Here is a 72,089-nt window from a genome sequence, read left to right on the forward strand (position 1 = left end):
CTTGTTTGACCAGTTGTCGGTGTCAGCTTAATGGACTGAGTGAGTACAACATTGACCCCCCTTGCATCCAACGCCACTCCCCCTACCATCACCGAGTCCCGGGGCATTCCCCCCTACCCATGGAGAGTCACAGCACCTGGCTTCCCCATTCCATCATCCCTGGGTACTCCCAACTGCAGCGCTGGTACTCCTAATTACCACATACCATGGGTGGCGTCACAAACTCTATAAAATCCCGTGTAAATTACCCCCTTCATTTGAGTGGCCACACGACCCCCGGGTCCGGAGACCCTCGAGCAACTGAGAACCCGGATACGAGCAGCTCGGCTGCTGGCACGGGGGCGGCACACATGCATGTGCCAATTTTACCCAGCCAGAGCCTCAGTCCAGTGTTTCACCTGGTGAGCATGCTCAGCCTGTTAGTACCATTTGAGGCCAAGTCCTAAGTTCAGGCTACTGCGCATGCTCCCACACTTAGTGCAAAAAGCCTCTTTGCACAGGTACTTGGACTGCGTTCTGTGTCTAAGTCCTGGGTTGTGCTTAATGAGCATGCTCAGGCTGATAGTCTGATTTCCGAGGCTAAGTCGGTTGTTCAGGCTACTGAGCATGCTCAGGAACTTGGTGCATTGGAGGCTAAGGCTACTTTCACACATCCGGTTTGAGCACTGCGGCACAATACGGCGTTCTGCAGAAAAACCGCAACCGGCTTTTGTAACGCCGGTTGCGTTTTTTTTTTGCATAGACTTACATTAGTGCCGTATTGTGCCACAGGGGCTTGCGTTCGGTCCGGTTTTTGCCGCATGCGGCAGATTTAGCCGATGCCGCGGCCGGATCGAACGTTCCCTGCAACGTTTTTTGCTCCGGCAAAAAACACCGCATCGCGCCGCATCCGGCCGCTGCGGCGCATTTTTCAATGCATACGTATGGAGGCCGGATGCGGCGCGATGCGGAAAAAAACGCATCCGGTCGCCGCATGCGGTTTTTTCCACTGTGCATGCTCAGTAGCATGCCGCAACCGGAAAAAAACGGACGGGCCGCATGTAAAAACTTATGCAACGGATGCAGTGTTTTCGCCGCATCCGTTGCGTAGTTTTCACAGCCGGATTGAGCCGCAGTGCTCAAACCGGATGTGTGAAAGTAGCCTAAGTCGGGTTGTAAGCAGCTCCTTTGGCATCTGGAGCACAGTAAACCCCGACTGGGGATTGGGATATACATCACCTTATCCTAATCTGCCAGTCCCTCCGTAAGACATATTTCTCACTAAAATGTTGTTTTAGTCCCAAGTTTTTAATTTTTATAAGGACTAATAAGAAACAAATAGACCACACAGTTTGTTGTGTCATTTTTCCTGTGTGTGCTAGTACCCTCCATGTAATCATTAACTACTTTTGAGATACAGTGCACAGCTAAGAAGAGAAAGAGCACCGTATTGGACTTCAGATTTTGCTGGAATGGTTTGCAGGTGCCATGTCACATTCGGTTAGCACCTGAGTAGAGATTAGTGAACCTATTCGATAAAGATTCACCAATTTCAAATTCGGTATGAGCCTTAGCCTGCTCAGCTTGGGCTCAATAACATGACGACTTTCCCCAAAAGTCGACTATGATTGGTTTTGTTAGATAACAGTTTGCACTTTCCAAAAATGCTTTTCTAATAACATATTATGCTTTTGAATAGGATTGGGGGGTTTTATGATGAACGGGGGGATTTATTTAATGAGTGGAGGGGGTGGGGACTCGGAAGAAGCCAGATGGGTGTGATGCCTTTTTTGTTTTCTTAACTTAATTTGTGGATGTTCCTGAAAACATCCACAACATTTTGACACAAGGGCTTGTGTCATTGGCTGCCTAAGTCACATGTCTCTCTGCATATAAAATGAGGTTATGCAGCGCTATTTTGTGAATGTTAAACAATAGGGAAGATGCTGCTGTCCATGCTGCTAGACAGTTAGCTTACCTAGGGGTTTAATGATAGGTAGTTGAGATAGATAAGAGTGCGATAATGTAGAATAGGGACGTGCAGTGTAGGGAATGGTGGTTGGTTTCACAAATTGGCATTTAATGATAGAAATAGGCATTGCTATTTATGAGTACCTGCTAAAGAGTTGCCCGTGAGCAATATAAGTAGATATTGCTACTTATTACTGCCTACTCCAATTTAGCAAGTGAACTACATTTCTAGGTATTGTTAGTTAGTAGTGTCTGCTGTAAATTTCCTTGAACTACCTAAATAGGTCTTGGCACTTTACAGTGCCTGCTCCAAAATTACGGAGTGAACCACATTTCTAGGTATTGCTACTTTTTACTGCCTGCTCCAAATTACCCAGTGAATCTCATTTCTAGGTATTGTTACTTAATAATGCCTGCTGTAAATTTGCTAGTGATTGAACTAGCGAAATAGGTCTTGGCACTATTCAGTGCCTGCTCCAAATTACGCAGTGAACCAGATTTCTAGTTATTGGTACTTTTTAGTGCCTTCACAAAATTGCAATCTAAGGCAAGAAATAAAGAATTTATCTTTTGTGTCATGTGTCTGACAGGTGTGGGCTTAGGGTTGTGAAACATCTGTGTGAAAGGGGAAAGGTATATCAATCATAAATGGTAACTCACAACGAGGATGTAGTGGAAGGGTGTTCGAGGTGTACATGTGGGACATTCTAATGTTAGTCAAAGCTCTACTGAGCAAACACCAGCTCATCCTATCCCAAGATAAATGTAACAACTTTTGTTACCGGACAGCCTATTCCATTAGATTTCTTTGCCAGCCGCACATCGCTTCAACTTCGAAATGAGGGGGATAAACAGAATGTTTTAAAGTGGATGGCAAGCGCTGCATCAAGTAGCCTCTCCTCCTCTTGCACCTCAATGTCACACACAATTCATTCCTCAGAGGTGCCATCCGAATTACACTTGTTTCCCCCCTTGTCACAAATCTCCAACTGGCAAACTGACTGTAAGGAACAAAACATGAGTGAGTCTGCAGAGCTGTTCACACATTCTAGCTTATGGGCATCAGAGGTCTGCTCCAAAGATTCCCGGAGTCAAGAAAAGGAAAACATCTTCACCGATGCCCAAATCTTTGTCAGTTGGATCCTGGCACTGATAAAGTAGTGTCCGAGCAGGATCCTGACCCTCGTCAATTGATGTTAACCGCTGTGGGTGGACGTGATCATGATGAGACTCAGATATATGTTTTTTTTTTACCCATCTGAGACACCAAGACCACATCCTGTTTGTTGCATTGAGCATACCTCACTGCTGTGCAAAGACACAATGGAGACATGGGGGGCAATTGATGCCACTGTCCTGCTGTCTGCCTTCAATGTTTTTAAATATCAAGACTGCAAGATGGGTCTCCAAGCTGTGTCTTGTCTGTAATGGCAGAGATGTGGGAGCAAAAGGCCTAATCTTGTCAATTATGCCTCTTTTTATTTTTAAAATTGAAATGCCAGGCCACATACTGTGTGTTCCATGGAACATACCTTCCTGCTGTGCAAAGCCACTATGGGGGGGGCAATAGATGCCATTGTCCTGCTGTCTGTATCCCGGGTTGCAGTGAACATATTGACACTACAGGTGTGTCACAGAATTTTAAACTACTTTTACCACTAAAATGTTGTTTTAACCCAAGATTTCTAATTATGTTCTATAGAACCTCTTTCCTCTGATGAAGACAAGAAAATCGCCACTGTGAAACGCACGTCTGGGATTTTTGAGGTTGTAAACCTTCTGGGATCAGCCGGTGACCACTTGATGAACACTGCAGCACCATCTACGTTCCTTCTCCCTGCCTAGTGGGTATGATACTCTCTTGCATTAAATGGATTGGTGGACCCTGGTGACCATTGACTATGAACAATGATAAATGCATCTAGTTGCACTAAACACTTATGATGATATTTTGGTGGTCTGTCATTGTTCACCTGTTTTGGAATCTTTATTTTATCATCTTAACCTAGTACATATTGCCCATTATACTTGGATTTGGGATATATCATTCTGCTGTTTATTTATATGTCTTAGAATTTAAAATTTAGGCGTTTTATCATGTTGTCACTATGCGTAAACAAATTTTGTTAACAGGTAAGACAAAGCCAGACAGCTGGGAGAGCTTTTATTCTCAGGCTGGGGATGACCCATGGTCATTGAGTCTCCCAACCTAAAAATAGCAGCCTCCAGCTGCCCCTGATTGCTGCATCCATTAGATGCGGCAATCCCAGCACTTTACCCAGCTCTTTTTGATTGCCCTGGTGTCACGAGGTCTTTCTCCCATATCACACAATCAACAGAGCGAGAAATGGCGGTACAATCCAAAGAGCATTTATTCCAAGCAAATCAAATGGTCCATAAAATAATCCACAAAACAGAGGGTAAAATTAGTCCAGTAACACAAATATAGTCCGGTGAACGATAAATATCCAGGTCTCTCTGAGAAGCCAGTTTCTCCCAGAGGTTCAATCTTCCTGCTTCTCTCTTGAAGTTCTCAAACAGACTGCCTGAATCTACCAGGTAAACAGAGAGCTTACAGTAGGCTGATTACACGCCCCCTCCCCCGACTTAGGAACAAAGGCCTTGCAGGGGAGGGATTAAACCTGCAAACAGGACAGTGTACACACAAGGAATACAGAATGGAGAGTGAACCACGCATAAAATAGAAACCTACACAAAATAGTACATGACCCACAATATCCCACCATCACACCTGGTGTGGTGACAATTGGGGTAATAAGGGGTTAATGATAGCTCACAGCTGCCACTAGGCCCTAGATTAATATTTGGAGATGTTTATGAGACGCTCCATTACTAATCTGTAACTGGAAGTAAATAAGCACAAACATCGAAAAAATCCTTTATTTAAAAAAAAAACAAACCCCAAAAAAACACTGTCTTTCACAAATCTATTAACCACCAATGCACCCAGGTCCAACATAATGCAAACGAGGTCCCACGTTATCCACATACCCGGGGGAAATCTGGCGCTTGCGCAGGCACATTGCGGGCTCGTGCATGCAGACTTATATTCTAGAGTTCTACCTGCAGTAAGGCAGAGCAAAGTGTGCATGTGTGATGCCCTGGCAAAACCAGGGTGTTACAGACCTGCAGAAATTCAACAAAGTGCAGGTCATTCTCCTCCTTGGTAACCTGATCCCACACCAGTGCAGCAGGACAGACACACTTCCCCCCCAGTGAAAAAGCTAAACAGAGCAATGAGGGAGGGGCTGGAGCAGAGTGTGTGGGGAGAGGGAGAGGAGAGGAGCCCAGAGTTGTAGCTCCCGGGCTACTACAGAAGCGTGCTCCAAAAGGGCCGGGACAGGCTGTTAGTGAGGAAGGGACTTGAGGTGACCGGGGCAGGGTAGTGGCCTACCGGTATCGAAAGAGATCCCGGATCACTGCAGGAGAGTGGACTCCCCGTTCCCGGCTGAGGAGGAAAGAAAGAGAAAGAGTGGAGAAAGAGGCACCTGGCTGCAGGGAAAGAACAGGGGCTGCTGCACCGTGTGTGGGACTTAAACACCCTCCGTACCGAAGGCTGTGGACTCCGGCAGTTTCTAGTTTACCAGAGACTCTGTGAATTTGTGCCTGAGTGAGTACAACAGTGCCATCCGGCACCACGCCGCGCTGCCCCTGCAACCCTGCACCCCATCTACCCTGCCTCCCCGTATCACCACCCAACCCCTACCCACGGAGGGGGAACCAACATCCTAGCTGTTCCCTGCCATCGCTCCCGGGATCCCCGTCACCAGCAGCGGTGGTGCCCATTATCACCACGACCCGTGGGTGGCGTCACGAACTCTCTCCCCAAACAAACCAACCCCTTTTCACTCGTGGGCGAGGAGCGCTGCTCGAGTCCCCGGGTCTGGCCCACCGCTCGAGCCACCGAGCAGCAGCAGCCCCGGACCCGAGCGTAGCGAGCACGGCCCCTCCGCCCGCGACACATGCATAAACCAGTGATGTGTATGTGTGGCGCCCTGGACTAGCCAGGTCGTCACAGATATCACACAGACACCCCCACCCCCCATTAGACAGTAACATTAGCCAAACATAAAATCCTTGTTGCCTCCCTCCAGGGTCTGATGTCCACACCAGGTGGGGTGGAGCCAAGCGGTTGGCCTCACCCACCGAGGAGTTCACAGGCCTGGAGGCGGAAAAAGTGACAGAACGCGTTTGGAGTTTGAAGTGTGAGGAGTAAACACTTGGGTGTCTGGGTTTGTGGCCCAGGCACTGACAGCAAGGTTGGCAGATGGTGGTGGCCGTCTGCAGGAGTGGTGAAGCAACACGGAACCGTAGGACCGGGGTCGGGCGTTGGCCCGCTGGTACCGACCGGGGAGCGAAGTGAAGCCAGCACACACAGGCAGGGCCATCGGACCCCGACCAGGCTTGGAGCCGCCGACAATAGTCAAATCCGAGTGTGACTGGAACCCTAGGGGTTTCCTAACAGCCAAAGACCCGATAGAAGGCAACCGCCCACACCGTGAGGGTATACAGCTACCGCCCAAGGCTAGAGACCCAAGGGCCAGCGCCTGCGGGCAAACGGGCTCCTCCAGCATCCATACACCGGGGAGCGGACTACCATTGGGGATCCACCGTAGTCAAACAAGTACACAAAGGTGCAGGGAAAGACAGCCGCCATCACCTGTCCGGGGAGAGACACTGCAGCCGGCTGCGGGACCCGTCCATCCAGCCGTTTGGTTTACCGAGGACTTTGTGCATCTCTTACTGAGTGAGTACACCCGTGCCATCCGGCACCGCGCCGCGCTGTCCCTGCAACCCTGCACCTCACCAACCCTGCCTCCCCGTCACAACACCGGGCCCTGGGACCACCGACCCCTACCCACGGAAGGGGAAAACAACATCCCAGCTGCTCCATACCATCGCTCCCGGGATCCCCGTCACCAGCAGCGGTGGTGCCTACCCTCACCACAACCCGTGGGTGGCGTCACGGACTAAATCCTCCAAACTAACCACCCCTTTCACTCACGGGCGAGGAGCGCCGCTTGAGTCCCCGGATCCGGCCCACCGCTCGAGTCACCGAGCAGCAGCAGCCGCAGCAGCGCCGGACCCGAGCGTTAGCGAGCGAGCGCGGCGGCGTTCTTCCCGCCCGCGACATATGCATAGGAGTAAGAGTTCTAGTGGCTATGTGGATGATGCAGGAGGCATCATCAACGTCAATCAGAGGAAAATGACAGCAATCTGAGTTGTAGAGGAGGAAAGGATGCTGCACCAAGGATGTGCATCGACTGGACCGTCCAGATTTACATACAGCACAGAAGAATATAAAAAGGTTTTTTGGGGGCATACATTTTTGGAGGCAATTCTATCATTGATCAGAGCTCTTGTAGCTACAATAAACTTTAATTTATCTAGAAAGCTGTTCTGTCATCCTTGGGAGACCCAGAAGTTATTCCTTATCATTATACATCTAGGAGTTTAGCACAGCGGACTTATACAACATTACTTTGTCTTTGTACACTTTAACCAGGGCCAGCATTATATACTGTACATTAGGCAGTATTAATTTAACTGCTGTTCGTTCCATAGGGGCAGGTTTCATTTGCACTTAGTACTTTATTTATATCTGATATCGTCATTACTCTAATGCTTAGATAGGTTACAGTAATTGCCATGGAGGGGGCAGTTGGCCCCTACATAGCCTGGCTCCTGGGATCACCAGCAGACTATTGGGACCCATTCTGAGCGGCTCTCCTTAACTCTGCCCGATGGGATGGGGGTGCAGACATTCGGGACTTTGCTGCCAACCTCCCCGAGGCCTTCCCTGGAGTTCACCAGTAGCCCTGTACCCTATATTATCCAACCCAGTGCTGGAGGGGGGTGTGGTAAGGCCCTCCAGAATTTATCAGCTACTATGCAGTCCACCACAGCAGTGGGGGACAGTACATTGGACTGTAACTACTTCTGTATCACCTCTCTACCACTTTCCGCCCATTGATCCTGGAATAAACTCTTCCTCTTGGCCACACTATCAAACATGGCCAGGCAGGTCGCAACGTTGTTAAATGCTTCCATTTTGGGAATTGTTGAATAGACCGCTTTCTGGGCATCGTGGAGCACCATCTGTAGTGCCATCATGTTCTGCACCTGCAGCTGGTTGGTCTCCTACTGTTGCAGGTTAAATTTTGGTTGCTGCTGGATGACCTCCATGAGCTCTTTCAACGCAGCCTCCATCTCCGCAGATATCTTTGTCTGGGTTTGCATAAATCCCTTTACAAAGGACATATATTCTCACCCAGCCAGAAGCACTAAAAAAATAAAAATTATTGTCTGCCTCACTGCATTTGCCCGCTTCAAGCCATCAAATGTAGAGAATCAGTTCTGGTAGGCAATTGCAGAGGCACAGTAAAGAGGCACACATAGGTTCTCTGTCCGAAACTCAACTCAGTGTTTTATTCACACTGGTAGCAAACAGAAAAAAACACAATCTTACTTCAGTCAGGTAGGCAAAGCAAAAGTCCAGCTTGTCAAACAATATAGCATAGCTCCCGGATGTGCCCAGTCCGTTCAGGTACGGTTTTCCCACAAAGCCTACCTTAGCTTTCCAGTCCAAAGTCCCACCACAATGAGAGGTTCTGGCTGCATATTAATTCTGCTCTATTCTTACAGCTGTGCTACTCGTGTCTTTCCCCAAAAACCCGGACTAGTTGAGAAGGTACAGGCCAAGGTTTGACCCCTTCCCTGCTGCTCACCATTGCAAAGGCACTTGCTAGAAGAAATACAGTCATATTAAAAAGTTTGGGCACCCTTATTAATGTTAACCTTTTTTCTTTATAACAATTTGGGTTTTTGCAACAGCTATTTCAGTTTCATATATCTAATAACTGATGGACTCAGTAATATTTCTGGATTGAAATGAAGTTTATTGTACTAACAGAAAATGTGCAATCCGCATTTAAACAAAATTTGACCGCTGCAAAAGTATGGGCACCCTTATCAATTTCTTGATTTGAACACTCCTAACTACTTTTTACTGACTTACTAAAGCACTAAATTGGTTTTGTAGCCTCATTGAGCTTTGAACTTCATAGGCAGGTGTATCCAATCATGAGAAAAGGTATTTAAGGTGGCCACTTGCAAGTTGTTCTCCTATTTGAATCTCCTATGAAGAGTGGCATCATGGGCTCCTCAAAACAACTCTCAAATGATCTGAAAACAAAGATTATTCAACATAGTTGTTCAGGGGAAGGATACAAAAAGTTGTCTCAGAGATTTAAACTGTTAGTTTCCACTGTGAGGAACATAGTAAGGAAATGGAAGAACACAGGTACAGTTCCTGTTAAGCCCAGAAGTGGCAGGCCAAGAAAAATATCAGAAAAGCAGAGAAGAGGAATGGTGAGAACAGTCAAGGACAATCCACAGACCACCTCCAAAGACCTGCAGCATCATCTTGCTGCAGATGGTGTCAATGGGCATCGGTCAACAATACAGTGCACGTTGCACAAGGAGAAGCTGTATGGGAGAGTGATGCGAAAGAAGCCGTTTCTGCAAGCACGCCTGAGGTATGCAAAAGCACATTTGGACAAGCCAGTTACATTTTGGAAGAAGGTCCTGTGGACTGATGAAACAAAGACTGAGTTGTTTGGTCATACAAAAAGGCGTTATGCATGGAGGCAAAAAAACACGGCATTCCAAGAAAAGCACTTGCTACCCACAGTAAAATTTGGTGGAGGTTCCATCATGCTTTGGGGCTGTGTGGCCAATGCCGGCACCGGGAATCTTGTTAAAGTTGAGGGTCGCATGGATTCAACTCAGTATCAGCAGATTCTTGACAATAATGTGCAAGAATCAGTGACAAAGTTGAAGTTACGCAGGGGATGGATATTTCAGCAACACAATGATCCAAAACACTGCTCCAAATCTACTCAGGCATTCATGCAGAGGAACAATTACAATGTTCTGGAATGGTCATCCCAGTCCCCAGACCTGAATATCATTGAACATCTGTGGGATGATTTGAAGCGTGCTGTCCATGCTCGGCGACCATCAAACTTAACTGAACTGGAATTGTTTTGTAAACAGGAATGGTCAAATATACCTTCATCCAGGATCCAGGAACTCATTAAAAGCTACAGGAAGCGACTAGAGGCTGTTATTTTTGCAAAAGGAGAATCTACAAAATATTAATGTCACTTTTATGTTGAGGTGCCCATACTTTTGCACCGGTCAAATTTTGTTTAAATGTGGATTGCACATTTTCTGTTAGTAAAATAAACTTCATTTCAATCCAGAAATATTACTCAGTCCATCAGTTATTAGATATATGAAACTGAAATAGCTGCTGCAAAAACCCAAATTGTTATAAAGAAAAAAGGTTAACATTTATAGGGGTGCCCAAACTTTTTCATATGACTGTATATCTCTCATCTACCACCATATCCTTCACTGCATCACAGATTTTCTGAGTTCAGTGATTGGCTGCCATGTTGTGGACATGACATGAGCGCTTCAGCAGCAGAGATTAAGTAATGGACCTGTGGATGGTGGGTAAAGCATTTTTTTTTCCTTTTATAACAAATTGCACCTGGGGACTGGGATTTTCTTAGTATCCAATGCCTTTAAGTGTTTAGCATACATTTATATTTCCTTGACCAATGACACAAAATCATCTTGTCCTTGGTAATTTAGCATGAACACGTCTGAAGTACAGAGGCAAAATAATGTTGATCCCAATGAAGGCGCTTATTAAGGATATTCCAGGATCTAATTATTTTCTCATTATTGGTATAAGAAGATTAATGATATTTTCTTTTAATCTGTGGAGTCTTGGTTCATTTTTTAATTGCAGTGTAAGTCCACCAGTGTGTCTGAGTAAGTCTTCTCCATGCTACAATTATCCTAGAGACAACTCTTTCTAATGCTTAGTCATGTGGACATAAAGCTAATGGCAAAATAATCATGACATTGTAATAGCTGGATTGCTTTTCTAAACCTTCTGAATCTTTCATGCCTCATAGATCAGAATAGTGATATCATGAGAAAACACTTAGTCCATATAACCAGCACTTATTTCTAGATAATAATTTATCTCTTAAAATAATTGTTAAAACAATATTATTTATATATCGCTCAAATATGCAAACACAAATGCAGCAGAGCTCCCGTTTGTTACCTAAGAAGAGGTTTGTAATTTTGCTTAAGTTCTTGCTGTCACACTAAGTATGGGGAAGTACCAAGCGAACGACGAAAGGGAAGGGAAACTCTGTGTCTAGGGAAGGGGGGAGATGGTGACCCCTGACCAAACCTTCTACTGGTCCCTGGGATCCCTCACCACCCTAGATAGGTTCCGCACCTATGCACCGAGCTAGATACCTGACCCTGGCTGACTCTGATCTGGACCCTAGGTAGGCAGAGGATGGAATGAGCTTTTCGACAACCCCACCAGGAGCTAAAAAATACGCGGAATAACACAGAAGAGAAAACAACAAACAACTTATATCTTATCTTTATTGTCTGTACATGTCCCCGCTTAATTGAAAAGTTGGTGCTATATAACTAAAATTATTATTATTATTACGAAGGGCTGCCGATAAATCTTTATCTTTACCCAGAAAGAAATGAGATAGGATGATGAAACTTTACATTTATTCCACATACTCTCTACTGATGTCAGCATACATCTTACATCAGTATTCCAAGTAAGCCTAGCAAAAAGAAGGATTTCCATTGTGCCCCAAACCAGGCATCCGTAACAGCCATGATATCAGTAATGGTGTGAAATTTGGTACCCTTTAGGTGTTTCTTCAGGTTTGGAAATACATGATAGTCAAAGGGAGCTAGATCTGGTGAATAATGTGGGTGGTCAAAGCCCAGCTCTGCCAGTTTTGCCATGGTCGCTTGTGCAATGTGAGTGAAGGCGTTGTTTTGCAGGAACAAGATTCTTTTGGACAGCTTGCCGCGCCTTTTGGCCTTCAGAGCTGCCTTCAGTTGGTCCAAAAGTTTAATGTAATACCTTGCATTGATAGTGGAACCCTTTTGAAGGTAGTCCACTAGCAGCATGCCCTCCTTTTCCCAGAACACAGACGCCATCACCTTAGTGGCAGATTTTTGCACCCTGAACTTCTTTGGACCAGGAAAACCACTGTGCCTCCACTCTTTTAACTGGTCCCTGTTTTCAAGGTCATACAAATAAATCCAGGTCTCATCCATAGTGACCAGTCGATCCAGGAAGTTCTTATCAGTCCAGGATCGCTGACAAATGGACTGGGAAGTTTTCACTCGCATGCTTCTCTGATCTGTTGTCAAACATTTGGGGATCCACTTTGCAGATAGGTTCCTCATGTCCAAATGTTCATGGATAATGACACAAACACGTTCACGGGAAATCCCCATGATATCTGCTATTGCTTTAGCTGAAATTCATCGATTCTCCAGTATGAACTTGTGCACAGCATCGACGATCTCCGGAGCAACAACCACTCTCGGTCAGCCAGGACGTTCCTCATCATTGGTGCTGAAGTGGCCCGTTTTAAATTTGACAACCCAGTTCTTAACTGTGGAACATGAAGGGCATTGATCCCCCAATGTCTGCGACATATCACCATGAATATCCTTCTCAGACTTTCTTTGTAGAAACAAGAATTTTATCACTCCTTTGCTCTCAGTTGCTGTGAATATCACATTAGACTCCACAATTTTGTTTTCCTGCGTGCGTAGAACACTATTGCCATAAGCAACAAACACAAAATTTTTAAAACATATATTAGACACATAAGGCTTTCATGTGATTTAACATTCGTTACCATAGAAACAAAAATAGATCAGAAAGCCAAAGACTTATCAGCAGCCCCTCAAATTATTAACTTCTAACTTTCGGTCAGTCAGAAGGTACGGAACAATGCAAAAAAAGGGTGATGAACCAAAGGATGAGTATAAGACAACTCAACTAAGGCAGGGGACTTGGATTTAAAGCACCACTCCAGCAGTGAAATAAAAACTTGTTAGAGTGGTGCTTTAACTTTGTATGTCGAAAGCAAAAAAACAGTAAAAAAAAGCTGTGCCAAGATCTATATAACCTTTAAGAGCTAACATAATAAGCAAAATAATAATAATAATAATAATAATAATACATTAGGTTTTTAGTAAATATTGCACATTATCTTAAAGGACTATTATGGTTTAAGTTTATTTTTAGTTACATGTCAAAAAGTTGAAAATTTTTAAGCTCTCTTCTTCTAAACATCTATCCACTACACAGTGAAAAACAGACAGCACAAGGATGTAGCAGGGATGGCATCAACATGCACTCCCTTTCTTTAAAACCCATTGATTTGAATGGATGATATTGATCTACAAATTAATCAAAATAATATATAAATATATCTCAGCAAAAAAAGACACAAGCATTCCATAAAATAGAACAAATGTGTTCTGTCTGTGAAAAACATTATACGTGAAAGATGGGATGTATGAATGAGGCCTAAAGGCCGCTTTACACGCTGCGATATTGGTACCGATATCGCTAGCGTGGGTACCCGCCCCATCTGTTGTGCGACACGGGCAAATCGCTGCCCGTGCCGCACAACATCGCCCAGACCCGTCACACTACTTACCTGCCCGGCGACGTCGCTGTGACCGGCGAACCGCCTCCTTTCTAAGGGGGCGGTTCGTTCAGCGTCACAGCGACGTCACAGCTGCGTCACTGAACCGTCGCCCAATAGAAGCGGAGGGGCGGAGATGAGCGGGACGTAATATCCCGCCCACCTGCTTCCTTCCGCATTGGGGCCGGCGGCAGGTAAGGAGAGCTTTCTCGTTCCTGCGGTGTCACACGGAGCGATGTGTGCTGCCGCAGGAACGAGGAATAACTTCGTTACTGCTGCAGTAACGAATGGACCCCCATGTCACCGATGAGCGATTTTGCACGTTTTTGCAACAATGCAAAATCGCTCATAGGTGTCACACGCAACGGCATTGCTAATGCGGCCGGATGTGCGTCACCAATTCCGTGACCCCAACGAGTTTGCATTAGCGATGTCGTAGCGTGTAAAGCCCCCTTAAGGCGGGCTTTGCACACTACGACATCGCAGGTGCGATGTCGGTGGGGTCAAATCGAAAGTGACGCACATCCAGCGTCGCAGTCGATATCGTAGTGTGCAAATCCTTTTTGATACGATTAACGAGCGCAAAAGCGTTGTTATCATATCATCGGTGTAGGGTCCGACATTTCCATAATGCCGGTGCAGCGACAGGTACGATGTTGTTCCTCGTTCCTGCGGCCGCACACATCGCTGTGTATGAAGCCGCAGGAGCGAGGAACATCTCCTACCTGCGTCCCGGTTGCAATGCGGAAAGAAGGAGGTGGGCGGGATGTTTACATCCTGCTCATCTCCGCCCCACCACTACTATTGGCCGCCTGCCGTGTGACGTCGCTGTGACGCCGCACGACCCGCCCCCTTAGGAAGGAGGCGGATCGCCGGCCAGAGCGACGTCGCAGGGCAGGTAAGTGCATGTGAAGCTGACATAGCGATAATGTTTGCTACGCCAGCAATCACAAGATATCGCTGCTGCAACGGGGGCGGGAACTATCGCGCTCGACATCGCAGCATCGGCTTGCAATTTCGCAGCGTGTAAAGTACCCCTAATTCTCGTGACAGATAACAATAAGACATGCACCTAAAAAGTGTTTATAGCATATTCACATAGCTGTGACAAGAAAACTAAAAAGGGTGCCCTCTATTTGGGCAACTTCTTCTCTTACGCATGTTTGGCCCCAATACAATAAAATAGTTTACACTCACCTCCGGTGCCGAAACATTCCAGCGGTGCCAGTACTTGCATTCCCGTGGCTCACGTGAGGTTGTGATGACACGTGAGCCTTGCATCCAAACACCGCCAGCTTTGCTCTCTCAGACTTCAGGCTTATAAATAATCAACATTAAGAGAGTGGTAGCAGCAGCTCTGATTTCCTGTGGATGACTAATGAAGAGCGAGCATACTCATCACTGCTCCATACTTGATCGAGCATCGGGTGGCTTGAGCACACTTGTTACTCGATCGGATATCACAGCGTTACTCAGTTACTGATGTCACCTAGCGTCAGAAATCCCACGTTTAGCTCTGACTGGGAGAGTGTGGTTTTTATCACTGGCACTACACAACTGACCTCAACCCCAAAAAATATTACCCCGATTGCCTACGCACCAGGGCAATCAGGAAGAGCTGGGGCGAAGTGCAGGAATTAGCACATCTAATGTGATGAATCAATTCTAGGGTGTCTGCACGCTGCTATTTTTAGTCAGGGAAGGCAAATAACCATAGGATTTCCCAGCCTAATAATACCAGACCCCACCTGTCTGCTTTACCTTGGCTGGTGCTCAAAAATAGGAGGGACCCACATAATTTTTTAAAATTATTTAAAGGGAACCTGTCAGGTGCAATATGTACCCAGAACCACGAGCAGTTCTGGGTGCATATTGCTAATCCCTGCCTAACTGTCCCTGTATCTAGTAGCATATGTGACGCCCTGGCCTATCAGGTCGTCACAGGGTATTGTGCAATCTGCCCTTCTGTGCAATATCCACCTCCTCCTTGGTTACGGGTCCCTAACCAAATGGTGTTGCCAAGGCCAGCTAATCAAAATCCTTGGAACACTTTGCACCACACCCACCAGACACACCAGTGGATGGCCTGAGTGGAATAGGGTCGCTCACTTGGGGGGTTGGTTAAGGGGGAGTCAGGAGTGTCGGGAGCAGGTCAGTCAGTGAGAGTCAGTGAATGTGAGAGGAGGTCAGGAGCTGGGCTCCTTGAAGTACTAGGTAGCAGACGTTGGTCTGGGCCTGGTAGGAGCTGGACCCCCGGTCGCAGGGGATCGTGACAAGAGGCACGACATTGTTGTGGAGGACAGCTGGCGGCCTTGTACTATCAACGGGCTGGGACCAGGGCACGACGGGGTACGTTGACCCTAGGTCAGGGAGTAGCTTCAGGCAACCTGACAATTTACCTGACGAGAACGGAGCCTTCAAGATCCCCTCTCCACCTGCTGCAAAATCGGGGTACTAGCACAATGAGAGGGATAGGACTTTCCACCAATATGGTCCAAGAAGTCCCAAGCGTGAACCCTGAGAGCAAGTGTGACGCCCTGGACCCCAGGGATTACAGAATAACATCACATACACACACCCCCTCCCCTGGTCAGGAACACCAGTCAATCAAAACCCTTGTTGCCTCCCTCCAGGGTCTGATATCCACACCAGGTGGGGCGGAGCCAGGTGCCCCACCCACCGAGGAGTTCACAGGCCTTGAGGGGGGAAAAGTAGTGAGTCAGTCTAGTTTTGGAATTGAAGTGGAGAGGTGGTAGTGAGAGGTGGAAAGACTGTGTGTGTCTGGGTTGGAGCCCAGGCACCATCAGCAAGGTCGGCAGATGGTGGTGGCCATCTGCAGGAGTTGGTGGAAGGACCGTAGGACCGGGGTCGGGCGTTGGCCCGCCAGTACCGACCTGGGGAGAGGATTGAAGCCAAGCACCAAGACAGGGTACTCAGACCCTGACTAGGCTCGGAAGCCGCCATAAAGGTCAAATCCTCTGATTGCGGTCTGGACCTCAGGGGTTCATTCCCAACCAAGTCCCATCAGAAGGCAACAGCCCAACCCGTCCGGATAAGAGCCACCGCCAACAGCCAGAGATCCAAGGGCCAGCACCTGCAGGCAAAACAGGCTCTCCCGACACGTACAAGCCGGGGAGCGGACTACCCGTGGGAATCCATAGGGGTCAAACACTTACACATAGGTGCAGGGAACAACAGCCACCATCAACCCGTCCGGGGAAAGTGAAGACACCGCAGCCGACTGCGGGCCCCGTCCATCCAGCCGTTTGGTTTTCCAGAGACTCTGTTTTTGTCTACCTGAGTGAGTACACTAGTGCCATCCGGCACCGCGCTGCACCGCAACGTTACCCCGCGTCCACGCGGCCTCCCCGCATCCGCACCTGCACCTATCCCTCCTCCCTACTCCCCAACCGGGGCCCCGGGAACAACAGCCCCTACCCACGGAGGGGCCAACACCTTAGCTTTTCTCCGCCATCGCTCCCGGGATTCCCCTGTCACGAGCAGCGGTTGTGCCCACCATCACCACAACCCATGGGTGGAGTCACAACCGACATCCCATCACCAACCAACCTTGCCTCCCCTTTCACTCGTGGGCGAGGAGGCGCTGCTTGAGCCCCCGGGTCCAGCCCCGTGCTCGAGCCACCGAGGAGCAGAAGCACCGGACCCGAGCGCCATAGATTCCCAGGCGAGCGGCGTTCCCACCCCTTCCACCCGCGACACAAGCTTCCCCAGTTAGCCATACTGCGAAGCGGGACCCAACTAGTTTCAGGCTACAGGGACCAACCAGAGAGAAACGAGGTGCCAAGGGAAAGGTCACAGATCAACAGGCAAAACCAACGGCAACGAGACCCAGGCGTGCTCCCCCTCAGCGGCAGCCGCAGCGGTGGTACTCCACCTTACCACACACCACGGGTGGCGTCACAAACTACTCCATACAATACTCCCCTGTAAATACCCCCTTTTTAAATTTTAGCGGTCGCAAGATCCCCTGGTCCGGACGCCCCTCGAAGCTACCGCGGATCCGGATCCGAGCAGCCCGGCTGCTGACATGAGGGCGGTACACATAGATAAAGAGATCTTTAGAAAAATAATTTCTAAAGATCCTTTTTGATATGCTAATGAGCATTCATTCTGCCCTCTTAGCATGTCAGCACGGCCACATCAGAGTGCTAACATGCTATTCAATGCCCACTGCCTAGCGTCATCATCGGCAGTGACGTGCGTACCTGTGTCTACTGCACTGCCTCAGAACGCCGGGCATAGGGTCAGTATGTATGGTCAGAAGTCCCTGGCACTTCCAGTCATGTGCACTATGAAGCCGGGTGTACGCGTCCCGGCTTCAGTGAGGTCTAGTGCACATGACCAGAAGTGTCGGGGACTTCTGATCATGCGCCTTGACCCTATGTCCGGCATTCTGAGGCAGCACAATGGACGTATGTGCATAACTCCGATGATGACGCTAGGCAGTGGGCATTGAATAGCATGTTAGTACGCAGGCTAACATGCTAAGAGGGCTGGATGAGCGCAGGAACTAAGGCCTTTGCGACTAGTCGCTGTCCTCATTAGCATATCATAACATAAAGGATCTTTAGAAATACTTTTTCTAAAAATCTCTTCATCTATGCTACTAGACACAGGGACGGTTAGGCAGGGATTAGCAATATGCACCCAGAACTGCTCGTGGTTCTGGGTGCATATCGCACCAGACAGGTTCACATTAATGTATTTTCTTCCCAGCAGAAACCTGGGAGTCAGAGATGAATCTAGATGTCTTCCCCAAGCTGTTCCCATTTAATTTCAGCATTGTTTCCATCCATTTCAGGGATTTTCCTGCCCCCAGCCCTTTTAGGTGGGTCTGCCGGAAAAATGATTGAGTTCGCTGTTGACCTATATTATACTCATTGCTTGAATCAAGCCCATTCGAGCATTGGACCTGCTCAATTTGAGTAACGAGCACTCGAGCAGTTCAGTTTTAGCTCATTACTAATACATCTGAAGGCAGAGAGAGGGAAGCTGGTGGTGATTGGGTGCGGGGCTTGTGTGATGCAACAACCACACGCGAGTCCGGTGAACATGAGCGTCGACACAGCTGGAATGGCACCTGCATGAGAGGTTAATATAAGTGTCATGTCTTTGGATTTGATGCTGCAACCTTGGGCTTACCGGTATATCTGTAAAATCACATCCCAGGAGGATAACTAAAAAACTCTCAGTTATTTTAAACAAACTTTTTTTTATCCCAGGAGGGGTTATTTATGCTCTTTTATTCCAACCATTCACTGCTAGTTATACTCATTACTAAGGGTATTTTACTAGTAGCACCAGCCCTGCCTAAAAGGATTAACCTCTTACAGAAACAGCAAAAAAGGGGGGAAGTCAGCACTGCCTATGAATGGCATGCAACAATAAAAAGTGTAATATTCACAAATTCATTCCTACTGTAACAATTCAATGAGATTTTTACCAAACGATTGATCAATGATTTGAGCCCCCCTGCCACGTCACGGCAAATCTCTATTAGGGGGGTCCCTACTCTATGTTATGAATTACTATTGTACCATACGGTCTCATATAATGAGCAGGACCATATAAAACATATAGAGATTTTCCGTGACGTGGCAGGGGGGCTCAAATCATTGATCAATCATTTGCAAAAAATCTCATTGAATTGTTACAGTAGGAATGAATTTGTGAATATTACACTTTTTATTTTTTCATTGTTGCATGCCATTCATAAGCAGTGCTGGCTCCTCTCCTCTTTGCATCTTACAGAAACCAGTTCATATTTACACTATGCTTTCTCTTTGGTCTAACCTGAACCTATCTTCTGTTTATTGTTAGGTTTCTAGGACGTTATCCTTTATTGCATCTAACATTTCTCCCGTTTCCACTTGTGCACATATTTTGTTTCCTCACATTGGTTCCTAGTTCCTAACTCTGCACACTCTCCTTATCGTAATTGTTTTGCTTTGTAGCCTTCCATCTCTGGTTCCTTAGAAGGTACGTGAAACAACCCGATGGTCATTCAGGAAGCCATGTCCAGGTATTGGTTTCTAGTTGTGTGGCAAGGGATATTTCAACCTATGAAGGTACCGTTAGGGGCTGTGCGGCTAGGGATATTCCAGCCTGTGCAGGTACCAATAGGGTCTGTGCAGCTATGGATACTTAGTCTGTACAGGAACCAGTAGGGCAGTAGAGAGATAGGCTTTACTCCCAATTTACCTGTGTTGAAACACATGCCAGCATAACAATAAGCTTTTTTATTTTAATGGGGACAAACATGGGAATGAGAAGGGGTTGTCCTAGTAGTGGACAACCCCTTTAATAATAGGAATACCACCCTAAGGCTCCTACCATGTGACTGCAAGCAGAGATCTTGATCGTGAAGAATTGATACAGTAAGTATATTATCTACAGTCATATGAAAAAGTTTGGGCACCCCTATTAATGTTAACCTTTTTTCTTTATAACAATTTGGGTTTTAGCTATTTTAGTTTCATATATCTAATAACTGATGGACTGAGTAATATTTCTGGATTGAAATGAGGTTTATTGTACTAACAGAAAATGTGCAATCCGCATTTAAACAAAATTTGACCGGTGCAAAAGTATAGGCACCCTTATCAATTTCTTGATTTGAACACTCCTAACTACTTTTTACTGACTTACTAAAGCACTAAATTGGTTTTGTAACCTCATTGAGCTTTGAACTTCATAGGCAGGTGTATCCAATCATGAGAAAAGGTATTTAAGGTGGCCACTTGCAAGTTGTTCTCCTATTTGAATCTCCTATGAAGAGTGGCATCATGGGCTCCTCAAAACAACTCTCAAATGATCTGAAAACAAAGATTATTCAACATAGTTGTTCAGGGGAAGGATACAAAAAGTTGTCTCAGAGATTTAAATTGTCAGTTTCCACTGTGAGGAACATAGTAAGGAAATGGAAGAACACAGGTACAGTTCTTGTTAAGCCCAGAAGTGGCAGGCCAAGAAAAATATCAGAAAGGCAGAGAAGAAGAATGGTGAGAACAGTCAAGGACAATCCACAGACCACCTCGAAAGACCTGCAGCATCATCTTGCTGCAAATGGTGTCAATGTGCATCGGTCAACAATACAGCGCACGTTGCACAAGGAGAAGCTGTATGGGAGAGTGATGCAAAAGAAGCCATTTCTGCAAGCACGCCACAGACAGAGTCGCCTGCGGTATGCAAAAGCACATTTGGACAAGCCAGTTACATTTTGGAAGAAGATCCTGTGGACTGATGAAACAAAGATTGAGTTGTTTGGTCATACAAAAAGGCGTTATGCATGGAGGCAAAAAAACACGGCATTCCACGAAAAGCACTTGCTACCCACAGTAAAATTTGGTGGAGGTTCCATCATGCTTTGGGGCTGTGTGGCCAATGCCGGCACCAGGAATCTTGTTAAAGTTGAGGGTCGCATGGTTTCAACTCAGTATCAGCAGATTTTTGACAATAATGTGCAAGAATCAGTGACGAAGTTGAAGTTACGCAGGGGATGGATGTTTCAGCAAGACAATGATCCAAAACACCGCTCCAAATCTACTCAGGCATTCATGCAGAGGAACAATTACAATGTTCTGCAATGGCCATCCCAGTCCCCAGACCTGAATATCATTGAACATCTGTGGGATGATTTGAAGCGTGCTGTCCATGCTCGGCGACCATCAAACTTAACTGAACTGGAATTGTTTTGTAAACAGGAATGGTCAAATATACCTTCATCCAGGAACTCATTAAAAGCTACAGGAAGCGACTAGAGGCTGTTATTTTTGCAAAAGGAGGATCTACAAAATATTAATGTCACTTTTATGTTGAGATGCCCATACCTTTGCACCGGTCAAATTTAAATTTAAATGCGGATTGCACATTTTCTGTTAGTACAATAAACCTCATTTCGATCCAGAAATATTACTCAGTCCATCAGTTATTAGATATATGAAACTGAAATAGCTGCTGCAAAAACCCAAATTGTTATAAAGAAAAAAGGTTAACATTAATAAGGGTGCCCAAAGTTTTTCATATGACTGTAACTAGTATTATAGATGAACAAATCTCTTGAAATTTGTTTTGGGCAGATTTAATTCACTGAGAACAAAATTTGGTCCATGTTGTCACCCGAAGAGGATTATTATGCTCTGAGGGCTCTCCATAATAAATGAAGGCAGTGAAGAGGTTAAAAAAATAATAAAATACTATACTTACCTGTCTTGCTGCCAAAGCTTCCTCTTCTTTTGGCCAGTACCTCTGGTCTTTGGATTTTCTGCCACTGATAGCGATGGGCATACCTGCAGATTTTCGAGATCGGCTGCAAATAAAAAAAAAAAGAAAAAGTCTGGCTCAGGACCAAACCCATATAATTGTGTTATAAAATGGTGTTAGTAAGGGCTTGGGGACTGCAAAAGGAAGCAAAATGGAGATTAAAGCAGGACAGTTATACCTGTCAAGGTGAATCCCCGATTGCTTCCAGGCTGACCGGACCCTCATTATCTTCTGGAACAGACTCCCGGGCCTGTATTAACAACTGCCAAGTAAAGGTAAAGGAAACTACAGCCCCTGTGTTGTCCAGTTATTACCGGCATCCTCAGTCCTGCACCCCAACGTTAAATCACAGAGACTACCACTCCCATCCTCTGTTGGGCCTAGCTCAACCTATGGAGAGCTGCAACACCCAAGCTGCGCCACCATCTGCCCTAGAAGAGAGAGAGAAGTCCTGCAGCGGCAGCTAATAATTGGCCGCACACCACAGGTGGCGTCACAAACAACTACCCCCATCGTCCTCATCCCCAGCTTTATTGACAATGCTAGGATCACGAAGTTAGGCAAAGTCACCGCGGTGACCCAGGTGCAGCACCCTGGCCTGGTGATGGGTAACCTAAGACCCTGTGTGCGCGTCATGTGCAAATCAAATCCCCTACCAAAAAAATGATATTCTGATGAATTTTAATTTTTCGAAGATTTTATAACCAAGTCAATTTACTCATCTCTATTCATTACACAACAAATACTCTTTATTTACCGAAACTGCAATACTCCAAAACTCTGTGAGTTACTATTGCACACAAAATACAGAGGCGTATCTCGGGGGGCTGGCGGGGCATCTGCCCCGGGCGCAGTGTCAGGGGGGGGCGCTGTCGAGCCGACTGATACAGCACTGAGTCTCCCCAGCAGCCAGGGCCGCCTTCAGCACACGTCAGCAAGGGCGGTGATGTATGCTGCGGCCCCCGGGCAGAGTTTCGGGGCCACAGCGCTCATGCTGGCAGCCGCACTTCTCTGGCTGATTTCTCTTAACTCCACACCTGCATGCAGCTTTCACTGCCGCGTGTAGGGTCTAAGTTCCTCTGTGGGTGGAGCTAACACGCAGCGTGCACAGCGCTCCCACAGATGAAGGTAGATGCTAGAATATACGGGCTCCTTCCAGGTATGACCTAATGTGTCATGAAGCTGGTCATGCCCACTAACCTGGAAGGAACCCATACATTCTAGGCTCAACCCACAGATGAAGAGAGGAGCCAAAGCATTAACATCCCGACGAGCTGTATGTCCTGCCCCCGCAGTGCTGTATACCCTGCAGAATTGTCTATCCTCCCCACCCCAGAGCTGTATACCATGCAGAACTGTCTAGCCCCCAACCCCAGAGCTGTATAACATGCAGAATTGTCTAGCCCCCCACCCCAGAGCTGTATACCATGCAGAACTGTATAGCCCCCAACCCCAGAGCTGTATACCCTGCAGAATGTCTATCCCCCACCCCAGAGCTGTATACCATGCAGAACTGTCTAGCCCCCACCCCAGAGCTGTATACCATGCAGAACTGTCTATCCCCCACCTGAGAGCTGTATACCATGCAGAATTGTCTATTCCCCATCCCAGTGCTGTATATCCCCCATAACTGTCTATTCCCCCATCCCAGTGCTGTATACACACAGAACTGTCTATCCCCCCCACCCCACTGTTGTTTACCCCAGAACTCTCTATTCACCCCACCCCAGTGCTGTATACCCCAGAACTGTCTATCTCATCACCCCAGTGTTGTATACCCCCAGAACTGTCTGTCCCCTGAACCCAGTGCTGTATACCCACAGAACTGTCTACCCCCCACCCCACTGTTGTATACCCCAGAACTCTCTATTCACCCCACCCCAGTGCTGTATACCTCAGAACTGTCTATGCCATCACTCCAGTGTTGTATACCCCCAGAACTGGCTGTCCCCTAGACCCAGTGTTGTATACCCCCAGTACTATCTATACCCTGAGAACTGTCTAGCCCCTGACCCCAGTGTTGTATACCCCCAGAACTGACTATCCCCTGACCCCAGTGCTATATACCCCCAGAACTGTCTATCCCCCCCACCCCAGTGTTGTATACCCCCAGTACTGTCTATCCCCCACCCCAGTGCTGTATACCCCCAGAACTGTCTATCCCACCCACTCCAGTGCTGTTTACCCCCAGTACTGTCTATCCCCTCCACCCCAGTGGTGTATACTCCAGAACTGTCTATCCCCCTCAACCCAGTGTTGTATACCCTCAGAACTGTCTATCCCCTGACCCCAGTGCTGTATACCCCCAGAACTATCTACCCCCAGAACTGTCTGTCTTTCCCCTGACCCCAGTGCTGTATACCTCCAGAACTGTCTATCCTCTCACCCCAGAGCTGTATACCCTTCAGAACTGTCTATCCCCTCACCCCAGAGTTGTATACTTCCAGAACTGTCTATCCCCTCACTATGCCATATGCTAATGAGGCTACAGCCTATATTTGTGATTCTGACTAATTCTCATCATTAGGCTTCAGTCCCACTTGCGCATTGCTTCCCATGCGAGAGCATCAGATGCATAATGCTAATGACCCTCAGCTCAGGCTCTGCTGTGAACCTGAGCTGAGTGTCATGCGACTGTGATCCGATCTTGTGATCGGATCACAGATGCGGACAAGAGGAAGGAAGGAAGTAATTCTCCCCCTTCTCCACGGCCTGTCTGCGTACATCGTACTGCACTCTGATGATATTCAAGTGCAGTGTGATGTTTCACACACTCCCGTAGACCTATATGGGTGTGTGAGCTGAGATTCGCTGCCAAACGCAGCATGATGCAGTTCTTTTTTCATGCCAATATATCATGAAAAATCAATTGCAGATGGACACTGCCCCATAGTTTTACACTGGTGCAATTTGATGTTATATCGGATTGCACTCGTCCGTGCAAAATGCAAGTGGAACTGAGGCCTTAGGCTAGGTTCACACACTGCGTTTTTTTGACGCTGCGTTTATGTGCGTTTTTCGCGGCAAAAACCGCACAAAAACGCACCCGCGTCAAAAAAATGCAGCCAAAAACGCACACGTTTTTGCCGAGATTTGTTGCGTTTTGCTGCGTTTTAGCTCACTGCGTCTTTATGCGTTTTTTATCAGTGAACAAAAAAAAAAGGTCTGATGTCATTTCGTTCTTCAATATGTTCTTCATTCTCCACTAGTGTATGCAGGAGAGCAGACAGCTGCAGACCTACAAGGCTCAGCATCCTCCATCCAATAGTGTATGCAGGAGAGCAGACAGCAGCTGTCGAACTACAAGGCTCAGCATCCTCCTTCCAGGACTGTATGCAAGATTTCTTTGCCCCCCCAAACAAAAAAAATGACGTGGGCTTCGCCATATTTTTGTATGCTAGCCGGGTACAGCAGGCAGGTACGGGCTGCCTCCAACCCCCAGCTGCCTATTTGTACCCGGCTGGGAAACAAAAATATAGAGAAGCCCTTTTTTTTAATTATTTCATGAATTTCATGAAATAATTAAAAAAAAAATGACGCCTAATTTCTGTGTCCAGCCGGGTACAACTAGGCAGCTGGGGATTGGAATCCACAGTGCAGGGTGCCCATGCTTTCTGGGCACCCCCGCTGCGAATTGCAGTCCGCAGCCACCCCAGAAAATGGCGCTTTCATAGAAGCGCCATCTTCTGGCGCTGTATCCAACTCTACCAGCTGCCCTGATGCCGGGTGGCTCACTGGGTAATAATGGGGTTAGGGCTAGCTGTATATTATCAGCTGGCCCTAAGCCCGAAATTCATGATGTCATGCCAATATTAGACATGGCCGCCATGAATTTCTAGTAAAGATAAAAAAACCACAACACACAGAAAAATATTTTTATTAGAAATAAAACACAACACAATTAGTGACTCCATCGTTATTGAAATAAAGAACCCCCCTCCGCAGTAATCCTGGGTCAAGGGTCCCGCGCCGTCCAATCCGGATCCAATATTATCTGGTCGGTTTGCTGGAAGGCAAAGTGATCAGATGATGTGTCAGGATCAAGTGCCTGAATCACATCACACATCAGCTGATTGCATAAAAGCCGTTTATACAATCACCAGATGCATCGGTGCAAAAAAAAAAAAAAATACTCACTTATGTGCTGATTACCGGCAGCTCCTTGAGCGATTGGAGGAGTCTGATCCCCTCCGATCGCTGCAGGAGCTGCCGGTAATCAGGGATGAAGTCTCCTGACGCATCCGCTGATAGGTTAAACCGACCGGCCGCTGGCGTCAGCCCGAGACTTACGATCAGCTGATGCGTCAGGTGACTGCATCAGGTGATCCATCGCCAGGTCCTGCATCCTGCAGGCATACGTACCCGGGGAGACTGCACACACCCGGAGCGGCGGTACCGGGAGGAGGATCTGGGAGCGGGCATGGCACCGGGAGTCTGCAGACAGGTGAGTATGACTTTTTTTTTCTACTGTTCACTTTTGATTTCGCAGCTGCCTCCACCTCCCGCCTAGATATGGCGCCGCACGGCAGCATACATGCACAGGAGTGGAGGTGGAAGCGGTGGTGACGGTACCGGGAGGATTCACGCTTCTGTGTTTACTGACAGAAGGAATCCTCTTCCTGTACATGTCACTTTACTACCCACCTCCTGCGTTTATAGCTGCGCTTTTGGTCCTAGAAACGCAGCAAAACGCAGCTATAATAACAATTTGTGTTTCTCATTGCATCTTTCAACGTCCCATTGCACTCAATGGATGAAAAGCGCAGTGAAAAACGCGGGAATAATTGACATGCTGCGTTTTTGTGGCACCACAAAAACATAGCTGAAAAAAAACGCTGTGTGCAGACAGCAAAAATGAAAACTCATAGACGTTGCTGGGGAAGCAAAGTCATGCAGTTTTCTGAGCAAAAACGCACCCGAAAACTGCGCAAAAACGCCGCGAAAAACGCACTGTGTGAACTTACCCTTACTGTAGTTCCTGTATGGTCCGCAGTCTGATGATGATTGATAACTCCCAATTATCTCCTTACCATTGTTAAAAGGAATCTGTCACCAGGTTATTGCTCCCCTATATGAGAGCAGCATAATATAGAGACAAAGACCTTGAATCCAGCGATGTGTCACTTACTGAGGTCTTTGCTGTTATTTTGATAAAATCAATGTTTTCTCTGCTGCAGATCTAGCAGTTATACAGAGCTGATGAATATGCTGGACTACCTGGCAGCATGCCAAGCAGTCCTGTAATGATAATTTACTGCCGATTAAACAGTGATTTTATCAAAACTACACTAAGTAGCACAGTAAGTGACACACAACTGGAACCAGGATCCTACATTATGCTGCTCTCAGATTAGGTGTTAAAATCCTGGTGACAGATTCCTGCAATACAAATGTGTATATGTCTGAGCTGACATTACAATTGATGTACCATGTATTGCTTGTGGTTCTGATTATGTATGTCTGTACTGATGAGGGTTTTGATGCTGTGTTTTTGAACTGATGGGGTTATATGGATGTATTTCTGTGCTGCTGGTGGTTCTGATGATGAATTTCTGTGCTGCTGTTGAGTGTGATGTGTTTCTATATTGATGGGGGTTATTATTATGTATTTCTGTACCTCTGGTGGTTCTGGTGCTGTTACTAGTTCTGATCCTGTACACAAGTAACAATACATAAATTGTTAGATTGGACAACCCTTTTACTTAGAATTGGGCTACACTGCTTAATTTTATAAGTAAAGTCTTGTCCAGGTTTGAGACACTTTTAGGATTCTCCGGTGCCAGTGACGAGAGTGGACGGTCATGTGACCGCAAGTATGAGATTTTTATATTTCTGGTCAGATTCTGATTTGATGTATTCAGCCTCACTCCATTCATTTTCATTGAGCGAGCCCACACATGTCTAGTCTGCACGTGACCACACGTACGTAAATCACATACTTGCAGTTTCGTGAGCTCTTACTCTCACCGCCAGCACCAGAGAATCCTGACAGTGTGCAGTGTGAGAACTCAGAAGTCTGCAGTCACATAGAGTGACTGCAGATTTTTATCTCAAACCTGTAGAAGCCCTTTACTTATAAAATTAAGCACTGTAGCCCAATCATAACAGCATGAAATATACTCCTTCTCAGGTTTCCGCTCTGCTTCTGGTTCCAGCAGTCACCACATTGCCGCTGCAGTCATATGTGATTTTCATACTTGCATGAGACAATTAGTTTTTCTTCCTATGTTTCTCTTTATACATAGAGAGAATTACTAAGAGCAGCTCATCATCATGTGACTAAGGGCTCCTTTGCACGTTGCGACATCGCTACTGTGATATCGTTGGGGTCAAATCGAAAGTGATGCACATCCGGCGCCGGTAACGATGTCACAACGTGTAAAGCCTAGATGCGCCGATAACGATTGCAAAAGCGTCGTAATCTGGATCGGTGATCTGTGTAGCGTCGGACATTTTCATAATGTCGCACCAATAGGGAGATACGATGTTGTTCCTCGTTCCTGCGGCAGCACACATCGCTGTGTGTGAAGCCGCAAGAGCAAGGAACATCTCCTTACCTGCCTCCACCGGCTATGTGGAAGAAAGGAGGTGGGCGGGATGTTTACGTCCCGCTCATCACCGCCCCTCCGCTTCTATTGGCCGCCTGCCGTGTGACGTCGCTGTGATGCCGCACGACCCGCCGTCTTAGGAAGGAGGCGGGTCACCGGCCAGAGCGACATCGCAGGGCAGGTAAGTGCATGTGAATCTGCCGTAGCGATAATGTTCGCTATGGCAGCTATCACAAAATATCGCACGTGCGACGGGGGCAGGTACTATCGCGCTCGGCATCGCAAGCATCGGTTAGCTATGTCGCAGCGTGCAAAGTACCCCTAAGTGTGCAAATCACATATAAATAATTGGTCCCATGAGGGGGAGGGGAAGCCAAATTGAACTCTTGCCCCGGGTGCCGGAAAGTCTAGATACACCTCTGCAAAATAAACATTTTAGTGGCAAATTCAGCTCTGCTGCATCTATATAGAGAGAAAAGATTTGGGAATTGGCTCCGTTTCAAGCAATTCCATAGTCTAGAATAATGAACACATACAAACTGTTCCATATGCTTTGTGCCTAATTATCAATCTGTCCTGTCAATGGTGTCTGGCAGATGTCAGTGGTAAATATCCTTTATGTCTTACCGCTTCACCAATTTTCAATCTGTTCTAGCATATTTGAAGCTTCGTGCTGCTGTAAATAATAAAACTTGAGCTTTGTGGAAGCATCGCAGGGAAGATACAAGTATCTGTAATATGGAGAGACGCACTGTGCACAGTGAAGGCATCTTACATGTGTTACGCTGATGGATGGTTGATATAACTCCCATCATCATTATTTTGTAAATTAATTAATAAGCGCAAATGCTAAAAGTTATTTTTTTAATTAAATGCATGAAATTGGGTCTTATAATCAATATTGTAATTGGGTTTAATTTAAAAAAAATACTCAATTTGGCTTTGTTTTTCTCTGTATTCCAGGTTTATCTGGTCTTCGGTCATAAATCAGCTCAGAAAAAGACAGATAAAAGAATTACAAAACTTTGCCTTCAGACGTCATAGCGGGCACACTGATGGATTCTCATTTAACTCATTTTGCAATTTGATCGAAGCTACAAAGTGGCTATAAAAGGCAAAGCGTTTTTTTGGTTTAGTGTTTTGGACATGTATGTGGCTAGGATGCATCTAGAGACGAGTGGATAATACGCTCCTTTCTGGGAATGGGCTACTTGAATATGATTGGATGACTAATGCCAGGTTTATGTGTAGGGCCCCTGAGGTTTCAGTCGCCACAGAGTAATGCACCTGATTTAAGGTGTAGTGCTTACCCCGGATCCGGAGGAGGTCGGTACCGGTTTCACCACTCACACACTCAAATACACAACCAGGTTGCCCTTCGCAATGAGCACCAGGCTAGGGTAGGGTCCTAAGGTAGCCTCCAAACATAGGGGGCCCCACCCACTCATGACAGGGACCCAGGGAGGAGCAGCCACTAGGGGGAGTCAGGAGCCAACACAACAGTTAGGAGTTCTCCAGCAGGAATGGAAAAGGAGCAGACGTGTCTTACCGGTGCTCCGGTGACATGCAGGAGTTGTTCTTGCGGTTGCCGAGGTGTGAGCTTAGTCGCTCCCTCTGAACCGGCGCCACGCAGGGTGCAGGACCCTAGGGAAGATCACACTTCCAGTTGGTTTTCCAGAATCTGCCGGGACAGAGAGGTTTCAAGCTTCCCTGGCCACAAAGATCCAGATAGCACAGTGCCAGATAGCATTTGGGGTCTTGGACAGCACCAGGCCCCCATTGCGGAGCCGTGGTACCTGCAAAAAGGGACAGGAGAACTACTCGAGATGGACTGGGGTCCCCAAGAAGCTTTAAGCCATAGGGATCCAACACACAGGGTGCTAGGAGGAAGGGGCCTACCGAGCATCACAACGGACTTGCCTCCAAAGGAATTCGGGTTCGACGGAGCCCATCACAGCAGGTGACCAGTGCTACCCGGGTGAGCGGCACAAAGAGTGAGTAAAGACACTTGGAAACGCAGCATCTGACTCGGACTCTTATTACCGGTGGTGGCTCCCTGCACCTCGTCGTTAAAGGCCATCGCCATCGCTACTCCCCTCATCATCCTCCCCGGGGCCCACTCCACTTGCAGGGAGCGACACCGTCTCTGCTGCTACTACCATCCCGAGGACAGCGACAGCTAATCTCTGGCCACGTTCCACAGATGGCATTACGACAACTTATCCTACTACTACCCCCATCATCTTCCCTCCTTATTGGTGTACACCTCAGGGCACGAAACTGAGTAGGCCACCGCAACATCTCAGTAACTAAGGTACGAGACCCCGTGCCTGATTCCAACATGCCCCCTGGGTGTTACATTTGCATAGTGGATAAGTTGATATGGGCATCGGGAATCATCAGATAAACTATTGCACAGTGGGAGGAGGGGAAGAAAGCTATAAATGGGGGAGGAGGGGCGATAAAGGGAGAGGAGCTAGTGGTTGACCTAAAGAAGAGCTGGAGGGAAGGGATTATGCTGGCTTGAACTCCCTTTATTGGAAGGCAAATAGCGCAAAATCATTTTTATCCCATTTGGGGCAAGGAAGTCCAGCAAAAAACTCCATTTGGACTATGAACACATTTGATGTATGAAATTGCCTACACTCCAGTTGGGTCGAACCTGCTGAAGACCAAAGAATGAGGAGCCTTTAATGGAATGGTGGTGGGATAGTGAATAATGTGGGAAAGGGGATGGCTTGTGAGTCCTTTGCGAATGTTATTGAAATGTTCGCTGAGTCTGGTAGTGAGAGTTCTTTTGGTATGTCCTACGTATATTTGTATATTTTGTTACATGGGCACTTTATGCCGTAGATGACCCCTGTGGAGGAACAGTAAATAAACTGCTGGATTTTGAATATTTTGTTACCTGCAGATTTGGTAAATTCCTGTTCAAGTTTTCTTTTAATTTCTGTTTGTTTGCAACATGTGCAATGGCCACATGGTAGAAAGTCGTTAGGGCGTGGAATGATAGTGGGGGTGGTGTGGGAAATGTTTTCCCTAGCTGTAGTGGGGGCAGTTAGACTACCTAATGTTTGGGCTTTGCGGAAAACGAAACATGAGGTTTTGCCAAGGTGAGTCCCTATTATGTTGTCCTGCAAAAGGATGTGCCATTATTTTTTTAATGGTGGTTGTGGAATTGTGTGATAATAGGGAGGTCTGTAATTTGCTGTTGAATGATTGGAATTATGACTTGGGTTTATTAATTAGTAGCTGAGCCCTTGGAATGTCACCGACTGCCTTGACTGACTGGTCCAGAACTTGGACATTATACTGTGGCGTCCTGTGCCTAGTCGCTACAAATAATAATTACATAAATACAGTGTGTGAAAGGTATCAACCAACTAAACAGAAAATACAGCAGGGGTAGAGAAAAAATGGAAACTTAACTTTTAATACCACAGTTAAAATTGAGTACCCAATGACATACAACACACAAAAAGAAAAACCTATGTGAACAGGTACCACGTTGGTCTGTGACGCATGTGTTCAAAACATACTTAAATAATAGGGATGATTGAATACCGCAAATATTCAGCAAACACCCATATTTGCCGAATAGGTCGCCACTATTCAACTATTTGCGAATATTCGATGCGCAATGTAAGTCTATGGGAAACCCGAATAGCAACTATTCGGGCTTCCCATAGACTTAGGCGGGCTTTGCACACTACGACATCGCAGGTGCGATGTCGGTGGGGTCATGTCAAAAGTGACGCACTTCCTGCGTCGCTCTCGACATCGTAGTGTGTAAATCCTAGATGATACGATTAATGATTGCAAAAGCGTCGTAATCGTATCATCGGTGTAGCGTCGGCGAATTCCATAATTACGCTGACGCGATGGTCCGATGTTGTTCCTCGCTCCTGCGGCAGCACACATCACTGTGTGTGAAGTCGCAGGAGCAAGGAACATCTCCTACCTGCGTCACCGCGGCTCCCGTCGGCTATGCAGAAGGACGGAGGTGGGCGGGATGTTTACATCCTGCTCATCTCCGCCCCTCCACTCCTATTGGCCGCCTGCCGTGTGACGTCGCAGTGACGCCGCACGACCCGCCCCCTTAATAAGGAGGCGGGTCGCCAGCCACAGCGACGTAGCACAGCAGGTGAGTGCATGTGAAGCTGCCGTAGCGATAATATTCGCTACGGCAGCTATCACAAAGATATCGCAGCTGCGACGGGGGCGGGGACTATCGCGCTCGGCATCGCAGCATCGGCTTGCGATGTCGTAGTGTGCAAAGCCCGCTTTAGATTCTGCATCGAATATTTGCATAGCGGCGACCTATTTGTCAGATATTCGCGAAGCCGAATATCGCCGAATATTTGTGATATTCGATCATCCCTATTAAATAACCGTCACAAGACCCACCGATCACATCTAAGCTGTATAAATAACTCCAAGTATACAGCAGAGTACAAAAACAACGTATAATGTGACTGAGAAATAAAGAAACGGTCTCACCAACTGATGTCCTGAGACCAGTACCGATGATGGACATGGGGGACACATGGGGGACAGGCAACGGCTGCCACACATTACCCAAGATTCCCAGTTGTCAGTCACCATTTACATCCCTACTTCCCGACGCGTTTTGTCAAATTATGACCCATCAGGGGCTCCGGAGGTCAGAAGCACAGTGAGTATGAGACCATGTCCACCTTTTTTTCTTTTAAATAATAATTACATGTATACTTCCATCTGTATAACATGTATTGGTAGCCTTAATGAGAATTTGGTTGTCTCTGCTACTCACTGCAAAACACACATTTGCACACACTCCCATACTGGGGTTATTTTCTTGAGCAAAAACCAAAGCTTGAGAGAGAGAGCCCTAAAAGGAGAAAGGGGAGGAGCTTAGTTGTGAGGTAAAATTACAGTTAGTGTCAGTCTGAGTCGGTGTGAGGTGAAGAGAGGTACTGTGGAGAGGTCCTGACCTGAGGTGATTTCTAAAAAACCTCTGGAGGGGCCGGCTACACTTGTCAGGGTATCAGTCCCTAGGTCACCGGTGCTTTCAAGTTCAGTGACAAAACTGAGAGACTGCTGCCTTTTTACAAGGGGCAGTGAAATTCTTGGGAGCATAGTGGCACGTGTGAGTCTGAAAGTTTCTAGAAGAAATAGATAGTCTTCCTTCAGAATTCCAGTCACCTGCTCGCCAGAAGGGATAATCAGTCCAGATTGTTCTTGTCTTGGGAATCCCAGGTTACCAAGATATCTACTCCCAGGTAGGGAAATGGTGGCAGAGGAAGAGTATAACATCACTATACAGCAGATGAACCAACTCTCATCAGAGTAGGAAGTGCAGGGCAGGTCAGTGAGGCTGCACTGAATGCACCCTGACTGCCGAGCCAGGTATGTAAGAGGTTAAAATCCCACTCCCATGCCCGAACCCTGCCCCCTTTATGGTGTCCAATCCCACTGTTTTCCTCACTATTGGCTCCCCTATATAATCCCCCTTACTTCCTGGATTCGGCCTCTCCTCATCCTGAGACCCGGACGCTGCTGTGCTGCTGGCAACCCGGACACAGTCTGCTGCTGGTGAGAGATGTCCGACACTTTGGCTGCTGCCATAAGGGACAGAATCAGGAGGGATGGTGACGCCTGGCTTAATGCTTTCTTAGATAAGCCGTGTTCCGTCCCTCTTGAGGCTCAGGCGGTAACCCCCGGCGGCAGGCAGTCTGCTCGGCGTACCTGTCCGCCGGAGCGCCTGAGTCCCACACCGATAATGTTGCGGGGAGTGCGCACTTCTCGTGCTCGCGCCTCACGACTAGCCCCCCAAATTCCCCCTCGGTTCCCGACCGCAGAGGCTACATGCCAGTACTGTCCCTCTGGCAGTGTGGACCTGCGGTCGGTAGCTGTGACATCACGGGGCGTGCACACTTCTCGTGCGCGCGCCTTGCGACTAGTACCTCCCACTTTCACCCAGCTCCCGACCGCAGTGGATGTGAGCCAGGACTGTCCCCCTGGCCGCATGTGTCTGCGGTCGGGAGCTGTTAACATCCATGTACCACCAACTCATGCAGATACCTCACCCCCTCACTCCCTCCCAGCTTCTCACTCCCTCCCAGCTCCTCACTCCCTCCCAGCTCCCGACCGCAGCGGCTGTGAGCCAGGACTGTCCAAATGGCCGCATGTATCTGCGGTCGGGAGCTGTTAACCCCTATGAACCACAAACTCATGCAGATCCCTCCCCCCTCACTCCCTCCCAGCTCCTCACTCCCTCCCAGCTCCTCACTCCCTCCCAGCTTCCGGCCGTGGCTGCTACATGCAGACATTCTTCCCCTGTCAGTGTAGAGCTGCGGCCGGTATTAGTTAACCCCTGCCTCCCCGAACCGCTATTAAATCAGCCACCACCGTCACTAATGTGATGCCCTGGACTAGCCAGGTAGTCATATACATAACAACATGCACACCCCCCACCCTAGGCAGTTACAACAGTCAGACAAAAACCCTTGTTGCCTCCCTCCAGGGTCTGATGTCCACACCAGGTGGGGTGGAGCCAGGCGGTTGGCCCCATCCACCGAGAAGTTCACAGGCCTGCAGGCGGGAAAAGTGTCAGATCAGTTCAGGAGGTGAAAGTGAGAGGAGTAAAACGTCTGCGTGTGTCTGGGTAGGAGCCCAGGCACTGACAGCAACGTTGGCAGACGGTGGTGGCCGTATGCAGGATTTGGTGGAACTCCGCAGAGCCGTAAGGACTGGGGTCGGGCGTTGGCCCGCCGGTACCGAACCGGGGAACGGAGTGAAGCTAAGCCCACAGGCAGGGCCATCGGACCCCGACCAGGCTTGGAGCCGCCATCAATAGTCAAATCCGAATGTGACAGGAACCCCAGGGGTTTCCTAACAACCAAGTCCCGATTGAAGGCAACAGTCCACCCAGAGAGGATATACAGCCACCGCCACAGGCTAGAGGTCCAAGGGCCAGCGCCTGCGGGCAAAACGCGCTCTTACGGCACCTATACGCCGGGGAGCGGACTACCAGTGGGCAACCACAGGAGTCAGAACATTCTAAAAGGTGCAGGGAAAGACAGCCACCATCAGCCGTCCAGGGAGAGCACAACAACAACACTGCAGCCGGCTGCGGGACCCCTCCATCCGGCCGCTTTTGGTTTACCAACGACTCTGTCAGTGATTGTCTGTGAGAGTACACCAGTGCAGTCCGGCACCGCGCCGCGCAGTCCCTGTACTCCAGCCATCCGGCCTCCCCGTTACACCACCGGGCCCCGGGATCACCAACCCCCCTACCCACAGAGGGGACAACATCCTAGCTGCACCCTACCATCTCTCCCGGGATCCCCGTTACCAGCAGCGGTGGTGCCATCATCACCACGTCCCGTGGGTGGCGTCACAAACAATCTCCCTAAACATACCACCCCCTTTTCACTCACGGGTGAGGAGCGCTGCTCGAGTCCCCGGGTCCGGTCCACCGCTCGAGCCACCGAGCAGCAGTAGCAGAAGCCCTGGACCCGAGCATGGCGAGCGCGTCCCCTCCGCCCACGACAACTTGGCGTCACGAACAGGATAGAACTGATCTACTTACCAGTAGAAGTGCGCTTTGCAGTCACTGCCGGCGGCGTCCGGCCGGAAAATTTGAAGCACCGCCATCTTTGGCGCGAAGATTTCCCGCTCGAGCGTCTTCCCCGAGCAGGGAAGGCGTGAAAGCGAAGCCCGCCCCAAAAGAGGAAGTGCTAGAAAGAACCAAGGGGGGGCGGGTGAAAGTCTGCCTAATGTAGCCGAGGGCATAAAAAGTGGGGACGCCAGGACTCTGCAACACACCCAGTTCCTGGAAGCAGCTTGCAACATGTCTGCACCACCTGAGAGGCCTGAGTCTCCGGAGCCTGCCCCCGGGACGGCGGCATGGCTGAAAACCCAAGTGATGCTGCTGTGCTGTCATAACCGGGCCCATGTACGGGACCTACTGGATCGCTGGACCGCTGAGATGGAGGAGCTGGCTGCGGTCGTGCGGGCGCATTAAATAGAGGCCATGCTAGAGGAGCTGGTGAGTGACCCACGCCCTTGTGTCCTTAAGAGACCGGCCGCTGCGGCTGCAGGAGTCGATCTACCCCTGGCCCCAGCGGGGCCCACTCCATCGCCCATGCTGAATGCCCGTACGGCCCCACTCAGGCCACCGTCCCCGATGGAGGTGGCGGAGTCCGTGCTGCCCCACCAGGGCCCGGATGCCCGAGAGGGTGCCAGCCAACCAATAGCTGGAGCGGTTGACTTAGAAGAACCGATGGCGGGCTTCCGTACACCGACCGATGATGGGTCGCTTGCCACTGAGGAACCACAAGTCTGGGCTCAGCTAGAAACCGTTGCTGTCCTGCCAGGTCCCGTCATTAGCCCCCTGGAGCCAGATGACAGCGGCTCGGGGGCTGACACGGAGCCTGTCTCGGAGGAGGAGGGAATCTTCGGCTTGTATGACATGGAGGCCACTTACATCCCTCGGAGCGGAAATAATGGATGCCGGGCAGCCCTTCTTCGTCGTGCTTGCCGTGCGCTGGAGGGGCTGGAACCCGTGTGTCTTCACCTGGAGGCGGGTGAGGAGTACGAAAGTGAGCAATAGTGGCAGCGGTCCTCCGTTGCAACCAAATTGTCCCCGTTGGGATCCTCAGCACTTTGAATGAATACAAATCAAACCGAGTTTTCATCTGATTGTCGACAGTGATTATTCCGGCCGTTGCCTGCAAGTTGTCCCCGGAGGGACTTTATGTGTTTACCGCCAACATGAGAAACTGCTCATGAACATGGCTGAGAACTGGCAGGCCACCCACGAACTTGTGGGCCTGTAAATAATTTTGTGGGCCGTTTTCCGTCCGTGCCGCCTCTGGAGAGGCAGATTGGAGGAAGGGCCCGCAGCAGAGCAGGCTGTGGCCCGGCCACCACCAGGACCGGTGGCCATCCTCCGGGGGTCAGGGGTCCCCCTGGACGTGGGGTCCCCTGAAGTGACAGCCGGGTGCGAGACACCGTACCCGTTCCCGCTCGGGTAACCTGGACCAGGACTGGGGAAGAGGGGTGCTGCCCGTTTCTTAGGGGCAGCATCAAGGATCAGGTTATTTGGGTGGGGGAGCGGATGACCACAAACCCGTCCATTTAATAAAAATGTTCAATATTTGAAACATTAAAGCACTGCACCTCCCGTAAGGGAAGACTTGAAAATATATGTATGTTGAATGTTTTCATATGTTAATTTATCTTTTACAGATTGAAAAATAAAACCGGTGATGGACGGGCAGCCCGCGGACGGTCTGCATTTTACCAAGGGGGAGTGTGACGCCCTGGACTAGCCAGGTAGTTACATACATAACAACATGCACACCCCCCCACCCTAGGCAGTTACAACAGTCAGACAAAAACCCTTGTTGCCTCCCTCCAGGGTCTAATGTCCACACCAGGTGGGGTGGAGCCAGGCGGTTGGGCCCATCCACTGAGGAGTTCACAGGCCTGGAGGCGGGAAAAGTGTCAGATCAGTTCAGGAGGTGAAAGTGAGAGGAGTAAAACCTCCAGCCCAGGCACTGACAGCAAGGTTGGCAGACGGTGGTGGACGTATGCAGGAGTTGGTGGAACTCCACAGAGCCGTAAGGACCGGGGTCGGGCGTTGGCCTGCTGGTACCAAACTGGGGAACGAGTGAAGCTAAGCACACAGGCAGGGCCATCGAACCCCGACCAGGCTTGGAGCTGCCGACAATAGTAAAATCCGAATGTGACAGGAACCCCAGGGGTTTCCTAACAACCAAGTCCCGATTGAAGGCAACAGTCCACCCAGAGAGGATATACAGCCACCGCCACAGGCTAGAGATCCAAGGGCCAGCGCCTGCAGGCAAAACGGGCTCCTACGGCACCTATACACCAGGGAGCGGACTACCGGTGGGCAACCACAGGAGTCAGAACATTATAAAAGGTGCAGGGAAAGACAGCCACCATCAGCCGTCCGGGGAAAGCACAACAACAACACTGCAACCGGCTGCGGGACCTGTCCATCAGGCCGCTTTTGGTTTACCAACGACTCTGTCAGTGATTATCTGAGTGAGTACACCAGTGCCGTCCGGCACCGCGCCGCGCAGCCCCTGCACCCCAGCCATCCGGCCTCCCCGTTACACCACCGGGCCCCGGGATCACCAACCCCCCCTACCCACGGAGGGGACAACATCCTAGCTGCACCCTACCATCTCTCCCGGGATCCCCGTTACCAGCAGCGGTGGTGCTATTGTGGCGCCCTGGACTAGCCAGGTTGTCACAGGTACTACAACACAACACCCCCCACCCCGAGATAGGCACATCAGTCAGACACAAATCCTTGTTGCCTCCCTCCAGGGGCTGATGTCCACACCAGGTGGGGTGGAGCCAGGCGATTGGCCCCACCCACTGAGGAGTTCACAGTCCTGGAGGCGGGAAAGGAAGTCAGTGCAGTTAGGGAAGTGAAAGTGAGAAGGAGTAAAGTAGCAGTGGAGGAGCAAACTGACTGTGTCTGGGTACGTGGCCCGGGCACTTAGAGCAAGGTTGGCAGACGGTGGTGGCCGTCTGCAGGAGAGGCAGATCAACGCGGAACCGTAGGACCGGGGATGGGCGGTGGCCCACCGGTACCGAACCGGGGAGCGAAGTGAAGCCAGCACAAACCGGCAGGGCCTGCAGACCCCGACCAGGCTTGGAGTCGCCGTTAAACAGGTCAAATCCGTTAGTGACCGGAACCCCAGGGGTTTCCAAACAGCCAAGACCCGATTGAAGGCAACCGTCCAAACGGCAGAAGGGAAATACAGCTACCGCCACAGCTAGAGTTCCCAGGGCCAGAGCCTGCGGGCAAAAAGGGCTCCTCCGGCGCATATCCACGCTGGGGAGCGGGTTACCAGTGGGAAGCTATCGGGACCGAAGATACACAAAAGGTCCAGGGAAAGGCAGCCACCACCAACCGTCCGGGAGAAACCACAGCAGCCGGCTGCGGGACCCGTCCATCCAGCCGTTTGTTTTACCAGAGACTTGCACCCATTTGTGGCTGAGTGAGTACTACCGTGCCGTCCGGTACAGCGCTGCGCAGTCCAAGCGCCCCCTGCACCTTGCCAACCCTGCCTCCCCGTCACCTCACCCGGGCCCCGGGACCACCAACCCCCCTACCCACGGAGGGGGAAACAACATCCCAGCTGCTCCCTGCCATCGCTCCCAGGATCCCCGTCAACAGCAGCGGTGGTGTCCAACCTCACCACAACCCGTGGGTGGCGTCACAGACCAAATCCCCAAACCAAACCACCCCTTTCACTCACGGGTGAGGAGCGCCGCTCGAGTCCCCGGATGTGGCCCACCGCTCGAGCCACCGAGCAGCAGCAGCAGCGCCGGACCCGAGCGCCAGTGAGAGCGCAGCAGCGATGGCTCCCTCCCCGCCCGCAACACCATCATCACCACGTCCCGTGGGTGGCGTCACAAACAATCTCCCTAAACATACCACCCCCTTTTCACTCACGGGAGTCCGGCCTGGCATTACACCTCGTTTGAAATGGTATATTTGGTTGGATAATTACAACGGTTAATTTTAAGCTGTGACCGACCCCAACCCAACAAAAGATGAGAGTTTGTATAAATATTTGATTATCTCTCCAATAAAGTTGATTTGGTTTACTACAATTTTGTGTTTTGTTCGGGCATCGGAGATTGGTTCAGTGGTGGGGTCTTGGCAGTCTACCCCCATCGTCATATGCTGTGTTAACACCCTGCAGAGCTTCAGTAAAAGGTAAAAGCTCCCTGTCCTGTCTCTGGCTGAATTATTCTTTGTGCTCTACCTGTGGAGAGCTGTACCAACCTAGCTGCATTACCATCTGCTCTCAGGGGAAACCCCTTGCAGCGGCGGCTCCTAGCATAGCCGCACACCACAAGTGGTGTCACAAATGGCTGCTATCCCCATCATCATCCTCTTCATTTATTGACACCGCCGGGGCCATGAAACCGGGCCTGGCCGCTGTGATATCCCAACCCCCTGCACTGGCCCGGTGACGAGTAACCCCCCAGACCCCGTTGGTGCGTCATATTTGTCACAGGTATGAGCATCTGTCACTTTTTCCTTGCAGTTGCACTTGAGATTGTCTATTGTCTGTGTGAAAACATATAAAATAAAAAATAAAAAAATATTTTTTTTGCACAAGAATACCTTGACTTTTTTTGGTCCTCCTTTCTTGTAGAATCCTTTAATAAGATGTATAGTAGAGGGGCTACAGGGACATTAATCAGGAAGATGAATTTCCAAAGTCTAAAGGCCGCTTTACACGCTGCGACATCGCTAGCATTGGCTAGCGATGTCGCGTGCAATAGCACCCGCTCCCGTCGGTGGCACGATATGTGGTGATTGCTGCCGTAGTGAATATTATCGCTATGGCAGCATCACACACACATACCCGTGCAGCGACGTCATTGTGACCAGCAATCCGCCTCCTTTCTGAGGGGGGGTTCGTTCAGCGTTACAGCGACGTCACAGCAGCGTCACTGAACCGCCGCCCAATAGAAAAGGAGGGGAGGAGATGAGCGGCCAGAACATCCCGCCCACCTCCTTACTTCCTCCTTTTCCGGTGGATGTAGGTAAGGAGATGTTTGTCGTTCCAACGGTGTCACATATAGCGATGTGTGCTGCCGCAGGAACGACAAACAACATCGTTACTGCAGCAGCAACGATAATTGGGAAGAGGGGGGCATGTCACCGATGAGCGATTTTGAACGTTTTTGCGACGATTCAAAATCGCTCATAGGTGTCACACGCAACAACATCGCTAACGCGGCTGGATGTGCGTCACAAATTCTGTGACCCCAACGAGATCGCTTTAGCGATCTCGTAGCATGTAAAGCCACCTTAAGAGATTATCTTAGTTTCATAAAATGGGACAATCTTCTGAGAAATAAGTGTATACAAAGCAAATGGTACACTTTTCTAAGCATACTAAATAGGATCTGTGCTCAATATATACCCTATGGGAATAAACACGCTAGAAAACCCCTATGGCTAAAAAGAGCTGTAAGAAACACATTAAATCACAAAAATAAAGTGTTTAGGTATGAAAGCAAGAGGGTAGTGACGAGACAGAGAGGCTCATTGTCAAAGAATAAAATAATCAAAATATATTGTTCAGCTGCATAAACAGTAAGAAATGCAAAAATAATATTATTGACCTCCTCAAAAGTGACCTGGGTGAAATGGTGGGAGAGGATGAGGGAAAGTTCAATCTGTAAAATGCCTTTTTCCCCCTCAATATTTAAACAAGAAAATCTGATGACATACAACATGATGAGGGATACCATACATTCTCCATTATATAAATGTCATCTGGTTAACCCAAGAGGCAGTATGGCACCACCTCAAAATCACTAAATTAGAAAAATTATTGGGCCCAAATGGCATATACCCCAGTACTACAGGAATTAAGGATTGTGATAGATAGACTGTTATTTCTAATATTTAGGGATTCCATAGTCTGTACCACAGGACTAGAACATAGCAAATGTGGTGCCAATATTCAAAAAGGGGACACAGTCTGAGCCTGGAAATTATAGTTCAGCAAGTTTAACCTCTACTGTGGGTAAAATCCTTGGTGCTTTTCTAAGGGAAGCTATCCTGGAGTATCTCAATAAAAATAACCTCATAACCTAGTATCAACATGAGTTTATGAGGGATCAGTTCTGTCAAACTAATCTGATCAGCTTCTTTAATGAGGTAAGTTCCAAGCTGGACCAGGGTAATCCCATAAATATTGTCTCTCTGGACTTTTCAAAGGCTTTAGTTTCGGTGCCGCACAAATATAAAATAGGAGTACATTGGACTAGAGAAAAATATGTGTTACTGGGTTAACAACTGGCTCATTGAAAGGAAACAGGTTGGTTATTAATGGAACACACTCTTATTGAGTCACACTTAACAGTGGAGTTTAAAAAAAAGGGGTCAGCATTGTGCCATCTTCCTTTTAGCATGTTTTTAATGATCTTATAAAAGGGCATACAGAATAGAATTTCAACATTTGCAGATGATACTAAGCTCTGAAAAGTAATCAATACAGAGGAGTATCACTTAACATTACAGCGGGATTTATGTAAACTGAATGTTTGGGCTAAGAAATAGCGATTGAAGTTTAATGTCGATAAATGTAAGGTAATGCAGAGACAGAGGAAATTAAATGCATAACTATGTACTAAATGGTAAAACACTGGGTAAAACCGGTACCACTGTAATCAGTGTTTTTCAACCTTGTGCCATCCGTGTTTCCCAACAAATAAAGAGATACTTAGCTTATGTATTGGCCAATGCCATAAGCAAGTATATTGAGATACACCTTGTCACTGGTTACTGGGCTCACATGCATTGGTCAATATGTGGCGCCCTGGACTAGCTAGGTCGTCACAGGTACTGCAACACACACCCCCACCCTGAGACAGGCACATCAGCCAGACACAAAATCCTTGTTGCCTCCCTCCAGGGGCTGATGTCCACACCAGGTGGGATGGAGCCAGGTGGTTGGCCCCACACACTGAGGAGTTCACAGTCCTGGAGGCGGGAAAAGGAAGGAGTTGAGGAGAGTTGAGTTAGGGAAGTGCAAGAGAGAGGAGTGGAGAGTGAAAAAGAGTAAACTGACCGCATCCGGGTGCGTGGCCCGGGCACTAAGAGCAAGGTTGGCAAACGGTGGTGGCCATCTGCAGGAGAGGCGAATCAATGCGGAACCGTAGGACCGGGGACGGGAGGTGGCCCGCCGGTACCGAACCGGGGAGCGAAGTGAAGCCAGCACGCACCAGCAGGGCCTGCGGACCCCGACCAGGCTTGGAGTCGCCGTTAAGAGGTCAAATCCGGAACCCCAGGGGTTTCCTAACAGCTAAGATCCGATAGAAGGCAACCGTCCGACCAGTAGAAGGAAATACAGCTACCGCCACAGCTAGAGTTCCAAGGGCCAGAGCCTGCGGGCAAAAGGGCTCCTCCGGCACATATATACGCTGGGGAGCGGGTTACCGGTGGGAAGCCATCGGGACCGAACATACACAAAGGTGCAGGGAAAGGCAGCCACCACCAACCGTCCGGGAGAAGCCACAGCAGCCAGCTGCGGGACCCGTCCATCCAGCCGTTTGGTTTACCAGAGACTTTGCGTACATTTGTGGCTGAGTGAGTACAACCGTGCCGTCCGGCACCGCGCTGTGCAGTCCAGGCGACCCTGCACCTTGCCAACTCCGCCTCCCCGTCACCTCACCCGGGCTCCGGGACCACCAACCCCTACCCACGGAGGGGGAAAACAACATCCCAGCTGCTCCCTACCATCGCTCCCGGGATCCCCGTCACCAGCAGCGGTGGTGCCCACCTTCACCACAACCCGTGGGTGGCGTCACGGAGTAAATCCCCCAAACCAACCACCCCTTTCACTCACGGGCGAGGAGCACCGCTCGAGTCCCTGGATCCGGCCCACCACTCGAGCCACCGAGCAGCCATCGCAGCAGCGCCGGACCCGAGCGTTAGCGAGTGCAGCGCAGTGGCGTCCTCCCTGCCAGCGACAACTTGGCATCACGAACAGGATCTTACCGTTCTACCGGCTGGTAGAAGTGCGCCTTGTGCCCCGCCGGTGGCGTCCGGCCGAAAAATTTCAGAATCCGCCATCTTGGGTGCGAAGATTTTCCCGCGCGAGCGTCTTCTCGAGCAGTGGAGGCGTGAAAGCCGAAGCCCCGCCCCTGAAGAGGAGGTGCCAAGAAAAGACCAAGGGGGGACGGGTGAAGAATGGCGGCATGTAACTAGCGCTGCGGAGTGCAGCGACGCCAGGACTCTGCCGAAACACGTTCCTGGACGCCAACGTGGAAGGATGTGTTGGAAGATCCAGGCCCAGGCTGATTCCCTGATGGAGCGGTGGATAGTCGAAGTGGAGGAACCGGCTGCGGCTGTGCGAGCACGCAAAGTGGAAGCAACCGTGGAGGAGCGGATAAGCGACCCACACCACTACGTCCCCCAGGGACCGGCCGCTGCGGCTGAGGGACCCGGTCTTCTCCTGCCCTCTATATCGCCTCCCCCGCTGCCCGTACTGATTGCCGCTGCTCCCCTGATTAAGTCCGCTGCCACCAACACTGGCAGCAGAGTCCGTTCTACCAGCCTGCAAAGACCCACCTGCAGAAGACGCGAGCAGTCAGCCCGTCATCACTCCGACACCCGTACCAGCCCCACGTCGTGCCTGCGTCCAGAAAGTACCTCATCCCGACTTGGAAGCACCAGCGATCCCAGAGGAAGCCGCGCTCCAGATGACAATGGCCCTGGCAGTCCGCCCGGCCAAGATGGAGGTGGCCGTCGACCGGAAGTCAGCCCAGCAGGTAAAGCTGGCCGCCCCCAGAATCCAGGCCTCGGCTGAGGCGTCGCGGGGTTGCCACTGCAAGGCAGCTAAGCAGGCCACGACACAGCGGGGTTCCCCGGTGCAGAAGGTGCCGGTCGTAGCCGGCACGGGGGAGCTCCGGCTGGGCCCGACCCCCGCACAAAGCGAGACGGAGCGGCAGCAGCGCCAGCTGGGCCGGGAGATCGCTGCCCGGAAAAGGTGTAAAGCGGATGTGCATGCCCGCATGTATGTGGAGAAAGATCACCTGCAGCGAGCTACCATCGGGGTCCAGAGCAGTGCACCATGTGAAGGTGGCACTGGAGCCCCACGTTTGAGAATGGACTGTTGGGTAAAGCAGCGGTCTACCGTTGCACCGTTGTCCCCGTTGGGACCATCAGTACCGTTACCCCTGTTTAAGTGAATGAATGAATCAAACCGTACAAATCACCTGATTGGCCGTCCGAGAAGAAGAGAACCGTCCCCGTTGGGACTGGAGTTGTCCCTGTTGTGCCGTTAACCCCCACCGTGCATGAGAAACTACTCATGGACATGCCTAAGAACAGGCAGGGCACCCACGAACTGGTGGGATTGTAAATAAGTTGGGGGCATGTTTTCCGTTGCCGCCTCCGGAGAGGCAGATTTGGAGGATGGGCCTGGAGGAAAGTGATGGCCCAGGCCCACCACTACCGCAACCGGTGGCGATCCTCCGGGGGTCAGGGGTCCCCCAAGGACGTGGGGTCCCCTGAAGTGACAGCCGGGTGCGAGGCACCATACCCGTTCCCGCTCGGGCAGCCTGGATCTGGACTGGGGTCAAGCGGTGCTGCCTACTTCTTAGGGGCAGCATCAGGGCTAGGTTGCTTGGGTGGGAGAGTGGAAGTCGTCCGTTCGTTATTAGTAAAAATGTAAGTATATGTGGTTTGCAACGTTTAAGTGACTTGCCTCCCGTAAGGGAAGATTCGAAATGCATACTGTTTTGTTGTTTTTATATCTTTACAATTAAAAAGAAAAGTAAAACCGGTGATGGACGGGCAGCCCGCGAACGGTCTGCATTTAACCAAGGGGGAATGTGGCGCCCTGGACTAGCCAGGTCATCATCACAGGTACTGCAACACACACCCCCACCCTGAGACAGGCACATCAGCCAGACACAAAATCCTTGTTGCCTCCCTCCAGGGGCTGATGTCCACACCAGGTGGGATGGAGCCAGGAGGTTGGCCCCACACACTGAGGAGTTCACAGTCCTGGAGGCGGGAAAAGGAAGGAGTTGAGGAGAGTTGAGTTAGGGAAGTGCAAGAGAGAGGAGTGGAGAGTGAAAAGGAGTAAACTGACCGTGTCCGGGTGCGTGGCCCGGGCACTAAGACCAAGGTTGGCAGACGGTGGTGGCCACCTGCAGGAGAGGCGAATCAACGTGGAACCGTAGGACCGGGGACGGGCGGTGGCCCGCCGGTACCGAACCGGGGAGCGAAGTGAAGCCAGCACGCACCGGCAGGGCCTGCGGACCCCGACCAGGCTTGGAGTCGCCGTTAAGAGGTCAAATCCGTCAGTGACCGGAACCCCAGGGGTTTCCTAACAGCTAAGACCCGATAGAAGGCCGTCCGACCAGTAGAAGGAAATACAGCTACCGCCACAGGTAGAGTTCCAAGGGCCAGAGCCTGCAGGCAAAAGGGCTCCTCCGGCACATACATACGCTGGGGAGCGGGTTACCAGTGGGAAGCCATCAGGACCGAACATACACAAAGGTGCAGGGAAAGGCAGCCACCACCAACCGTCCGGGAGAAGCCACAGCAGCCGTCTGCGGGACCCGTCCATCCAGCCGTTTGGTTTACCAGAGACTTTGCGTACATTTGTGGCTGAGTGAGTACAACCGTGCCGTCCGGCACCGCGCTGCGCAGTCCAGGCGACCCTGCACCTTGCCAACTCCGCCTCCCCGTCACCTCTCCCGGGCTCCGGGACCACCAACCCCTACCCACGGAGGGGGAAAACAACATCCCAGCTGCTTCCTACCATCCTACCATCGCTCCCGGGATCCCCGTCACCAGCAGCGGTGGTGCCCATCTTCACCACAACCCGTGGGTGGCGTCACGGAGTAAATCCCCCAAACCAACCACCCCTTTCACTCACGGGCGAGGAGTTCCGCTCGAGTCCCTGGATCCGGCTCACCGCTCGAGCCACCGAGCAGCCATCGCAGCAGCGCCAGACCCGAGCGTTAGCGAGCGCAGCGCAGTGGCGACCTCCCTGCCCGCGACAACTACATAAGCTAAGTATCGTATTTTTCTATTTATAAGACGCACCGGATTGTAAGACGCACCCTAAATTTAAAAGAGGAAAAAATAATTTTTAATGTTAATATGAGGGTCTGTGTTATAATCCTAGTGCGTCTTAATCCTAATGCTCACCGGGGAGAGTGGCGGTGGGGGAGCGGCTGAGGAAGGTCACAGGAGGCAGAGTAGGTGATGCTGCAGGCTCAGAGGAGGGGGTGTTGTGGATTAGGAGGGTCGTCGATACTGTGGAGTCAGGCTTGTAGCGGCAGGTGCCATTGAATGCCCCCAGATATGGCTTACCAAGGCAACAGTGGTGGAGCGGGGTCATAGGAGGCAGGGTCACAGGACAGACTAAGGGTGTTGCAGTGGGCGCTATTGATTTGCGAGCAGGAGGGCTGCAGAGGTGTCACTGGGTGTTTCAATATATTCAATATATTCGGTATCAATACCGCTTGCAGATCAATACCGCAACACCCCGGAGGTCGTCCTGTGACCCTGCCTCCTATGACCTTGCTCCACCACCGCCGCCCCGGTAAGCCATATCCATTTTGTAAGATGCACCCCCATTTTACCCCCAGTTTTTTGTGGAAAAAAGTGCGTCTTACAAAGTGAAAAATACGGTATCTCTTTTTTTCAAATATTCCTTTAGCACTAATGCAATAAGTTCCCTTATTCATTGTTAGCATTTTAGAGTGCAGCTGTACGTGTTTTGTAGTTATTTTGTGTTTTTAGCTAGCACCTGTTCATACTTGTTGGATGTGTAGGTCAGTCTTTTTGATATATTAGTAGCAAGATGCTGACATCAGTCTGCCCAGGGGGTGTTAGCGGTCAGGGCTTCAAATATACTTGTGCCTAAAAGACGTCAGCACATTTAAATACTGGGATCTGGTGTTTTCTGTGAGACAGATGTCAGCTTGATAAGTGGCTCAGAGAACAGCCGAATCTCATTCCGGGGAAAATGCTGCCACCTAGGAAACCGCTCGGATTGCTGCATTCCCCCTTAGATACGATACTGCTTTAAAGTGCATCAATCTCAAGGATTTTCCTATGTAACTTAAAGCCAGTGCTGTACTGGAACTATCATGCTGATTCTATACAAACATTTAGTGGTCAGCTCCGATGTATAGGTTTTGAAACACAAGCAAGTAAAGTGTGTAACATGAGCAGCTGTATGAGTGGCAGCAGCTTCCGATCAGCTGGTAGCTGGGGTGGGTATTCAAAGTGATTCCCGCCCCCTGCCTGTCCATCCTCCCCCTGTTATTCATGCTAATTCTATTATAGAATCGTTTTACTAAGTGACTAGAGGGACCTTTGCTGATGTCATACCCATGTGACCAGAAGGGGCGGGGCCTCAGCCAACATAGCTGATACCAGGAAGCAGCATTTTTTTCTGTTGGCTGAGGCCCCACCCCTTCTGGTCACATGGGTATAACATCAGCACAGATCCTTCTAGTCAGTTAGTAATACGATTCTATAATAGTATTAGCATAAATAACAGGGGGAGGACGGACAGGCAGGGGAGCAGGAATCACTTTGAATACCTGTGAAGCCCCGCCGGTGCTGTGTCGGTGCATACCTTCAGGGACTCCACGTAGCTGGTGCTGGTCACAGGTAGGAAATCTTCGGTTTTGATCGTGACGCCACTCTCAGTATTGCGGTCAGTGGGGACCGCCACTGCAGGTTAGGGGACGCCTGGGGCTGATGGTGGGTGCAGTCGGATGTAGTAGCCTCCTGAGAGTGAGGCAAGCCCCAGGGCCCTGTGTAGGTGCGTAGTACCACAAGGCGCAGAATAACTCCACACAGGCAGAATTGTCTTTCAAGGGCTTTACTCACATTTGATGGCAGGGTGAGTAGCCCGGGCGTAGCTGAGATGAACCAGGTGGGAACCAGGTATCCTTCAGGCTGACTTTATGAGGGTGACTACTGACTCGCCTTCCTTAGCCCTTGGTGGTTTGGGGTGACCCCGACTTTGAGTCCCTATGGGGGTCGCCCAGGGAAGATGCTGCAGCCTCTCTCCCCCTTTGTTTGCCGTTTGCTTGTTCCCCGGACCAGGCCACTCCAGCTGCTTGCCTCCTGTGACCTATGGGCCCTCACTGCGGTTACGTGGCTGCGGCTTTTGTGGTGTTGTGGTGTGGGCTTTGAGAGCCCCACACCGGCAGGTTTAGCAGAAGAAAGCTGGATCTATCTTCGCTTCGGGATCTGCCGCCCGGTTGGGCCTGGTGCTCTCTAGCAGTCTCCTTACTTCCCACTCCGTGCTTTCTCTCTAGCTGAAGCTGGCTTTCAGGCAGCACTCCTAGTTGACCGTTCTCCCCCGTCAGTAGCCACTGCGCGGGCGCTGTTAGACAGCATCAACCCCACAGGTCTGCTCCTCACTGAGCCCTCTGGAGTTCTCCTCTAACTGACTCACTGCTCCTCCTCTCCTGTTCTTGCCTACGCCACCTAGCAACCAGACTCTCTCACCACACCCCTCGAGAGGAGATGGAGGCTTTTGGCCCCCTCCACTATTCCAGTGAAGGTCAAGGCTTTTCCCCCTCCTGGGATCCCCAGGGGTCCTCCCACGGGTACATGCGCGAGAGCTGATCACCATGCGCCTGTGTACCACACCCCAGTCAGCCCTCCGGATTACCTGTACTGTACTGTCCCCAGCATGGGTGCAGTACTCAGTGGTGCCTGACCAGGTCAGGGGCGCCACATTCCCCCTTAGTTATCACCAGCACGTCCTCGGGCTGCAAGACAACATTTTAAAAATGCATAAAACATTAAAACATGTAAAACATTTAAAAGCACCAGGTACCATACATCACCACCCTCCACCCACAAGTCCGTTAACCCACCCCAAAACCCTTTCACGTTGGCCGCGACTTCAGCCACTTCTGGCAGGATGTAGAGGCGGCTTTCATGGGCTGGTGGTCTTCAGGGTATACCTGGCCTGGTGGATCCGCGCCTTCAGCCTCTTCTGGCAGGATGCAGAGGCGGCCTCCACAGTTGGTGCCGACCAGGTACCCTCTTTGTGGTGGTGAGCCAAGGCCCCATAAACAGGCGTGCTCTCTGGTTGCAGGTGAGCCAAGGCCCTATATACGGACGGGCTCCTCCTGGTTGCAGACGAGCCAAGCCCCTAAACAGGCTGACTCTGGTGGTGGTGGTGCCCTTTTGGTGTAACTATTTACACTGCGAGAGTTTGTGGCTATAGCCAGTTCATAGCCTTAAGGTTTATGGTTTTCTCACAATAGTTCTTGTGGGCACATGCTTAAACGTGAACGTTGCAAAACAAAACTTTCAAACTGGTCGAAACAGTAACTTCTTACTTTCCTTTACTTTACTCCTCTTTACCAGGGCTTGAGCCTGTATGGCTGCGGCACCTGCTGCTTTCCTGCTCTTTGTCGTCGTCTGTGGTCGTTTCATCCGTAGGTTCTTTTTCTCTGCTTTGTCTTCCTTCTCTTTCTTTAGGACTTTGTGTTACGTCCAGGGCATACAATCCTCTTTCACCTTGGTGCATAGTAAACTGGACTGAATCTCCCATCTTTAGATTTCTGCCAGGGTGTCCTCTAGGCAGATGAGCTCTCACATCTCTTCTGTTGACAAATATCCCTTCTTTGATACCAGGTGCTACGATGAATCCGTATCCACTTCTCAGATTAAAATCCTCCACTACTCCTCTGAAAAGGGGTCCTCTGGCCTGGGCTTTGGACCTTCTCAGGGCTCGTTTTTCTTGCAGGTCTCTGGCCGTGACTTCTCTCTGCTCTGGGGATGACGGTGCAGGGGATAGTTGCGTTCTGTTGCGGTGTGTCTTACGGGCTGGATTCTGTAGGGTGCAGCTCACAAACTCCCAGGTAAGGCTTTTGGGCAGTTCTTCTTCTGCAGATGGTGTCAAGTCTTCCTCATCCCAGCGAGAATAAGGCAGCATCTCTGGCTCTGGGTATGGCTCTGGAGTCAGCCCCTCAACCTCCTGGCCTCCTCCCCCCCTTAGTTCTTCCTGGCACTCCTTGGGTAGCAGTGCTGGGGATGGACTTCTTTCTGCCGGCCCAGGTGGGGAACTCTTTGCCGTGGTTGCTGCAGGAGCTGTCGGGATACTCTTTGGGGTGTGCGGAGGGAGCATGTACCGCTCCACCATCTCCCGTGGGAACTTAGCTTCCAGGTCGGCTTTTAGCTGCCAGTATGCGGAGTCCTCACCTACCAGAGATTGCCTAGCAGGGACTTCCTGAACCTGGGGAGCCTTGTCTGCTCTGGCCTTGCAGGCCGGGGTAAATGGTACGTCAGCCTTGTCTTGGCGGGCCGCGCCTGGCATGGCGGCGGCCTGGTCTTGGCGGGCCGCGCCTGGCATGGCGGCGGCCTGGTCTTGGCGGGCCGCGCCTGGCATGGCGGCGGCCTGGTCTTGGCGGGCCGCGCCCTGTATGGCGGCGGCCTGGATCGACGTCGCAGCTGCGATGGGGTCTGTGCAGGCTGGGCTGGGCATCGCTGCAGGGACCGGGTCTTGGTGGGCCGAGCAGGGCATCGCTGCGGCGGCCGGGGCTTGGCGGGCCGAGCAGGGCATCGCTGCGGCGGCCGGGGCTTGGCGGGCCGAGCAGGGCATCGCTGCGGCGGCCGGGGCTTAGCGGGCCGCACCTGGCGTGGCTGCGGCCTGGTTCAGCGTCGCCGCGCCGGGCGCCTCTTCAGGGACCGCGGGCGTGGCAGTAGGGGTCGGGGCACTTGCACTAGCCGGGGCATCACTCGACTCACCCATCGTTGGCAGCATCGGGGTCTGAGTTGTCACCGCCCGATCTGGCACTCGGTGCGCGGCTCTCTCCTCATAGGCCCGAACCGCCGCGGTCATCCATAGGAACTCCTCGCGTCCCTCTCTGATCAGCCTTCCGACCCTGGCTTCTAGTTGATCGCAGAACTCGGCAAGCTCCCGACACCACCAGGCAGCGGAGCCTGGCTCTGGATCTCTGCTCTCAGACGCCATCTTCATCAGCAAGCTGCTGGCTTCTCTTCTGCTCCGCCGTCTCCGGACGCTTCTGCTCTCTTCGCTGGCAAGCTCAGAACTCTGCAGAGGATCTCTGGGTAGCCACACCTCTTCGTGGGCGGTAACTTCTCCCAGCGCGGGCTGCTGTTGTTTTTCAGCGCGCTTTTCATGGTGGCAATATGGCGGCGCTTCCAATTTTTCAAGCGGACCGCCCAGGCACATGGTCACCTGTCTGAACAGGTCTAGTCCTTATCCTGTTCGTGACGCCAGAAGATGTGAAGCCCCGCCGGTGCTGTGTCGGTGCATACCTTCAGGGACTCCACGTAGCTGGTGCTGGTCACAGGTAGGAAATCTTCGGTTTTGATCGTGACGCCACTCTCAGTATTGCGGTCAGTGGGGACCGCCACTGCAGGTTAGGGGACGCCTGGGGCTGATGGTGGGTGCAGTCGGATGTAGTAGCCTCCTGAGAGTGAGGCAAGCCCCAGGGCCCTGTGTAGGTGCGTAGTACCACAAGGCGCAGAATAACTCCACACAGGCAGAATTGTCTTTCAAGGGCTTTACTCACATTTGATGGCAGGGTGAGTAGCCCGGGCGTAGCTGAGATGAACCAGGTGGGAACCAGGTATCCTTCAGGCTGACTTTATGAGGGTGACTACTGACTCGCCTTCCTTAGCCCTTGGTGGTTTGGGGTGACCCCGACTTTGAGTCCCTATGGGGGTCGCCCAGGGAAGATGCTGCAGCCTCTCTCCCCCTTTGTTTGCCGTTTGCTTGTTCCCCGGACCAGGCCACTCCAGCTGCTTGCCTCCTGTGACCTATGGGCCCTCACTGCGGTTACGTGGCTGCGGCTTTTGTGGTGTTGTGGTGTGGGCTTTGAGAGCCCCACACCGGCAGGTTTAGCAGAAGAAAGCTGGATCTATCTTCGCTTCGGGATCTGCCGCCCGGTTGGGCCTGGTGCTCTCTAGCAGTCTCCTTACTTCCCACTCCGTGCTTTCTCTCTAGCTGAAGCTGGCTTTCAGGCAGCACTCCTAGTTGACCGTTCTCCCCCGTCAGTAGCCACTGCGCGGGCGCTGTTAGACAGCATCAACCCCACAGGTCTGCTCCTCACTGAGCCCTCTGGAGTTCTCCTCTAACTGACTCACTGCTCCTCCTCTCCTGTTCTTGCCTACGCCACCTAGCAACCAGACTCTCTCACCACACCCCTCGAGAGGAGATGGAGGCTTTTGGCCCCCTCCACTATTCCAGTGAAGGTCAAGGCTTTTCCCCCTCCTGGGATCCCCAGGGGTCCTCCCACGGGTACATGCGCGAGAGCTGATCACCATGCGCCTGTGTACCACACCCCAGTCAGCCCTCCGGATTACCTGTACTGTACTGTCCCCAGCATGGGTGCAGTACTCAGTGGTGCCTGACCAGGTCAGGGGCGCCACATACCCACCCCAGATATCAACTGATTGGCAGCTGCTGCCAATCAAAAAGCTCGACATTTTACAAACTTTACTTGCTCGTGTTTCTAAAACATTACATCAGAGCTGACCACTACAGGTATGTATAGAATCAGCATGATAGTGCCAGTATAGCACTGGCTTTAGGTTATATACAAGAATTCTGATGATTAGCTCTTTAACATACAGTAATTTGGGCATTGGATATTCTTTTAAATGTGTTTTCATGATTTTTATAACAAAGTTGGAGCTGTTAAAGACTGGTGCTCTTAGGTTCACCATTTCGAGGATTAGCCTCCTTCTGTATGTTGAATTTTAAATGGGCTCAACCGAACTGGGCCCCAATAAAGAATATCCTATTATTCTATTTGGCCAGGGACTATATAATAAAAACAAATATTTGAATTGTCTTTGCGAATACATCTTTGCAGCAGAATTTCCTAAGGTCATACGGTGCTTATGCAAAATGTCTTTGTCATTTAGAACAAATATTAATCCTCAGCAAAAAATACCTGAAGAGTGAACCCAGGTGATTGTGAAAGCTTTCATTACAAGCCAGCTCAGTTTTCCAGTAAGTATAATCTATTCTCTAATTTTCTCTCTGGAAAATTGTCTGTAATTTATGTTACTCAGCAAAAAAAGACCAAAACATGGGACCTAAGAGCATCCAGTCAATGGAAATCAGCTATTAATTCATCACCCACCTTCCTCCTACAATGCACTCTAAAAGACATCCTGTTATGTAACACTTAATGCTGTTTTTTAGTCAATATTTCACCTTGTTAGGGGTTACTAAAATTTCATGAGCTGTACAAAAATATCAATGTAGAATAGCAGCTCCATGCTACGAGGCCCCGGCCACTAACCACATTAGTCTAGAAATTATTAGCGTGTCAACTGTTCATATCACTGATTAGGGATTAGAAAAGGCCACTATATGTACAACTTTTCTTTAGTCTCTTTAGTATGTTTGAAATGTTATATGAGGGCTTACAGGGGTTGTTTACTATTCAGAGAACCACGTATTTTGGGTGTTAGTTGCCCAAAGAAAGTGAGAGGAAGTAGACGCTAATTGGTTGCATGGATCACATGACTTAATGTCATGTGAGCCCCAGGAGAGCAGGCACCCACGACACTGGAACGGCTCCAGCAATGGAGGTGAGTGTAGGCTGTTATTATTTTACATGGGAGAAATATAGTAATTGTAAACAGCTTGTCTGAGTAGTAATCAATCTCTGTAATAATGAAAAAAAATACTTTTTAGATACTAGTTATTTATAAGGCTGCAATTCATCCATTATTATATATATATATATATATATATATATATATATATATATATATATATATATTAAAACTTATATATATATATATATATATATATATATATATGTGTGTATATATATATATATATATATATATATATATATATATATATATATATGTATATATATATATATATATATATATATATATATATATATAAATATATACAGTGTTGTCTTATCCTCCTCTGCCTGACTAAATAATCCCCCGAAGCAGAGAGGTTGGGTGGATTCCAGGCTCCCCTCCCCCAAACCTAGTGACAGAAGCCCTGCAGGGCGTGATTAACCTGCAGCCAGGACACTACACACAAGGTAGTGTCTCAAATGGTACTGAGAAGACATGCAAGACACTGGTGTGACATAATCACTCAGGTATAGGAAGAGATAGCTAGGACCACCATCAAAATATTTTTGGCATCTGGTCGACGACCTTAAAACCGTCATATGATATCACATACTGTACTTTTTGAACTATAAGATGGACTGGACCAAAAGATGCACATACGTTTTAAAGGAGGAAAATGAGGGAAAAGAATTCAAGCAGAAAAAGTGGTTCTGCCGCTGACACTGTTATGGGGATAATGTCCTCCAATTTTGAATTAATGTCCCCTATCCTGGGACCCCTCCTAGTATATATGTCCCCCATCTTGTTATATATGTTTCTCATAATGGTATTGTTGAGGATAAGAATTAAGTAACCAAAAATACTTTATTCAGCCATTTCATAGACTCAGGTATATAGTTTAGTAGATGTAAACTAACACACATATTTATGTATGCCTTTGTTCTTTTTACTAATACGTATATATGTATATTGCATATTTAGTGATTTTCCTTAACACAGTAGATATCAGCATATGTAACTTGAAGATGGCTGCCACACCCTGGACAACTCCCAAAGAAGATGATGAACAAAGGATGACTTGTTGTCCGTTATTTTTAGTCTCATGCGCGCACATGACAATATAATTTGGAACAGATAGTCAGATCCAGAGGGACCGCTTGAGTCTCATCATAATCATCATTTTAACCTTATCAGTTGGCGCCCAACGTGGGGCTCGAAAAGAGTGAGTCAGATCTTCCACTTTCCGGACGTCTGGGGGCTACTCCAAAAGTATCCAGGTGTCGCTCGATAGGATTGATCGCCCTCCGATCCGCGGTAAGCATCAAATACATTGTGTGTGCTGTTCTACCTGTGGTTCGAGAGACACCTGGTGAAAGGGGGTGGTCACTAGTCCGGAGAGTGGTAGTGCACCGGAGACCTAACGGTGTGACTGTCACTCGCCGGTGACCTAGAACAAAGGAACGGATCCAGACCTATAGGTGCTGGACGTAGGTGTTAAAGATCTGACTGTCTGTATTTCTGAGTTGTAAACGGGGGGGCTTTCAGCTCCACAGAAAGCCTGTAAATTCTTCACTCTGACTTAGTTCTCAAAGAGTTAATTGTCTGCAATTGTTGGAATTAGTGGCAGCAAGAAGGGGGTCATTTACCCACGCCTGTTAAGATAGGGACAGAGCGGGGGTCAAGACAGCGCAGCCACACGGCTGCTTGGAGTGAGGAGAAAGGGGGGTCAGCTACCCACTGCCGTAGTCTTTACATTGAGGAAGCAAGAAGGAGGGGGCTAGTGTGAGTGACTGGGAGGGAGCCGAGGGAGAGAGCAAGGAGCTCAGCTAGTCTATCAAAGTGCTATTATGTTTGGAGTTTAGAACAGAAACTAGTTGCCTTATGCGTTTTCAGTAATTTGCAATTAAGTTTATTTTTGGACAGAAGTATGGGAACTAGCGATTCCCCTGTGTTGCAGATGACACATTCACTGCTTATTAAATATTAAATAAGCGAGGAGGGAAGGGTTCAGGTAGATTAATAGTGTTAGAATCAGCTATTCTCCTGTGTCTTAAAGGACACGACCACTGTTATTGTGTAGGAAGCCGGAGAAATAGGAACGTTTGAGGAATGGTATTTTAATTCATACGTTGGATGTCATAGGAACGTCCTCCCATACACAGGTGAGGTGGGAAAAGATTCAGTTGGAATTGGCCAATCCAATTAGAGCACTATGCCTACTCTGTTCAAAAAGGAATGTGTTTTTTTAGTAGGAGCTGAGAACGCTATCGCCCTAGTTAGGAAAGGAAAAAAAAAGAGTGGGAAAAGTATAAAGTATACAAAGGATTGTAAGGAATTGTGTAAAGTGGTTGGACTACCACCAGATGGCAGGCTGCAACCCATGTATGAAAGTCCATATTGATCTCCAGTGAGGGTATACTGGAGCACAAAGACCTCATTCACTGACTGTCACATCCCCCAGCCCCCCTCATTACTCCCCTTTGCCTGTTGCTGTTTCTGAAATCACTAAATATCTTTCTCTAGCTGTGCCTCATTGTTCTTCTCTAGAAGTCATTACATCTGGTACTAATCAAACCCCTCCTTTGTATGCTGGAATACAAACTGGTTTACAGGCACTAAAGGTAACACCCCTGGTTCACTTCGTAGTTCCAGCCCCTCCCATTACACCCAGGGAGTCCCAACATGGACATACACCCGGAAGTCAGGTGCCTGGAACGTCCTGTGGTGGCCATCTTGCTACACCCACTGACGGCAGTGCACCTCATAAGCCACGCCCCTCTCAATGGCTCTTTGTCCACAGCTCTTGACCCATCCCTTTAGACTTTTTTTTTCTTTTTTAGGGGGGAGGGGTGTTCTCTGGTATATATGACTGACACATTTGAATAAGTGTAAAATAGTATATTTGTTTACTCAGCAATCCAATAAATGCAAGTCAGAGATAAATAAGTGAAACTTTTACAGAATTGATAAATAGAAAGAGGTATCTGTCCACATAAAATCAATTGGTATTTTAGAAGTCCTGCAACATTATATCATAAAATAGAATAGAGGTAGGTAAATACATATTTTTGTATTGTGTTAGTTAATCTAAAAAAAATCTTAAATGGCTTACCCCCACTGATGTCAGAAGGTATCAAATCCATTTGTAGAAAGAAAAAAGAAAAATATATAATGCAGTGGAGATGTGTGTTGTGGAGCGTAAGATGTTATCACGGCTATGTCTTTTTAAAATAGAAGATGAGTTTTTTTTTCCTTTCTCTCTGGCTTCTACTAACAGATAAGAATGAAATGTGGCTTTCCCGGATGGTGAAATACGTTCTGTTTAACCCTTAGGCGGGCTTTGCACGCTGCGACATCGGTAACAATGTGTTACCGATGCTGCAGCGATAGTCCCGCCCCCGTCGCACGTGCAATATCTAGTGAAAGCTGCCGTAGCGATTATTATCGCTACGGCAGTTTCACACGCACATACCTGCCGTGCGACGTCCCTGTGGCCGGCGATCCGCCTCCTTCCTAAGGGGGCGGGTCGTGCGGCGTCACAGCGACGTCACACGGCAGGCGGCCAATTGGAGTGGAGGGGCGGAGATGAGCAGGATGTAAACATCCCGCCCACCTCCTTCCTTCTCATTGCAGCCGGCGGCAGGTAAGGTGAAGTTCCTCGCTCCTGCGGCTTCACACACAGCGATGTGTGCTGCCGCACGAGCGAGGAACAACATCGCACCTGTCACTGCACTGGCATTATGGAAATGTCGGAGGCTGCAGCGATGATACGATAACGACGCTTTTGCGCTCATTCATCGTATCAAAAAGGTTTTACACATTGCGATATCGACTGTGACGCCAGATGTGCGTCACTTTCGATTTGACCCCATCAACATCGCACGTGCAATGTCCCAACGTGCAAAGCCGCTCTTAGAGTTCAGGATTTCACATTTTTAGTTTAGTTTAGTTTCCATATTTAAATGATTAAATTAATTTTGCAGGGAAAATTAGATTACATGAGATATGCGAATTAGTTTCTGTGTTGTTTTGTTTTTTAATGGTGATTTATTCGCACAATATATTTTTATTTTGTGACTCTATCCCCTTTTCTGTTTGTACGATTCTTTCTAAACAATTTATATTTTTTGCAGGTTAGCCACCCAGTCACAGCTGTCACCTAATCATGTCTCAGTTATTTCTACTATCAAAGGGTTTTTTTCCTTGTGGATACAGTATATACGAACTGTGTTGTTTATCGTAATGTTTTTAAAATTCCCCAGCAATGTATATTGTTGTACAATACACGTTATTTTCAGTGTTTGTCCAATTTTAATTTCTGGTATGTAACTAGTTTATTACCTGCTGTCTTATTTTTTCTTTTAGGGAATACCAGCATAAAAACTCTGAATTTTGCCACGTTGGTAAACAAAAACAAAAAGGGGGGGGAGAAGTTATTAATTATATTCTCTAACAGTAGAGGGCACAGCAGGCATATTAGATAGGTTTTGAAGCTGGCTTTTCCCTTGCAACAGTTATGTTTGCTGGATTACTATGAGGCATAGCTGTTAACTGAAATAGGAAAATCTTGCCTTATATGTTTATTTGTTTATTTATTTAGTATTTTCAGTTATGTGAAGTATAGATGACCACTAACTGTATTATGGTCAGAGTTAAAGTTATAAGAATGATCTAATGCATATTTTTTTAGTTTTTGTTTTCATAGATGGAACAAGATGTTGGTCGATTCTACACTGGATATGCTACAGTTTACACAACATGAGGTAATCAAAATTTGAACCACTCCCTCCCCTCCTATAGGAGGAAGTGACGTATTAATGCCTCTCTAGATGGGTAGAACAGGAGTGGGTAAGAGTCTTTAGATGTGTATGTAGGTTGTAGATTTTTTCCTGTTGTCAAATGAGCTAGGTATGCTGAAGAGAAAGTTTAGATCTGAGCTGATCTAATCGGATGGAGATCCTCGCACAGGTGCAGCTGACCAAGGAGTAGTGAATGGGCCTAGAGTTGAGAGTCTTTCACCAATATGGACCATATCTCAGTGACACCTGTCACATCAGTGACTTCTGTCACTCCTTGTGTTTTAAAATCCCTACAGGAACAAGGGATACAACAAGGAATGGAGTGTGACATGCAGGGAGCCAGCTGACTGAGGAAGGTCTGTGGATAAAGGGTGGTAAGCTTTCTCTGCCATGAGATCTCTTCTTAATGATGGCCCAGGTAACCTATGGACTAAAATCTGTGAAAGACAATTGTCAGTGTGTGCTTTGGTGACACCAGGGTTCAGTACTCAGGTGGACAGCCTCACCCAGTCTTGTAAGACATGTGCCTAAAACGAAGTGAGAAAAAAAACTGTAAAGAATCCGCAGAAACACCCTGCACCTGCTCTACCCATTTTTAGAGACTGCAAACTGATTATAGATGTATATCATTAGAACGTTGTATAGAAGTCTGTGCGTGTTGTGTAGATTTCTCATCAGGTTTGGTCAGAGGCATTCCAGTGCAGAAAACGACATTATTGCTGAGAAGCACATGATGGTGGTATGTAAAAAAAAAAAAATGGGTTTACAAAAAAGTGTATATTTTTATAGAAAAGTGGAAACTGGCAAATCATGTACAAAATGTATGTTTTGTTTTCTGTTTGTAATAAACAGGTTTTTATGTAAGATATTTTTTGGTTTAGCACAGGCATGTACAATTTTTATATGATTGACTAAATAGTGTAATAAACAGGTGTTCTTTCCAATTTCAGATCTTAAATCAGAGCTAGTAGTATATGGTCTCCAGTCAGGAGACTGATTGATCCTAAAGGACAAGCAAAAAAAGAGCCATGAGTCAACACTAGATGAGCCGATCCAACCGCAGAAAAATCTCTGGATCCACGCTTCGCATTGCAGAAGGGTCGACCACCAGAGCTGCGCTGCGCGTCCTGCTCATATTTATCCTTTTCAAAAAGACCTGTACAGTCTCAGACCATCATTGCCAAAACAGTTAGAAGAGAGGACTTAGAGAGCCTTGAGACATGGGAAAGTCCAACTACAAAGGGTAAGGACTTGCCTAGGGGTCCTTGGTCTCAAACCGGTGAAGAAACCCCTTTCCCCTCTCCACCCATGCCTCAATGTTCAGTTAGGCAGCTTTTACAACAGATCTTTCTACCTCTCTTCCTAAGGGAACACAGTACCCTTAGAATTCAGAAATGGCAGAAATAAGTCTTTAGGGGGGACTGTTGCGGATAAGAATTAAGTAACCAAAAATACTTAATTCAGCCATTTCATAGACTCAGGTATATAGTTTAGTAGATGTAAACTAACACACATATTTATGAATGCCTTTGTTCTTTTTACTAATACGTATATTGCATATTTACTGATTTTCCTTAACACAGTATATATCAGCATATGTAACTTGAAGATGGCTGCCACATCCTGGAGAACTCCCAAAGAAGATGATGAACAAAGGAGAAATTCCTAAGCTTAGACTGACCAATCCAAAAGAGATTATGCTAATTTCTATATGTCCCGAGTCCAGCCTACGATACTTGATTGGACTGTATTTTGTCCACATCCTTCACTTCTCAAGAGCTATAGAAAGTTTCAAACAATAAAGACCAGTTGGTCAGCGCCCGTCATGGAGATAGTTATAACTGACTTGTTGTCCATTATTTTTCGTCTCATGTGCACACATGATAATATAATTTGGAACAGACAGTCAGATCCAGAGGGACTGCTTGAGTCTCATCATAATCATCATTTTAACCTTATCAGTATATATGATTCCCATTCTGGGCCCATCCTGGTATATATTTTGCTCATCCTGTTATACAGTATATGTTCCCCATCCTGGACCACTTCATGGTATATATGTCTTCCATTCTATTATATATGTCCCTTATCCTGGTATATATAGCCACCATTATGGGCCCATCCTGGTATGTATTCCTCCCATTATACTGCAAACATAAAAAGTAAATGATTCTACCCACCTTCCCTACGCTCCCCTGGCATGCAGTATCCTTTTCTAAGGCCTTCAGATGACTTTGGCATGTAAGTGATGGTCAGCGCAAGATGTCACTATCATGTGCCCACACTTACATGCGCGCTCCAAAGACAGGAGCAAGGTCGTCATTGCAGGTAGCCGAATGCAGTGGGAGCAGTGAATATTTATTTCTCCATTAAAGGGAAATGAATATTCACTGCTCTCCATGCCCATAATCTTGCTCATCTCCGACGTGAGTGATAGTAAAAATCTTCATAGTCATTTACCATCACTGACCTCAGTGCCGAGAGAGAGGTGGTTGAAATTATGGGTGTGGGGAGCAGTGAATATTCATTTCCCTTTAATGGGGAAATGAATATTCACTGCTTCCTCCACTGACGGTTTCCTGCAGCAACGACCCAGCTCCACCTCCGCCACCACCCACAGTGAACAAAGTACATTCAGACTATAAGACATACCCCCATTTTCCTACCAAATATGGGGAAAAAAAGTAGGTCTTATTGTGACGCCCTGGACTATTCAGGTCATCACAGGGTTCTTCACAATCTGCCCTTCCCGTGCAGGACTCAAACCCCCCTGGTTCTGGGAACCTAACCTGCAGTACTGCCTCCACCAGCATTCACAAATCCTAGATACACTTTGCACCACACCTGTCAGGCACACAGGTGGGCTGCTTAAGCAGGAATAGGGCCGCCCACCTAGGGGTCAGACAGGGAGGTGGGAGGTGTCAGTTCAGTTGAGTGGTAGCCCTCGAGCTGTGAGGAGCTCTGAGGAAAAAACAGCTATTGTTAATGGCTGCGCAGCTATTCGTTGACACATCATTTCACCATGCAACCCTTAATAGAGAAGTACAAATTGTGACTGTCATTTACAAATCAGTTTATCTTCATTTTGACTCAGTTTTCGATCACAATGTGAGTACACTGTAGTATGACCTAGGTATAATATTTTGCTCTATTTGCATCAAGTTTGAGTTAAAAGGTTATTACTGTCATTAAAAGTTTTCACCTATTCAAAACACTGGTGATAGTTTGCTGATAGCTGGGGTCCGTCCAACCACTGAATCGCCACCAAGTCTGATATCAGGGGACATATAGCATTAAAGCACCACAAAGTGGTTTTTTTTTTTTTTGGTGAGTGGTGCCCCCTGTGTTATACTTACTCTCCAGCATTTTCATCCTTTTTCGGAACCAATTCTGTCCCGCTGTGCCCATTATAACTTCTGACTGGCCAGTAGTCAGACTCAGAAGGTACGTAACAATCTGTCAATACAAGTCTATGAGAGCCAAAACTAGGCCAGGACGAGGCTCTCATAGAGATGTACTGATTTGTGACCTCCGTCGCCCTCCATGAAACACTGGCGCTGCCGACAGGACACAAAGTGCAAGAGACCAACTGGAGAGACGCTTGAATAGATGAAGATGGCGGCAGGTGAGTATAAGCCAGTGGGCAGGGGACTTAGAATTAAATTAAAAAGCAACCCTTAGAGTGGTTCTTTAATGCTTCCTTAGAATACAGCCTTAAGGGGGCTTTACACGCAGCACCCGCCCCGTCGGTTTTGAGTCACGGGCAAATCGCTTCCCGTGGCGCACAACATCGCTAGGACCCGTCACACGTACTTAGCTGCCTAGCGACGTCGCTGTGGCAGGCGAACCGCCTCCTTTCTAAGGGGGCGGTTTGTGCGGCGTCACAGTGACGTCACACGGCAGCCGTCCAATCGAAGCGGAGGGGTGGAAAGCAGCTGAAAGAAAGTGACGCCAACCTCGTTGCCGGAGGACGCAGGTACGATGTTGTTCCTCGTTCCTGGGGTGTCATATGTAGCGATGTGTGCTGCCTCAGGAACAATGAACAACCTGTGTCTCGCAACAGCAACGATATTTGGGATTAGAACGACGTGTCAACTATCAACGATTAGGTGAGTAATTTTGATCGTTAGCGGTCGTTCGTACGTTTCACATGCAACGACGTCGCTAACGAGGCCGGATGTGCGTCGCGAATTCCGTGACCCCAACAACATCTCGTTTAGTGTTGATCCCTGCCACCATCCTTCAAATTTTCTTCTAGACTGTCTGATATAGCTGAGCACTGCAGTTAGCTATCTCTGGAATTTCCATAAAGATTGAATTAAAGGATTTGTCCAGGGAAAACAGGATAGGTCACACCCTGCTCATCGTTGGATTACAACTGATCAGTGCAGTTGGACCTACAGACAGGTGGTTATTTGTTTTTATTGGCTGCCCAATTTAATGAGGTTGTCAACAACTTTAACCTTGTTGACCTATCCTTAGGATAGGTCATCAATGTCTGATCAGCCGGGGTCCAACATCTAGCACCCCCGCCGATCAGCTGTTCTAGGTGCCGATGTCGGCAGCAGGCAGCCCGATATGCTCAGCTATAGAGCTGCTCTTTCTTCTAATAATGGCTGTGACCTGGTACTACACATCCGCCTTGATTTGAATTGGAGGCAGATGTACAGAACCCGGCCTTGGCTTCTATCAGAAGATGGGGCACTGAGCATTTCTGGCCGCCTGCTCCAACTACCAGCATCAAGAACAGTTGATGGGTGGGGGTGCCGGGTATCTACACGCCACGATCAGACATGGATGACCTATCATAAGGATAGGCCATCAATGGTAGCATAGTTGACAGCCTCTTTAAGTTGTTTGTGTAGCCAGGAAGCAACTGCTTTAGTCTGACAAGGGCATTTCAGTACATGTTTTTTGGGATCAGTGAATGTCCAAGAGGTTAGATCATGTCAATCCGCAAGTTATTGTTCTTGTTTTGAACAGATGATAACTTTTAATAATCTTTGAGTGCAATTTTGTAGAGTAGAATCATATGAAGCTCAACACCAGGGGTCAGGAACCTATAGCTCACGAGCCAGATGTGGCTCTTTTGATGGCTGCATCTGGCTCGCAGATAAATCGTTAATAAAAAAAAATACTGTATATTCTGGTTTGTAAGATGCACTTTTTTCCCCAATACTGGGGGAAAAATGGGGGGGTGTCTTACAAGCTGCATATGGTTTACTGGGGTGGCAATGGTGGCACAGGGTTGGCGATACTGTGGGCCCGTGGGGTGTTGCGGCAGCGGGAGCCATTGATCTGTGGGCTGCTTTGCATCACCCGCAGTTGATGAGATCAACTTAAAAAAAAGGCCGCGGAGGTGGCGCATGCGCAGCTAGGACTCCGCGGCCATTTTCTTGAAGTCCATAGCGTCGATCTGCGCATGCGCCATAGCCATTTTCTTGAAGTTGATCTTGTCAACTGCAGGAGATTCAAAGCAGCTCACTGGCAGATGAATGGTCCTCACTGCCGCAACACCCCACGAGCCCGCAGTATTATCGACCCTCCGGTGACGCACACTGAGCCACAACACCCCTCTTGCAAGCCCTCCGGCAGATCAATGGCGCCCACCACCGTGACACCCCAAGAGCCTGCAGCAGTATTGCCGACCCTCCGCACATTGACCATCTTGAGCCGCCTACCCTGCCTCCTGGGACCTTCTGAGCTGCTCCACCACCGCCGATCCCCCCCTGGTAAGTATGGAATTGCATTTTAAAATATGTGGCGTTCATGGCTCTCTTAGCCAAAAAAAGTTCCGAACCCTGCTGTACACTATGTTACCTGCGGTGAAGGTGTGCACGTGACACTGCTTCAATACTTCACCTACTTTTACTTTTACTCATATACCAAATTTTAGAACACAGGATAAATATTGTACAAATGTCTTTACTGTGCAAATAACATCTTTTTAACACAAATATTCTTCTAGAATGCCAACAACCACATAAGAGCATTATAAACACATTATACATAATAAATGGCATGATGTGTCCTGGAAATATTGGATCTTTTCATTTGCAGGTAACATTGTACCATTCTATATTAATATCTTGTATAAACACTCATCTTACAATGTCATTTTTTAATAATTCCGCTCTTCCTCCTTGAAAAGAGCAGTGTCTGTACTTAGCTTTGATTAATGATTTCAGGGACATTACAAAGACCTCATGCAGGTGTAGATGTCACTGATTAGGACTTTTTGTACCAAATACAGCAGAACACAAAACGGTGATGTATTTTTTTCTGCCATGTGATTTTCACCGACACAAAGAAAATGGATGAGATGGATGACTTTGCAGATGAACTGTAATGTATGGCTGCGGAGCCTCCACTGTCTGGGTCTCATATTCATGTCTGGGTTAGGAAACTTTCTATCTTCTGCTCAGTAGTGGTGAGCAAATATGCAAAAATTCAACTTCCAAAAATTGCTTAAATTTGTCCAGGGAATTCAATTTGCTTTGAATGTTTGCCATGTAAATCATATGCGCATCGATTAATATGTTCTGGGGTCTGGGACTAAGATAATAATTAACAGAGAGAAGAAAAAGTTAAAAAAATAACACTGACCTGGCTTTCACCAGTTCCACTTGACACTTGACATGAGTGACAGACAATCATGTGGTTTCTGGCCATAGAAGGTCACAGTGTTTTGCTGCACAGAATGCTCCTTGACTTTCCATTGTTCCTGCTGTCAGTATTCATTGGTATAGGTAGCTTTCCTGCTGGATTCATCTCTCTCCCTTTTTGACCCAGCAGGAGCTCGCCTTCCACCCAGCTGCTGAACATAAGCATTATCTTGGTGCTTAAATACCCCATCCTTCCTTAGACTGATGCTGGTGATATTTTCAGTTACTTCAAGCCGAGGTTGGAAGCAGGTGGTTTGCACTCCTCTGTGGTATCGTTGCTGAAAACTCTACTGAACTTCTACCTGAGTCATTAATGATAAGTAGTTCATGCATTTTCGCTGTGTGTGTTCACCTTGTGTCTTCTATAGTTGTTTAGTGGAGTTGATGAAGAGCTCATCCCATCCGTTCCCTATCTAGCATCCAGCACTAGGGATATCCGGCTCGGCGCATAGCTGTGGAACCTCTCTAGGGTGGTGAAGGACCCCAGGGACAAGCAGTAAGTTCGGTCAGGGGTCACCATCTTCCCTTTTCTTAAACACAGGATTTACCTTCTCCTTAGCCGTGAGCTGGGTACTTCCCCATACCTAGCGTGACACCAGTTCCGCTGAACTCTGTTTGTCTTCTTCAGTCCACTGTACAATGGGCCATCTGCAGCATTTTCCAGTGCCTGGTACAGTAAATTAATCGGACTGCCAACGTCATATCATGTGATGTGTGTCGCCAGTAACGCCATTAGGACTCACACAATGCCATGAAGTTGATGGACCTACTCCGAAGATGAGATGGTGAAGATGGCAGGCACCAGAAGATGCTGAAGACACCAATGATGGCCTAGTGATGTCCAAATCGAAGAAGACGATGGCTTCAGAGCAGGGCTACACGATAAGACAGGTGAAGGCCCAGTATGTGATTATTTTTTTTATTTTAAATTCCTTTTTGGTCCACTATTATCACAAAAATAGGCTGCCATCTGGTCATTGTTTGGCTAAATTTTCCCCAAAGCCAATTGTGAAAACAAAAATCAAGAAGAAAATGTTTTCATTTTATGAGCAAATTTGGGTTGCCTCAAATCGATTCACTCTACTTTCTCATTGACTATAAATATATAAGAATTACAGTTTTTTCTAACAGGCAAAGATTATATAAAGTATAGATAAACGACAGAATTTTTGGACAGGCTCATCATCTCCAAGCAGATGGATATAAATAATGATATTCAAGAACAGCTGTTAAACCATAATCCCCGGGGATATGTTGTCTGTAGTATAGCAATGAAAGAACTAAACTTCTTTTGGTGAATACACTAATCTAATATGTGCAGGGATTGTTTTGATTCTCCTTGTCTTTAATGTTTCATCCACTCATTTTTATTTTGTGGTTGCTTTGCATCTATATTCTGCCAGTACTATCAGACTTGGAGCTTCCTTTTCCTCACTTCACAACATGCACTGCTCATGCCATTGTCCAGTTGCTAGTCTGTTACCTCTCAGCGTCTTTGCTTCTAGAAATGGATTACACAGAACAGATACACTAATTGGACGACACTTGGAGTGATTTTTCACGGGTAAGAACATATTTGGGATTCCAATACAAGGGAACCCAATGGACCTGATGCAAACCCATAATGTAGTTTGATAAAGAAAACAATCAATATGACTATTATAAGTTATAATTTGACAATATGTTATATACCAGTGTTGGAGTAGTTCTTACTCCAATTTAAAGTTTCTTGTATTCATTCTACAGCACCAGTGAGAATTAAAGAAATACATAGGGTGTATGTGGCCTGAGGGTGCTGGTGTGTTGACTGGCACAGATATTCTGGGGTTTGGGTTTCCACAGGTTACATTTTGTGGCACTTGATACCTTAGGGGTGCTACATTTATTTGGTAAATGATCAATCATGGATCATGAATGATCAATCTTTGAAGTCTGAGGAGATGTACTCTGAAGCACTGAGAGAATGGGATACAATGAAACAATTTGAGAGGTTATGCCAGGTGACGTAGCGACTAGGGATGATCGAATACCTCAAATATTCGGCAACGCCCATATTCGCCGAATAGGTCGCCACTATTTGACTATTTGCGAATATTTGATGTGCAATGTAAGTCTATGGGAAACCCGAATAGTTGTCGAATAGCAACTATTCGGGCTTCCCATAGATTTACATTGCACATCGAATATTCACATAGCGGCAAACTATTTGTCGGATATTCGCAAAGCCAAATATTGCCGAATATGTGTGATATTCGATCATCCCTAGTAGCGACCGTACAGTGCTGGAATTATGGAGAGGATGGACATTATTCCAGACAGTGCAAAAAACCTATAAAGGAGAGGGAGCAGACTGATTTCCCTCATCCCTTCCCTCCTCCCTTGCCTCTGGCCTAGGCAACTGGCAACCTGGTGACAAATGTGTACCCCGTTTTTGTTCCCTCAGGACTGGGTCCCACCGTGATAATGACCATGACAATGCCAGGAAGGAAGGAGGCAGAATTTTTAGTTAACATTGGGGCAGCCGGAACCGTGGTGCACAAAGACTTGATAAAGCCGGACATGATTATTGACAATACTGTGCATTGTGTGGGGGTAGAAGGACTCGTGACTCAAGCTCCTCTGTCTAGACGGTTGAAGTTGACATTACATAATAGACAAAGAGTGCTTATTTTTATATTTTTTTATGTTATATTTTTATATCTATCCATCTTATAGTTATTTCATTCAATTAAAGATTATTATATTTATAGTGAGTTAAAATCTCACAACATTTAGTCTCCAAAAAGACATAGTATCCAAGTCCAGCGAGAAAAAAACAAGGGAATTTTATATTGGGCAAAAAGATTTATTAATGTCAAAATGGACTTTGTTGGTCTTTTATCAGAAGTTGATCTTTTTACTTGTAGCAAAAAAAAAAAGTCTGAGCAACTCTACACAACTGGGAAACAACAGAACAAAGTAATGCACAGTGCTTGGAAAAGGTATTCATTCTCAGTGAACTTTTTTCACATTTTTTCAGGTTACATGCAAAAACTTAAATGTATTTTACGGGGTTTTATGTGATATACCAACACAAAGTAGTAAGTATTTGTGACATATAAAGGAAATTGTACTTGGTTTAGAAGTATTTTAAAAATATAAATCTGAAAATTGTGACGTGCATTTGTATTCAGCCCCCAAAAGTCAATACTTTGTAGGTTGGATAACCTTTCACTGCAATTACTGCTGCAAGTCTTTCGGGGTATGCACACTCAGGGGCACTTTGCACACTACGACATTGCAAGCTGATGATTGTGTACCGCCCCGCGGCCTCGGCTGTGACCGCCGAGCAGCTCGGGTCCGGGCTCGTGTGTCGGTGTCTCGAGCGCCTCCGGACCCGGGGGTCACGTCGCTCTAGAAGGGTGTAGTGGCGGTGCACGCAGGGGTGGTGGGGTGGTTGTGTTGTAAAGTTCGTGATGCCACCCACGGGTTGTGGTGATGGTGGACACTACCACTGCGGTGAAGGTACAGGGATTCCCGGGAGCGGTGTAGGGGCGCAGCTAGGTGTTGACCCCTCCGTGGGTAGGAGATGTTGGTCCCGGGGCCCGCTTGGCGAGGGGCCGTGGTGCAGGGTGCAGTGTGGTGGTGCAGCACTGGTGTCTGAGTGCCTGAGGGCACTGGTGTACTCACTCTGATACAAGACACTGGAGACGCTGGTAAGCCAAACGGGGTGACGAACGGGGCCCGCAGCCGGCTGCAGTTTCTCCAGATAGGTTGGTAATGTCCGCCTTTCTCCTGCACCTGTATGTGATCTTGGCTACCATGCCTGAGCACTGGTAGCCCGCACCCCGGCGTATATGTGTCGTAGGAGCCCATTTGCCTGCAGACGCTGGGCATTTGGATCTCTGGCCTCTGGCGGTGGCTCCTATCCGGACGGGTTGGGCTGTTGCCTTCAATCGGGACTTAGGTGGGAATGAACCCCTGAAGTCCAGACCGCAATCAGTTGATTTGACTATGGTGGTGGCTTATAGCCTAGTTCTGGGTCTGAGTACCCTGCCTGGTGCTCCGGTATCCAGTTAGCTCCCCGGTTCGGTTCCGGCGGGCCACTACCCTGTCCCGGTCCCTTACGGTTCCGCCGGTCGTATTCCCGGTCTCCTGCAGGTGGCCACTACCGTCTGCCTGCCTGACTGATCTGGGGTCCTAGGCTCCAACCCAGGCCCCAAGCAGAACTGAGCTCCTCTCACTCCTCTCTCCTAACTTAATCTCGATCTAACTGCTTGAGTTTTCCTGCCTCAGGCCAGCAGACTCCTCGGAGGGCGTGTCTATCCGCCTGACTCTGCCCACCTGGTGTGCCTGTCTGACTCTGAGGGAGACAATCAGGTCTTTTGGTTGACTGGTGGTACCTTACTGGGGTGGGGGTGTATGTGGTGAGTGTAATGACCTGTGACCCCTGGGGTGTCCAGGGCGTCACACTTGCGATGCCGAGCGTGATAGTCCCCGCCCCTGTCGCAGCTGCGATATCATGGTGATAGCTGCCGTAGCGAACATTATCGCTACGGCAGCTTCACATGCACTCACCTGCCCTGCAACGTCGCTCTGGCCGGCGAACCGCCTCCTTATTAAGGGGACGGGTCGTGCGGCGTCATAGCGACGTCACACGGCAGGCGGCCAATAGAAGCGGAGGGGCGGAGCTGAGTGGGACGTAAACATCCCGCCCACCTCCGTCCTTCCGCATGGCCGGCGTGAGCCGCAGGACGCAGGTAAGGGGATGTTCCTCGCTTCTGCGGCTTCACACACAGCGATGTGTGCTGCCGCAGGAACGAGGAGCAACATCATAACATCGGTCCTTCCGAAATTACGGAAATGACTGACACTACACCGATGATACGATTTGGACGTTTTTGCGCTCCTTAATCGTATCAAAAAGGATTTACACACTGTGATATCGACTGCGACGCCGAATGTGCGTCACTTTCGATTTGACCCCACCGACATCGCAGCTGCGATGTCGTAGTGTGCAAAGTGCCCCTCACTCTTGCTTACAGAGATTGGATGGATATGTATGTCTGTGAATATCAATTTAAAAGTCTTGTCACCAATTCTCAATAGGAGTTAGGTCTGGACTGTGACTGGGCCATTCGCACACAAATATCCTTTAATATAAACCCTCCATTGTAGCACTGGCAGGATGTTTAGAGTCATTGTCCTGCTGGAAGGTGAACCTATGTCTCAAGTCTTTTGCAGCCTCTAACAGGTTTTCTTCCAGGATTTCCCTGTATTTAGCTTCATCCATCCATCTTCCCATCAACTATGACCAGCTTTCCTGTCCCTGCTAAAGAAAAGCCTCTAGAAATGAGTGGACCTGTGGATGTTAATGGGAACCTGAAGTCTTGAGCTGTAAAATAGTCAAAATATGGGCTAGGGGGCTGCACAAAAAAAAGCAAAATGGGGCAATTGCAGGATAATTGCACTGTAAACAAATGTAGATAGGGAATAAATAGTTAATTTAAAACAGTGGCATGAGTTTCCCTTTTTTTGATAACCAGCCAAGGTAAATTAGGCAGCCGCTGCAGGGTCCAGGGGCGAAGGCGTGTGCCGAAACATGTGTAGGGCGTCCTGTGTACCTGGCTGGTCTCCATTGTTATTACAGGTAGCTATACTTTATACTTCATATTCAGTTACATATGTGCCGCCCTCTGGAGCAGGCGAACTGCTTGGATCCGGGTTTTGTTGTGACTCGAGGGTCCCTGGACCCCGGGCTCAGCGGCCACTCAATTAAAAGGGGAAATATTTACAAGGGATAGTTCGTGACATCACCCGTGGCTCACTGTAAGAGGAGTACCGCCGCTGCCGATGGGAGTACCCGGGGGAAATGGAGTGGGGCAGCCAGGTGGTGATCCCTCCACGGGTAGAGGAGGCCCACGGGACTCTGGAGGAAGGTGGCAGATGGTGTTGTGCAGGCTATGTGGCAGGCAGGACGCAGGGAGGGCAGTGTACTCACTCAGGCTGTGAAGATGTTAGCACAATCATTAAGTAGACTCTGACACAGGAGTAAACCAAGTCTCTGGGTACCGCTGCTGGGTTTGGGGAGCCCGTCTGGGTATCCATCCCCACTGGTATTGCTTAGT

This window comes from Anomaloglossus baeobatrachus, chromosome 2 (genome assembly GCF_048569485.1).
Source record: "Anomaloglossus baeobatrachus isolate aAnoBae1 chromosome 2, aAnoBae1.hap1, whole genome shotgun sequence".
Classification (NCBI taxonomy): domain Eukaryota; kingdom Metazoa; phylum Chordata; class Amphibia; order Anura; family Aromobatidae; genus Anomaloglossus; species Anomaloglossus baeobatrachus.